General features: G+C 41.9%; 1 protein-coding gene across 1 annotated transcript; it reads left to right on the top strand.

The window, feature by feature from the left end:
- Positions 1 to 22,870: 22,870 nt before the first annotated feature.
- On the top strand, positions 22,871 to 65,231 carry LOC139764522 (uncharacterized). The gene is made up of 2 exons (XM_071691189.1): positions 22,871 to 22,932; positions 64,527 to 65,231. Exons 1-2 carry the CDS (start codon positions 22,921 to 22,923, stop codon positions 64,902 to 64,904), a joined length of 390 nt encoding a protein of 129 aa, XP_071547290.1. The 5' UTR covers positions 22,871 to 22,920; the 3' UTR covers positions 64,905 to 65,231.
- Positions 65,232 to 71,060: the final 5,829 nt, after the last annotated feature.

Genomic DNA, 71,060 nt, shown 5'->3' with positions numbered 1-71,060 from the left:
TAATTGACAGGCGCGCGAAAGAGAGACTTTTGGATGCTAATGTGCTGAGAGGTGCAACTGGAGGGATGTCTGATCATTATCTTGTGGAGGCTAAGGTGAAGATTTGTATGGGTTTTCAGAAAAGAAGAGTGAATGTTGGGGTGAAGAGGGTGGTGAGAGTAAGTGAGCTTGGGAAGGAGACTTGTGTGAGGAAGTACCAGGAGAGACTGAGTACAGAATGGAAAAAGGTGAGAACAATGGAAGTAAGGGGAGTGGGGGAGGAATGGGATGTATTTAGGGAATCAGTGATGGATTGCGCAAAAGATGCTTGTGGCATGAGAAGAGTGGGAGGTGGGTTGATTAGAAAGGGTAGTGAGTGGTGGGATGAAGAGGTAAGATTATTAGTGAAAGAGAAGAGAGAGGCATTTAGACGATTTTTGCAGGGAAAAAATGCAATTGAGTGGGAGATGTATAAAAGAAAGAGACAGGAGGTCAAGAGAAAGGTGCAAGAGGTGAAAAAGAGGGCAAATGAGAGTTGGGGTGAGAGAGTATCATTAAATTTTAGGGAGAATAAAAAGATGTTCTGGAAGGAGGTAAATAAAGTGCGTAAGACAAGGGAGCAAATGAGAACTTCAGTGGAGGGCGCAAACGGGGAGGTGATAACAAGTAGTGGTGATGTGAGAAGGAGATGGAGTGAGTATTTTGAAGGTTTGTTGAATGTGTTTGATGATAGAGTGGCAGATATAGGGTGTTTTGGTCGAGGTGGTGTGCAAAGTGAGAGGGTTAGGGAAAATGATTTGGTAAACAGAGAAGAGGCAGTAAAAGCTTTGCGGAAGATGAAAGCCGGCAAGGCAGCAGGTTTGGAGGGTATTGCAGTGGAATTTATTAAAACAGGGGGTGGCTGTATTATTGACTGGTTGGTAAGGTTATTTAATGTATGTATGACTCATGGTGAGGTGCCTGAGGATTGGCGGAATACGTGCATAGTGCCATTGTACAAAGGCAAAGGTGATAAGAGTGAGTGCTCAAATTTCAGAGGTATAAGTTTGCTGAGTATTCCTGGTAAATTATATGGGAGGGTATTGATTGAGAGGGTGAAGGCATGCACAGAGCATCAGATTGGGGAAGAGCAGTGTGGTTTCAGAAGTGGTAGAGGATGTGTGGATCAGGTGTTTGCTTTGAAGAATGTATGTGAGAAATACTTAGAAAAGCAAATGGATTTGTATGTAGCATTTATGGATCTGGAGAAGGCATATGATAGAGTTGATAGAGATGTTCTGTGGAAGGTATTAAGAATATATGGTGTGGGAGGCAAGTTGTTAGAAGCAGTGAAAAGTTTTTATCGAGGATGTAAGGCATGTGTACGTGTAGGAAGAGAGGAAAGTGATTGGTTCTCAGTGAATGTAGGTTTGCGGCAGGGGTGTGTGATGTCTCCATGGTTGTTTAATTTGTTTATGGATGGGGTTGTTAGGGAGGTGAATGCAAGAGTTTTGGAAAGAGGGGCAAGTATGAAGTCTGTTGTGGATGAGACAGCTTGGGAAGCGAGTCAATTGTTGTTCGCTGATGATACAGCGCTGGTGGCTGATTCATGTGAGAAACTGCAGAAGCTGGTGACTGAGTTTGGTAAAGTGTGTGAAAGAAGAAAGTTAAGAGTAAATGTGAATAAGGGCAAGGTTATTAGGGACAGTAGGGTTGAGGGTCAAGTCAATTGGGAGGTAAGTTTTAATGGAGAAAAACTGGAGGAAGTAAAGTGTTTTAGATATCTGGCAGAGTGGATCTGGCAGCGGATGGAACCATGGAAGCGGAAGTGGATCATAGGGTGGGGGAGGGGGCGAAAATTCTGGGAGCCTTGAAGAATGTGTGGAAGTCGAGAACATTATCTCGGAAAGCAAAAATGGGTATGTTTGAAGGAATAGTGGTTCCAACGATTTTGTATGGTTGCGAGGCGTGGGCTATGGATAGAGTTGTGCGCAGGAGGGTGGACGTGCTGGAAATGAGATGTTTGAGGACAATGTGTGGTGTGAGGTGGTTTGATCGAGTAAGTAATGTAAGGGTAAGAGGAATGTGTGGAAATAAAAAGAGCGTGGTTGAGAGAGCAGAAGAGGGTGTTTTGAAATGGTTTGGGCACATGGAGAGAATGAGTGAGGAAAGATGGACCAAGAGGATATATGTGTCGGAGGTGGAGGGAACGAGGAGAAGTGAGAGACCAAATTGGAGGTGGAAAGATGGAGTGAAAAAATTTTGTGTGATCGGGGCCTGAACATGCAGGAGGGTGAAAGGAGGGCAAGGAATAGAGTGAATTGGATCGATGTGGTATACCGGAGTTGACGTGCTGTCAGTGGATTGAATCAGGGCATGTGAAGCGTCTGGGGTAAACCATGGAAAGCTGTGTAGGTATGTATATTTGCGTGTGTATGGGGGTGGGTTGGGCCATTTCTTTCGTCTGTTTCCTTGCGCTACCTCGCAAACGCGGGAGACAGCGACAAAGCAAGAAAAAAAAAAATATATATATATATGTAATAGGAGAGATACACAAAGGAGAGGTAGGTAGTATGTTCGAGGAAAGGAACCTGGATGTTTTGGCTCCGAGTGAATCGAAGCTCAAGGGTAAAGGGGAAGAGTGGTTTGGGAATGTCTTGGGAGTAAAGTCAGGGGTTGGTTAGAGAACAAGAGCAAAGGAAGGAGGAAGGAGTAGCACTACTCCTGAAGCAGGAGTTGTGGGATTATCTGATAGAGTGTAAGAACCTAAACTCTAGATTGACATGGGTAAAACTGAAAGTGGATGGAGAGAGATGGATGATTATTGGTGCCTATGCACCTGGGCATGAGAAGAAAGATCATTAAAGGCAAGTGTTTTGAGAGCAGCTGAGTAAGTGTGTTAGCAGTTTTGATGCAGGAGACCGGGTTATAGTGATGGGTGATTTGAATGCAAAGATGAGTAATGTGGCAGCTTAGGTTATAATTGGTGTACATGGGGTGTTCAGTGATGTAAATGGAAATGGTGAAGAGCTTGTAGATTTGTGTGCTGAAAAAGGACTGGTGATTGGGAATACCTGGTTTAAAAAGAACGATATACATAAGTATACGTATGTAAGTAGGAGAGATGGCCAGAGAGAGAATTATTAGATTACGTGTTAAATGATAGATGCGTGAGAGAGACTGTTGGATGTTAATGTGCTGAGAGGGGCAACTGGAGGGATGTCTGATCATTATCTTGTGGAAGCGAAGGTGAAGATTTGTAGAGGTTTTCAGAAAAGAAGAGAGAATGTTGGGGTGAAGAGGGTGGTGAGAGTAAGTGAGCTTGGGAAGTAGACTTGTGTGAAGAAGTACCTGGAGAGATTGAGTGCGGAATGGAAAAAGGTGAGAGCAAATGACGTAAGGGGAGTGGGGGAGGAATGGGATGTATTTAGGAAGCAGTGATGGCTTGTGCAAAAGATGCCTGTGGCATGAGAAAGGTGGGAGGTGGGCAGATTAGAAAGGGTAGTGAGTGGTGGGATGAAGAAGTAAGATTGTTAGTGAAAGAGAGGAGAGAGGCATTTGGACGAATTTTGCAAGGAGGTAATGCAAATGACCGGAGGATGTATAAATGAAAGATCCAAGAGGTCAAGAGAAAGGTGCAAGTGGTGAAAAATAGGGCAAATGAGAGTGGCGGTGAGAGAGTATCATTGAATTTTAGGGAGAATAAAAAGATGTTCAGGAAGGAGGTAAATAAAGAGCGTAAGACAAAAGAACAAATGAGAACATCGGTAAAAGGAGTAAATGGGGAGGTAATAACAAGTAGTGGTGAAGTGAGAGGGAGATGGAGTGAGTATTTTGAAGGTTTGTTAAATGTGTTTGATGATAAGAGTGGCAGATATAGGGTGTTTTGGTCGAGGTGGTGTGCGAAGTGAGAGGGTCAGGGAGAATGATTTGGTAAACAGAGAAGAGGTAGTGAAAGCTTTACGGAAGATTAAAGCCGGCAAGGTGACGGGTTCGGATGGTATTGCTGTGGAATTTATTAAAAAAGGGGGTGACTGTGTTGTTGACTGGTTGGTGAGGGTATTCAATGTATCTATGGTTCATGGTGAAGTGCCTGAGGATTGGCGGAATGCATGCATAGTGCCATTGTACAAAGGTGAAGGGGATAAAGGTGGGTGTTCAAATTAGAGAGGTATAAGTTTGTTGAGTTTTCCTGGGAAATTATGTGGGAGGGTATTAAATGAGAAGGTTAAGTCATGTACAGAGCATCAGATTGGAGAAGAGCAGTGTGGTTCAGAAGTGGTAGAGGATGTGTGGATCGGGTGTTTGCTTTGAGAATGTATGTGATAAATACTTAGAAAATCAAATGGATTTGTATGTAGCATTTATGGATCTGGAGAAGGCATATGATAGAGTTGATAGAGATGTTCTGTGGAAGGTATTAAGAATATATGGTGTGGGAGGCAAGTTGTTAGAAGCAGTGAAAAGTTTTTATCGAATATGTAAGGCATGTGTACGTGTAGGAAGAGAGGAAAGTGATTGGTTCTCAGTGAATGTAGGTTTGCGGCAGGGGTGTGTGATGTCTCCATGGTTGTTTAATTTGTTTATGGATGGGGTTGTTAGGGAGGTGAATGCAAGAGTTTTGGAAAGAGGGGCAAGTATGAAGTCTGTTGTGGATGAGACAGCTTGGGAAGTGAGTCAATTGTTGTTCGCTGATGATACAGCGCTGGTGGCTGATTCATGTCAGAAACTGCAGAAGCTGGTGACTGAGTTTGGTAAAGTGTGTGAAAGAAGAAAGTTAAAAGTAAATGTGAATAAGAGCAAGGTTATTAGGTACAGTAGGGTTGAGGGTCAAGTCAATTGGGAGGTAAGTTTGAATGGAGAAAAACTGGAGGAAGTAAAGTGTTTTAGATATCTGGCAGAGTGGATCTGGCAGCGGATGGAACCATGGAAGCGGAAGTGGATCATAGGGTGGGGGAGGGGGCGAAAATTCTGGGAGCCTTGAAGAATGTGTGGAAGTCGAGAACATTATCTCGGAAAGCAAAAATGGGTATGTTTGAAGGAATAGTGGTTCCAACGATTTTGTATGGTTGCGAGGCGTGGGCTATGGATAGAGTTGTGCGCAGGAGGGTGGATGTGCTGGAAATGAGATGTTTGAGGACAATGTGTGGTGTGAGGTGGTTTGATCGAGTAAGTAATGTAAGGGTAAGAGGGATGTGTGGAAATAAAAAGAGCGTGGTTGAGAGAGCAGAAGAGGGTGTTTTGAAATGGTTTGGGCACATGGAGAGAATGAGTGAGGAAAGATTGACCAAGAGGATATATGTGTCAGAGGTGGAGGGAACGAGGAGAAGTGAGAGACCAAATTGGAGGTGGAAAGATGGAGTGAAAAAGATTTTGTGTGATCGGGGCCTGAACATGCAGGAGGGTGAAAGGAGGGCAAGGAATAGAGTGAATTGGATCGATGTGGTATACCGGGGTTGACGTGCTGTCAGTGGATTGAATCAGGGCATGTGAAGCGTCTGGGGTAAACCATGGAAAGCTGTGTAGGTATGTATATTTGCGTGTGTATGGGGGTGGGTTGGGCCATTTCTTTCGTCTGTTTCCTTGCGCTACCTCGCAAACGCGGGAGACAGCGACAAAGCAAAAAAGAGAAAAAAAAAAAAAAAAAAAAAAAAAAAAAAAAAATGTATATATATATATATATATATATATATATATATATATATATATATATATATATATATATGTAATAGGAGAGATACACAAAGGAGAGGTAGGTAGTATGTTCGAGGAAAGGAACCTGGATGTTTTGGCTCCGAGTCAATCGAAGCTCAAGGGTAAAGGGGAAGAGTGGTTTGGGAATGTCTTGGGAGTAAAGTCAGGGGTTGGTTAGAGAACAAGAGCAAAGGAAGGAGTAGCACTACTCCTGAATCAGGAGTTGTGGGATTATCTGATAGAGTGTAAGAACCTAAACTCTAGATTGACATGGGTAAAACTGAAAGTGGATGGAGAGAGATGGATGATTATTGGTGCCTATGCACCTGGGCATGAGAAGAAAGATCATTAAAGGCAAGTGTTTTGAGAGCAGCTGAGTAAGTGTGTTAGCAGTTTTGATGCAGGAGACCGGGTTATAGTGATGGGTGATTTGAATGCAAAGATGAGTAATGTGGCAGCTTAGGTTATAATTGGTGTACATGGGGTGTTCAGTGATGTAAATGGAAATGGTGAAGAGCTTGTAGATTTGTGTGCTGAAAAAGGACTGGTGATTGGGAATACCTGGTTTAAAAAGAACTATATACATAAGTATACGTATGTAAGTAGGAGAGATGGCCAGAGAGAGTTATTAGATTACGTGTTAAATGATAGATGCGTGAGAGAGACTGTTGGATGTTCATGTGCTGAGAGGGGCAACTGGAGGGATGTCTGATCATTATCTTGTGGAGGCGAAGGTGAAGATTTGTAGAGGTTTTCAGAAAAGAAGAGAGAATGTTGGGGTGAAGAGGGTGGTGAGAGTTAAGTGAGCTTGGGAAGGAGACTTGTGTGAAGAAGTACCTGGAGAGATTGAGTGCGGAATGGAAAAAGGTGAGAGCAAATGACGTAAGGGGAGTGGGGGAGGAATGGGATGTATTTAGGAAGCAGTGATGGCTTGTGCAAAAGATGCCTGTGGCATGAGAAAGGTGGGAGGTGGGCAGATTAGAAAGGGTAGTGAGTGGTGGGATGAAGAAGTAAGATTGTTAGTGAAAGAGAGGAGAGAGGCATTTGGACGAATTTTGCAGGGAGGTAATGCAAATGACCGGAGGATGTATAAATGAAAGAGGCAAGAGGTCAAGAGAAAGGTGCAAGTGGTGAAAAATAGGGCAAATGAGAGTGGCGGTGAGAGAGTATCATTGAATTTTAGGGAGAATAAAAAGATGTTCAGGAAGGAGGTAAATAAAGAGCGTAAGACAAAAGAACAAATGAGAACATCGGTAAAAGGAGTAAATGGGGAGGTAATAACAAGTAGTGGTGAAGTGAGAGGGAGATGGAGTGAGTATTTTGAAGGTTTGTTAAATGTGTTTGATGATAAGAGTGGCAGATATAGGGTGTTTTGGTCGAGGTGGTGTGCGAAGTGAGAGGGTCAGGGAGAATGATTTGGTAAACAGAGAAGAAGTAGTGAAAGCTTTACGGAAGATTAAAGCCGGCAAGGTGACGGGTTCGGATGGTATTGCTGTGGAATTTATTAAAAAAGGGGGTGACTGTGTTGTTGACTGGTTGGTGAGGATATTCAATGTATCTATGGTTCATGGTGAAGTGCCTGAGGATTGGCGGAATGCATGCATAGTGCCATTGTACAAAGGCGAAGGGGATAAAGGTGGGTGTTCAAATTAGAGAGGTATAAGTTTGTTGAGTTTTCCTGGGAGATTGTGTGGGAGGGTATTAAATGAGAAGGTTAAGTCATGTACAGAGCATCGGATTGGAGAAGAGCAGTGTGGTTCCAGAAGTGGTAGAGGATGTGTGGATAGGGTGTTTCCTTTGAGGAATGTATGTGAGAAATACTTAGAAAAACAGATGGATCTGTATGTAGCATTCATGGATCTGGAGAAGGCATATGATAAGAGTTGATAGAGATACTCTGTGGAAGGTATTAAGAGTATATGGTGTGGGAGGTAAGTTGCTAGAAGCAGTGAAAAGTTTTTATCGAGGATGTAAGGCATGTGTACGAGTAGGAAGAGAGGAAAGTGATTGGTTCCCAGTGAATGTCGGTTTGCTCCAGAGGTGCGTGATGTCTCCACAGTTAATTTATTCATGGATGGGGTTGTTAGGGAGATGAATGCAAGAGTTTTGGAGAAAGGGGCAAGTATGCAGTCTGTAGTGCGAGTAAGGAGAGAACTATGAGCGGTTCTACTTGAGGATGTGCGAGATTATCAATGCTTTCTAATCTGTTTCTAGATTAGGTAGCGAGGGAGGTAAATGAATGGGTCTTGGAAAGAATGACGGGTCTGGAATCTGTTGGAGGTTGGGAAGAGAGGAGGGTGAACGAGAGGTGAGTCAGCTGCTGCATGCGGTCACATGCCTCTGGTGACAGAATCGAATGAGGAACTACAAAAGTTGCTTTCTGAGCCTGGTAGAATGTGTGAGAGGAGAGAGTTGAGAATAATGTAATGAAGAGAAAAGTTACTGCGTTTATCAGTGGAATGGGACAAGTTGGCTGGAGCGTGAGTTTTAATGGAGAAAAGTGGAGTGATATTATATACCCATGAGTGGACATGGTACCACATGGCACCACGGGAGCTGAATTAATCCACAGGGTGGGTGTGGGGGCGAAGGTCCTGGGCGCATTAAGAGTGCCTCGAAAGAGAGGTCATGAAGGGTGGTAATGGGTATGCTTGATGGGATAATCGTCACGCTAGCGTTGTATAGCTCGGAGGCGTGGGATCAAAATATAAAAGTATGGAAGGGGTTGGATGGGATGGAAATTCAAATGATTTTGGACAATGTAGGGTGAAGGGAGCCTTTTCTTTAATTGTAAATAGTATTTTTGGCTAGTATCAACGTGGGCTGAAATCGTTAGGTGGCTTACTGTTCACATGAGGGGACATGAAGGGAATTGTTGCATGATAAAATTACCACACGATTTCCTCTGAGGGAGCAAAACCCTTGACTAAGTCTATAAGTTAACGTGGCTTGTGAAGTCCACCAATACACCATTTTGATGGTCTTCCGTACATTTTGACCACCTTCGTTTAAAGTAACATGTTTACCATAGAAGCACTATCGAAGTGAAACCCAAACGTTTACCGTAATGTAAATATCTCATGAAAAATCATTGTAAATGCTAAACAATCCTATTTTTTACACCAATCATCAGATGCTTTCGCATGGTTAGGTTCTTTCACTGGTAATATCATTCCTAATCTAACGTTTAATTCTCCTTACTGAACAGATTTTTTTTTCTCGACTAAGATGCCTTTTAAAGCCCATAGCATCCGCTCTGCACCGAGGTAACCATTCTGGTCTCTCTGCACACACACTGTTGGAGGGCATTACGTATTTGCAGTCCAGAGTATACTGATAATGAGTTTGAGAAGATATATTCTATTGGATCAAAGTTAAAGTACCCTAGATCTTTCATTCATAAATCCCTTAAGTTAGCAAAGAAATACTTTTATATAGTTGAGCCCAAACCTCCCACTGACACCAAGAATCTTCTAGTTCTCCCTTATCATAACAATTTCACTTTACTTCCCATGTTGCTTAAATCCTTTAATGTAAATGTTGCCTTCAGCAACAATAATACTACAAAGAACATCTTAATCAGGATATCACCAGAAATTCTCCTGGGGGCATCTATAAAGTGCCATATAGAAATTGTGATATGGTTTATGTTGTGCATACTGCTAAGGATCTTTCAGTTATCTTAAGCAACATAAATATATTATAAGAACGGGACAAGAATCAAATGCCTTGTTTGGTCACATTAAAAACGATGATCATTGTATTGACTAGAGTAGTGACATCTCAATTATAAACTCTAGCTCTATTAACATGAGAAATATTATTTGAATCTTCTATTACTGAATACACAGAGAATTATTATGTTAATATCAACGACGGTTTATACAAATTGGTAACTTTATTGTTGATAAAATTTGTAAAATGATTAGTTTATGATACGCTCGTTGTCTGTCCTGGACAATCGCATGTTTACCAAATGGCGTCCTAGCTACATCTCTTCGTTGTATAACAACTGACTGTTACATTTCTCTCTTGTGTCTTCCCTGATGGTGTGATTATTACACGAAAGTGCACTTGGGAACTTACGTGTTTCATTTTCCCCGTGGACTCATAGGAATATACTAGAGCATGCGCAATTCTATGATCCTTTCCAATATACATATATATATATATATATAGTAAAGTGAGAGGGAGATGGAATGAGTATTTTGAAGGTTTGTTGAATGTGTTTGATGATAAGAGTGGCAGATATAGGGTGTTTTGGTCGAGGTGGTGTGTGAAGTGAGAGGGTCAGGGAGAATGATTTGGTAAACAGAGAAGAGGCAGTGAAAGTTTTAGGAAGATGAAAGCCGGCAAGGCGACGGATTTGGATGGTATTGCTGTGGAATTTATTAAAACAGGGGGTGACTGTGTTGTTGACTGGTTGGTGAGGATATTCATTGTATGTATGGTTCATGGTGAAGTGCCTGAGGACTGGCGGAATGCATGTATAGTGCCACTGTACAAAGGCAAAGGGGATAATGGTGAGTGTTCAAATTACAGAGGTATAAGTTTGCTGAGTATTCCTGGGAAATTATATTGGAGGGTATTGATCGATTGATCGAGAGGGTAAAGGCATGTACAGAGCACTAGACTGAGGAGGAGCAGTGTGCTTTCAGAAGTGGTAGAGGACGTGTAGATCAGGTGTTTGCTTTGAAGAATGTGTGTGAAAAATACTTAGAAAAGCAGGTGGATTTGTATGTAGAATTTATGAATCTACAGAAGGAATATGATAGAGTTGATAGAGATGCTCTGTGGAAGGTATTAAGGGTATATGGCGTGGGAGGTAAATTGCTAGAAACAGGAATGATTTTCATCGAGCCGAGATTAAATGTGAATAAGAGCAAGGTTATTAAGTTTAGTGGGGTTGAGGGACAAGTAAATTGGGAAGTAAGTCTGAATGGAGAAAAACTGAAGGAAGTGAAGTGTTTCAGATATCTGGGAGTAGATTTGGCATCGGATGGAACCATGGAAGCGGAAGTGAGTCACAGGGTAGGGAGGGGGCAAAGGCTCTGGGAGCGTTGAAGAATGTGTGGAAGGCGAGAACGTTATCTCCGAAAGCAAAAATGGATATGGTTGAAGGAATAAGGTTCCAATAATGTTATATGGTTGTGAGGCATGGGCGACGGATAGGGTTGTGCGGAAGAGGGTGCATGTGTTGGAAATGAGATGTTTAAGGACAATATGTGATGTGAGGCGGTTTGATCGAGTAAGTAATGAAAGGGTGATAAAAAGAGTGCGGTTGAGAAAGCAGAAGGTGTATTGAAATGGTTTGGTCACATGGAGAGAATGAGTGAGGAAAGATTGATAAAGAGGATATATGTGTCAGAGGTGGAGGGGTCGAGGAGAAGTGGGAGACCAAATTGGAGGTGGAAAGATGGGGTGAAAAAGATTTTGAGTGATCGGGGCCTGAATATACAGGAGGGTGAAAGACGTGCAAGGAATAGAGTGAATTGGAACGATGTGGTCTACCGGGGTCAACGTGCTGTCAATGGATTGAACCAGGGCATGTGAAGCGTCTGGGGTAAACTATGGAAAGTTTTGTGGGGCCTAGATGTGGAAAGGGAACTGTGGTTTCGGTGCATTACACACAATAGCTAGAGGCTGAGTGAAAATGAATGTGTCCTTTGTTGTCTTTTCCTAGCGCTACCTCGCGCGCATGCGGGGAAGGGGGGGGGGGGTGTAATTTCAATGTGTGGCGGGGTTGCGGCGGAAATAGATGAAGGCAGCATATATGAATATGTACATGTGTATATATGTATATGTCTGTGTATGTATATGTATGTATACGTTAAAATTTATAGGTATGTATATGTGCGTACGTGGGCGTTTACGTATATACATGTGTATGTGTGCGGGTTGGGCCATTCTTTCGTCAGTTTTCCTTGCGCTACGGCGCTAACGCGGGAGACAGCGTCAAAGTATAATAAGTGAATGAAATATATATATATATATATATATATATATATATATATATATATATATATATATATATATATATATATTTTTTTTGCATTTACCTCCCTAACAACCCCATCCATAAACAAATTAAACAACCATGGAGACATCACACACCCCTGCCGCAAACCTACATTCACTGAGAACCAATCACTTTCCTCTCTTCCTACACGTACACATGCCTTACATCCTCGATAAAAACTTTTCACTGCTTCTAACAACTTTCCTCCCACACCATATATTCTAAATACCTTCCACAGAGCATCTCTATCAACTCTGTTGGGGATGAGAGAGCTTGGGAAGTGAGTCAGTTGTTGTTCGCTGATGATACAGCGCTGGTGGCGGATTCATGTGAGAAACTGCAGAAGCTGGTGACTGAGTTTGGAAAAGTGTGTGGAAGTAGAAAGTTAAGAGTAAATGTGAATAAGAGCAAGGTTATTAGGTACAGTAGGGTCGAGGGTCAAGTCAATTGGGAGGTGAGTTTGAATGGAGAAAAACTGGAGGAAGTGAAGTGTTTTAGATATCTGGGAGTGGATCTGGCAGCGGATGGAACCATGGAAGCGGAAGTGGATCATAGGGTGGGGGAAGGGGCGAAAATCCTGGGGGCCTTGAAGAATGTGTGGAAGTCGAGAACATTATCTCGGAAAGCAAAAATGGGTATGTTTGAAGGAATAGTGGTTCCAACAATGTTGTATGGTTGCGAGGCGTGGGCTATGGATAGAGTTGTGCGCAGGAGGATGGATGTGCTGGAATGAGATGTTTGAGGACAATGTGTGGTGTGAGGTGGTTTGATCGAGTAAGTAACGTAAGGGTAAGAGAGATGTGTGGAAATAAAAAGAGCGTGGTTGAGAGAGCAGAAGAGGGTGTTTTGAAATGGTTTGGGCACATGGAGAGGATGAGTGAGGAAAGATTGACCAAGAGGATATATGTGTCGGAGGTGGAGGGAACAAGGAGAAGAGGGAGACCAAATTGGAGGTGGAAAGATGGAGTGAAAAAGATTTTGTGTGATCGGGGCCTGAACATGCAGGAGGGTGAAAGGAGGGCAAGGAATAGAGTGAATTGGAGCGATGTGGTATACCGGGGTTGACGTGCTGTCAGTGGATTGAAGCAGGGCATGTGAAGCGTCTGGGGTAAACCATGGAAAGCTGTGTAGGTATGTATATTTGCGTGTGTGGACGTATGTATATACATGTGTATGGGGGGGGGTTGGGCCATTTCTTTCGTCTGTTTCCTTGCGCTACCTCGCAAACGCGGGAGACAGCGACAAAGTATAATAAAAAAAAAATATATATATTTATATATATATATTTATATATATATATTTATATATCTATATATTTATATATATATATTTATATATCTATATATTTATATATCTATATACTTATATATCTATATATTTATATATCTATATATTTATATATCTATATATTTATATATCTATATATTTATATATCTATATATTTATATATCTATATATTTATATACCTATATATTTATATATCTATATATTTATATCTATATATCTATATATCTATATATCTATATATTTATATATCTTTATATATATATATATATATATATATATATATATATATATATATTTTTTTTTTTTTTCTTTTTGCTTTGTCGTTGTCTCCCGCGTTCGCGAGGTAGCGCAAGGAAACAGACGAAAAAAATGGCCCAACCTACCCCCATACACATGTATATACATACGTCCACACACGCAAATATACATACCTACACAGCTTTCCATGGTTTACCCCTGACGCTTCACATGCCCTGATTCAATCCACTGACAGCACGTCAACCCCGGTATACCACATCCATCCAATTCAATCTATTCCTTGCCTTCCTTTCACCCTCCTGCATGTTCAGGCCCCGATCACACAAAATCTTTTTCACTCCATCTTTCCACCTCCAATTTAGTCTCCCACTTCTCCTCGTTCCCTCCACCTCCGACACATATATCCTCTTGGTCAATCTTTCCTCACTCATTCTCTCCATGTGCCCAAACCATTTCAAAACACCCTCTTCTGCTCTCTCAACCACGCTCTTTTTATTTCCACACATCTCTCTTACCCTTACGTTACTTACTCGATCAAACCACCTCACACCACACATTGTCCTCAAACATCTCATTCCAGCACATCCATCCTCCTGCGCACAACTCTATCCATAGCCCACACCTCGCAACCATACAACATTGTTGGAACCACTATTCCTTCAAACATACCCATTTTTGCTTTCCGAGATAATATATATATATATATATATATATATATATATATATATATATATATATATATATATTCTTTTTCTTTCTTTTAAGCTATTCGCCATTTCCCGCGTTAGCGAGGTAACGTTAGGAACAGAGGACTGGGCCTTTTTTGGAATATCCTCACCTGGCCCCCTCTGTTCCTTCTTTTGGGAAAAAAAAAAAAAAAAATATATATATATATTATCCCTGGGGATAGGGGATTAAGAATACTTCCCACGTATTCCCTGCGTGTCGTAGAAGGCGACTAAAAGGGGAGGGAGCGGGGGGCTGGAAATCCTCCCCTCTCGTTTTTTTTTTTTTTTTTAATTTTCCAAAAGAAGGAACAGAGGGGGCCAGGTGAGGATATTCCAAAAAAGGCCCAGTCCTCTGTTCTTAACGCTACCTCGCTAACGCGGGAAATGGCGAATAGTTTAAAAGAAAGAAAAAAGATCTATATATATATTGGAAAGGATCACAATTTTGCGCGTGATCAAGATTTTCCTATGAGTCCACGGGGAAAATGAAATACGATAAGATCCCAAGTGCACTCTCGTGTAATAATCACATCATCAGGGTAGACACAAGAGAGAAATATAAGTCAGTTGATATACATCAAAGAGACGAAGCTAGGACGCCATTTGGTAAACATGCGATTGTCCATGACATACAACGAGCGTTCATAAACTTATCATTTTACAAATTTTATCAACAATAAAGTTATCTAATTTGTATAGATCATCACTAATACTAAGATTATAATCCTTTGTGTATTTGATAACAGAAGATTCAATGATATTTCTCTTGGTAATAGAGTTAATAACTGAGATGGCATTACTCCAGTAAATACAATGATCATAGTTTTTAAGGTGGTTAAACAAGGCATTTGATTCTTGTCCCGTTCTTATACTATATTTATGTTCCTTAAGTCTAACAGAAAGATCCTTACCAGTCTGCCCAACTTAAAATTTATCTCAATTTCCACATGGCATTTTATAGATGCATCCAAGAGAATTTTCTGGTGAATTCCTGATTAATATATTCTTTATAGTATCACTGTTGCTGAAGGCAACATTTACATTAAATTTAGGATTTGAGCAACATGGGAAGTAAAATTATTATCAAAACGGAGAACTAAAAGATTCTTGGTATCAATGAGAGGTTTGGGCTCAACTCTATAAAAGGATTTCTTTGCTAACTTAAGGGATTTATCAATGAAAGATCTAGAGTACTTTAACTTAGATCCAATAGAATACATCTTCTCAAACTAATGCAATTTGGTTTAGGTATGTAGATGATGTTCTTTGTGTTTGGCAAACAAATGAAAATTTAAAAATATTTCTCCCCTTACTTAACAATTTAGTACCTTCCATCAAATTTACTGTAGAAAATGAAAATAATGGTATGCTACCATTTTTAGATTGCATGATCCATAGACAACACATGAAACAAGTTTAAGTTTAGCATATACAGAAAACCTACCAATGTATGCTCATATACCCATTATTACTCATCTCAACATGACAGAATCAAATCATCATCATTTCAATCTATGTTCCTTAGGGCATTACGTATTGGCAGTCCAGAATTTATTGATGATGAGTTTGAGAAGATATATTCCAATGGATCTAAGTTAAAGCACCCTAGATCTTTCACTGATAAATTTCTTAAGTTAGCAAAGAAATCATTTTATAAAGTTGAGCCCAAACATCCCAATGACACCAAGAGTCTTTTCGTTCTCCCTTTTAATAATAATTTTACTTTACTTCCCATGTTGCTTAAATCTGTTAATGTAAATGTTGCTTTCAGCAACAATAATACTATAAAGAATATCTTAATCAGAAATTCACCAGAAAATTCTCTTGGATGCATCTACAAAGTGCCATGTGGAAATTGTGATAAATTTTATGTTGGGCAGACTGGTAAGGATCTTTCTGTTAGACTTAAGCAACATATATATATAGTATAAGAACGGGACAAGAATCAAATGCATTGTTTAATCACGTTAAAACCTATGATCATTGTACTGACTGGAGTAATGCCATCTCAGTTATCAACTCTAACTCTATTATCACGAGAAATATCATTGAATCTTCTATTATTGAATACACAAAGAATTATAATCTTAATATTTGTGATGGTCTATACAAATAAGATGACTTTATTGTTGATAAAATTTGTAAAATGACAAGTTTATGAACGCGTTGTGTCTCCCCTGATGATGTGATTATTACACGAAAGTGCACTTGGGATCTTATCATGTTTCATTTTCCCCGTGGACTCATAGGAAAATATATGTGTGTGTGTGTGTGTGTGTGTGTGTGTGTGTGTGTGTGTGTGTGTGTGTGTATATATATATATATATATATATATATATATATATATATATATATATATATATATATATATATATATATATATATATATATATATATATATATATATATATATATATATATGAGTGAGGAAAGATTGACCAAGAGGATATATGTGTCGGAGGTGGAGGGATCGAGGAGAAGTGGGAGACCAAATTGGAGGTGGAAAGATGGAGTGAAAAAGATTTTGAGTGATCGGGGCCTGAACATGCAGGAGGGTGAAAGGCGGGCAAGGAATAGAGTGAATTGGAGCGATGTGGTATACCGGGGTTGACGTGCTGTCAGTGGATTGAATCAGGGCATCTGAAGCGTCTGGGGTAAACTATGGAAAGTTGTGTGGGGCCTGGATGTGGAAAGGGAGCTGTGGTTTCGGGCATTATTGCATGACAGCTGGAGACTGAGTGTGAACGAATGGGGCCTTTGTTATATTTTCCTAGAGCTACCTCGCACACATGAGGGGGGAGGGGGATGGTATTCCATGTGTGGCGAGGTGGCGATGGGAATGAATAAAGGCAGACAGTGTGAATTGTGTGCATGGGTATATATGTATGTGTCTGTGTGTGTATATACATGTGTACATTGAGATGTATAGGTATGTATATTTGCGTGTGTGGACGTGTGTGTATATACATGTGTATGTTGGTGGGTTGGGCCATGTCTTTCTTCTGTTTCCTTGCGCTACCTCGCAAACGCGGGAAACAGCGACAAAGCAAAATAAAATAAAAAAAAAAAGATGAAAGCCGGCAAGGCAGCAGGTTTGGATGGTATTGCAGTGGAATTCATTAAAAAAGGGGGTGACTGTACTATTGACTGGTTGGTATGGTTAATTAATGTATGTATGACTCATGGTGAGGTGCCTGAGGATTGGCGGAATGCGTGCATAGTGCCATTGTACAAAGGCAAAGGGGATAAGAGTGAGTGCTCAAATTACAGAGGTATAAGTTTGTTGAGTATTCCTGGTAAATTATATGGGAGGGTATTGATTGAGAGGGTGAAGGCATGTACAGAGCATCAGATTGGGTAAGAGCAGTGTGGTTTCAGAAGTGGTAGAGGATGTGTGGATCAGGTGTTTGCTTTGAAGAATGTATGTGAGAAATACTTAGAAAAGCAAATGGATTTGTATGTAGCATTTATGGATCTGGAGAAGGCATATGATAGAGTTGATAGAGATGCTCTGTGGAAGGTATTAAGAATATATGGTGTGGGAGGCAAGTTGTTAGAAGCAGTGAAAAGTTTTTATCGAGGATGTAAGGCATGTGTACGTGTAGGAAGAGAGGAAAGTGATTGGTTCTCAGAGAATGTAGGTTTGCGGCAGGGGTGTGTGATGTCTCCATGGTTGTTTGATTTGTTTATGGATGGGGTTGTTAGGGAGGTAAATGCAAGAGTTTTGGAAAGAGGGGCAAGTATGAAGTCTGTTGTGGATGAGAGAGCTTGGGAAGTGAGTCAATTGTTGTTCGCTGATGATACAGCGCTGGTGGCTGATTCATGTGAGAAACTGCAGAAGCTGGTGACTGAGTTTGGTAAAGTGTGTGAAAGAAGAAAGTTAAGAGTAAATGTGAATAAGAGCAAGGTAATTAGGTACAGTAGGGTTGAGGGTCAAGTCAATTGGGAGGTTCAATTGGGAGGTAAGTTTGAATGGAGAAAAACTGGAGGAAGTAAAGTGTTTTAGATATCTGGGAGTGGATCTGGCAGCGGATGGAACCATGGAAGCGGAAGTAGATCATAGGGTGGGGGAGGGGGCGAAAATTCTGGGAGCCTTGAAGAATGTGTGGAAGTCAAGAACATTATCTCGGAAAGCAAAAATGGGTATGTTTGAAGGAATAGTGGTTCCAACAATGTTCTATGGTTGCGAGGCGTGGGCTATGGATAGAGTTGTGCGCAGGAGGATGGATGTGCTGGAATGTAGGTATGTATATTTGGAGTGTAGGTATGTATATTTGCGTGTGTGGACGTATGTATATACATGTGTATGGGGGTGGGTTGGGCCATTTCTTTCGTCTGTTTCCTTGCGCTACCTCGCAAGGGGTTGTTAGGGAGGTAAATGCAAGAGTTTTGGAAAGAGGGGCAAGTATGAAGTCTGTTGTGGATGAGAGAGCTTGGGAAGTGAGTCAATTGTTGTTCGCTGATGATACAGCGCTGGTGGCTGATTCATGTGAGAAACTGCAGAAGCTGGTGACTGAGTTTGGTAAAGTGTGTGAAAGAAGAAAGTTAAGAGTAAATGTGAATAAGAGCAAGGTAATTAGGTACAGTAGGGTTGAGGGTCAAGTCAATTGGGAGGTTCAATTGGGAGGTAAGTTTGAATGGAGAAAAACTGGAGGAAGTAAAGTGTTTTAGATATCTGGGAGTGGATCTGGCAGCGGATGGAACCATGGAAGCGGAAGTAGATCATAGGGTGGGGGAGGGGGCGAAAATTCTGGGAGCCTTGAAGAATGTGTGGAAGTCAAGAACATTATCTCGGAAAGCAAAAATGGGTATGTTTGAAGGAATAGTGGTTCCAACAATGTTCTATGGTTGCGAGGCGTGGGCTATGGATAGAGTTGTGCGCAGGAGGATGGATGTGCTGGAATGTAGGTATGTATATTTGGAGTGTAGGTATGTATATTTGCGTGTGTGGACGTATGTATATACATGTGTATGGGGGTGGGTTGGGCCATTTCTTTCGTCTGTTTCCTTGCGCTACCTCGCAAGGGGTTTGTTAGGGAGGTAAATGCAAGAGTTTTGGAAAGAGGGGCAAGTATGAAGTCTGTTGTGGATGAGAGAGCTTGGGAAGTGAGTCAATTGTTGTTCGCTGATGATACAGCGCTGGTGGCTGATTCATGTGAGAAACTGCAGAAAGCTGGTGACTGAGTTTGGTAAAGTGTGTGAAAGAAGAAAGTTAAGAGTAAATGTGAATAAGAGCAAGGTAATTAGGTACAGTAGGGTTGAGGGTCAAGTCAATTGGGAGGTTCAATTGGGAGGTAAGTTTGAATGGAGAAAAAACTGGAGAAGTAAAGTGTTTTAGATATCTGGGAGTGGATCTGGCAGCGGATGGAACCATGGAAGCGGAAGTAGATCATAGGGTGGGGGAGGGGCGAAAATTCTGGGAGCGGTATGTATATTTGGAGTGTAGGTATGTATATTTGCGTGTGTGGACGTATGTATATACATGTGTATGGGGGTGGGTTGGGCCATTTCTTTCGTCTGTTTCCTTGCGCTACCTCGCAAACGCGGGAGACAGCGGCAAAAAAAAAAAAAAAAAAAAAAAAAAAATATATATATATATATATATATATATATATATATATATATATATATATATATATGATATTAACTGCTTCACTTCTGTCATGCATGTCCAATATATCATAAATGAAATCAAGTAGATTTGTCAGGCATGAGCGATTCCGTCAAAAACCATGCTGAGAATCGTTTATCAGATGGCGGTCCTCTGAATAGTTAACGATTCTGTCTCGAATGATAGATTTCATAGGATTTTCAACATAAACGTTTAGGCTGGCTGGACGATAATTACTGGGCAGTGACTGATTACCTTTTCTGAATACCGGTATTATTTGGCAAAGTTGCATTTATCTGGAACTTTTCTCAAGTCATTTGTGAAAAAGTTCAGGCAGAGGCTTAACCATCTCATTATCAGCCTCTCACTGTCGGATATACCGTAACAGGACCTGCTGTTCTATTCATTTTTATTCTGTTTATTATTGACGGTATATCTTCAGCTTTCATGCCAATTTGCGAAAGAACATTTTCCTTTCCTATCAATGAAACTGGATTCGGGGCGTGGATTGTGTCTCCTGTCGTAAATACTGATGCAAAAAATGTCTTTTGATAATTTTGCCATGGTTTCGTTGTCCTGAAATAAATACATCAATGTTTTTGTAATCAGTAAAGTGGGTAATGATTTACTTTGCTCTTTCTAGCAATATACGCTCTTCCTGTTGACGTGTTTACCTTGCCGTAGAACTCTCTTACTTTCACTACCCAAGTTTACCTAACTATCATGTTGGTTATTAGCCTCTTTGCGTTTCTTCTGAGCTACTTTCTTAGACATGAGGTACTATGAGCAATGCGAAAATGATCAAAATTTGCATTTTCAAAATCGAGTATTTTTTTTTCGCGACGATCGTGGTGACCAACATTACACTGTAGCAAACCTTTCTCCACCTTCAACATTATCAACGGGAGTCTCATTTGTGTGTTGTAACCAAGTCTAATATCTATTCTCGTCGTGAATACGTACGTTTCTTGACTAATTGGAGTACGGTATTATCAAGCAAATTTAATTTAGGTAGAGTCCATGCCCGGGTCTGGTCGAAACAAAAATTTTAAAAGCCTATTTTTGAGTTGTACGTGAGGAAAAATAGAAAAAAAATGATATAATGATAAAGGTTTTGGGCAAACTTACTTAAAGTGTCCACATAAAAATAAAAAAAAATGTCAAATTGTTGGTGTTGTGCATAAGACGTACAGACATGCTTTGAAAAAAAAAAAAAAAAAGGAATCAAACAGCTTATATTAATAGGAAACTTCAAGCGATGTGTCTCCTTTTGATCTTGAAGCCCGTTTAGAGATCAAAGATGTGTCAGTGTTAACCAGAGCTGCTAGCACTGGACATAATCATGCCCTAACTCATAAGAACATATATTCTTGAACATAATGGCGATAACAACAGTTCTTTTTTTTAAGGATGTAGAAAGGTCAAAATCCTGAGGTAATAGACATCAACTTTCAAAATCCAGCCCAGTAGACTCTGCTCACTACTCTTTATGAATATTCCACTGGTGTAAGTCAGTGAACAATGCACTCGATACATTCAGAAACTAAGTTTCCTAAAGTTGCGAACGCTCATTTATTTTTCTGTCCTCATAAAAATGGACACCCGATTTTAGGATGTTGGCTATTAGCCAAATAGCATAGCATTACTCAACAAAAGCCTTTTTTTTCTTTTTCCCAAATATGTAACTCAACTTCAAGACGAGTATAAGTGCTACTACTTTGATCAGCAACAATGGTAACGCAAACCCTTCTTCCCATCACGATCCTACGTGGTAGGCTGCTGCTGCTGATGTACCAATCGCTTGGTGGGGAAAACTCTCCTGTGCTGTTAGGCGTGGTCCTGCCAGAAATCCCTTCGTCCCTGAGTTGTTACCACAACCGCACGCGACCCACGTTAGCTCATACAGGCCACTACGAGAACAGCAGGCCCCTAAACATTGCCGTAGACTCAAGTTGCCCCCACCGTCCTTCGTTTCTATATCAGCCATACTGAATACATTTTATGTAGTTCGTACGTATATTGTCGGCATTAGGCTCCATCTAATTCAATAAACGGGTTGTTATTATTATCATTATTATTATTACTATCATTATATTATAGCTATTATTATTACCATTATTATTATCATTATTATTATCATTATTATTATCATTATCATTATTATTTGTATAATTATCATTATGCACACAAAACGGGAAAATTAAAAAGATACAACAAAACAACGGAACAAAACACCCCACCAATGGCGAGCTGTAAAGTCGACCAATGAGAAACTAGTAGTGAAAGTGGAGTACGCATATGAAGACGTCAAAGCAGTTTACGTTAAGAAACTTGAGGTTAGACACTACACAGTGGAAGTCAAGCTACATACTACAGGAAATATTGAGAAAATGATCAGAAAGAGGTAGCATTGTTACTTTAGGAGTGACTATATATATATATACATATATTCAGTTCTCACAGCTCAAGAGGCAGCGAGGCAAGCCTCACTCGGTCAGCGAAAAGGTCGAATGACTGTGGGGTCTGTATCTACAGGGAATAAACTGGGGCAGTTTAGATCCGCGAGAAGAAAGTGTGACACAGAGGACAACATCTGTACCATAACGTTACTGAACACGTCAGGGAGGTGGGGGATGTTATGTCATAAGTATTGCATCTCATTCTCACGTACTACAAACAGACTGGAGATTAAAAAACATCTGAACGCTCCTGGGTGTAGGCTACCATGCAGTGCTCGGGGATGGTTATATGGACGAGGGAAAAGTGGCGAAGCAATCAAGGAAACACAAACCTTCGGCGGAATTGCAAGGGAGGAAACGTTTGGCTGCTGAGCACGTCCATAAGGAGCGAACACCTGATCTGGTGATGTAAGAAATGACTTGTTTGTTTAACAGTAACCCGTCTATGGCAAGACTTAATTAGCGTTAGCTGTCATACGATCATTTTAGAAAAGCTGAGATGTTAAGAAAAAAACAAACAAACTTACTTTGAAGTTAATCACTGCACTGAACATCTCTGTACTGACTCATAACATCACAAGGGTAGTTGTAGTCATGCCACACGGACGTGTAAACCACCCAGATCTAGATATGTTCTCTAGCCACCATGATCCTATATATCAACTGCCGTAGTTATCCTTGTGTGCTCTCTCTCTCTCTCTCTCTCTCTCTCTCTCTCTCTCTCTCTCTCTCTCTCTCTCTCTCTCTCTCTCCTTATATGGCTCAGTGCTTGATCAATGCGTGTCAGACCACCGGCGCTTGCTGTTACCCTTGACACTCTAAGTTTGGATATATCTCCTACGCTCGTGTATAAAAGGATGCGCCACACCAGCCAGCCACAATTGCCTGCTGACATCTACACTCGTCATGTATTTAAAAGTAAGTAGTGCACTCTGTGATGGTGGTGGTGGCGCTCATTCTGATGCATTTCTCGTGCGACAAAATGATACATTTTATGTGTAGCTTTTACTGGTTCTCCTTACACACACACACACACACACACACACACACACACACACACACACACACTAGTCTGTGATGAAAGTTATGGTGAAACTCGACTTCAGTGGGAGTTCATATGATTCTATTTAACATGTAATTTTTCTATACATGTGGCACAACATCTTTCGAGGAGACAATCCACCTCATCAGGTGCCAGTACTTAACAAAGTTGTTTATATCTTAACATCACGATAGAAGTACCGTCTGGCGTCTACCAAACTCGACGCCTGACGGTACTTCTATTCATGCGAAATTATTTTATTACCTCTTTTATTTTCATTTAATAATTTACGTATTTAATTTATATGTGTTTAAATCTATCAATTTTCTATAATATGCATTTGATACCTAATGGTGGCGGGAGTGGGGGGGGGGGGGGGGGGGGGGGGGGGGGGGGGGGGGGGGGGGGGGGGGGGGGGGGGGGGGGGGGGGGGGGGGGGGGGGGGGGGGGGGGGGGGGGGGGGGGGGGGGGGGGGGGAAAATGAGGGGAAAAAAATAAAAAAAAATGTCAAATTGTTGGTGTTGTGCATAAGGACGTACAGACATGCTTTGAAAAAAAAAAAAAAGGAATCAAACAGCTTATATTAATAGGAAACTTCAAGCGATGTGTCTCCTTTTGATCTTGAAGCCCGTTTAGAGATCAAAGATGTGTCAGTGTTAACCAGAGCTGCTAACACTGGACATAATCATGCCCTAACTCATAAGAACATATATTTTTGAACATAATGGCGATAACAACAGTTCTTTTTTTTAAGGATGTAGAAAGGTCAAAATCCTGAGGTAATAGACATCAACTTTCAAAATCCAGCCCAGTAGACTCTGCTCACTACTCTTTATGAATATTCCACTGGTGTAAATCAGTGAACAATGCACTCGATACATTCAGAAACTAAGTTTCCTAAAGTTGCGAACGCTCGTATATTTTTCTGTCCTCATAAAAATGGACACCCAATTTTAGGATGTTGGCTATTAGCCTAATAGCATAGCATTACTCAACAAAAGCCTTTTTTTTCTTTTTCCCAAAAATGTAAGTCAACTTCAAGACGAGTAAAAGTGCCACTACTTTGATCAGCAACAATGGTAACGCAAACCCTTCTTCCCATCACGATCCTACGTGGTAGGCTACTGCTGCTGATGTACCAATCGCTCGGTGGGGAAAACTCTCCTGTGCTGTTAGGCGTGGTCCTGCCAGAAATCCCTTCGTCCCTGAGTTGTTACCACAACCGCACGCGACCCACGTTAGCTCATACAGGCCACTACGAGAACAGCAGGCTCCTAAACATTTCCGTAGACTCAAGTTGCCCCCATCGTCCTTCGTTTCTATATCAGCCATACTGAATACATTGTATGTGTAGCTTTTACTGGTTCTCCTTACACACACACACACAACACACACACACACAACACACACACACACACAACACACACACACACAACACACACACACACAACACACACACACACACACAACACACACACACACACAACACACACACACACACAACACACACACACACAACACACACACACACACACACAACACACACACACACACACACACACACACACAACACACACACACACACACACACACACACAACACACACACACAACACACACACACACACACACACAACACACACACACACACACACACACAACACACACACATAACACACACACACACACAACACACACACACACACACACACAACACACACACACACACACAACACACACACACACACACACACACACACACAACACACACACACACACAACACACACACACACACAACACACACACACACAACACACACACACACACAACACACACACACACACACAACACACACACACACAACACACACACACACACACACACAACACACACACACACAACACACACACACACAACACACACACACACACACAACACACACACACACAACACACACACACACAACACACACACACACACACACACACACAACACACACACACACACACACACACACACAACACACACACACACACACACACACACACACACAACACACACACACACACACACACACAACACACACACACACACAACACACACACACACAACACACACACACACACACAACACACACACACACAACACACACACACACACAACACACACACACACACAACACACACACACACACAACACACACACACACACACACAACACACACACACACACACACACAACACACACACACACACACACAACACACACACACACACACACACAACACACACACACACACACAACACACACACACACACACAACACACACACACACAACACACACACACACACACACACACAACACACACACACACACACACAACACACACACACACAACACACACACACACACACACACACAACACACACACACACACACACACACAACACACACACACACACACACACACAACACACACACACACACACACACAACACACACACACACACACACAACACACACACACACACACACACAACACACACACACACACACACACTAGTCTGTGATAAAAGTTATGGTGAAACTCGACTTCAGTGGGAGTTCATATGATTCTATTTAACATGTAATTTTTCTATACATGTGGCACAACATCTTTCGAGGAGACAATCCACCTCATCAGGTGCCAGTACTTAACAAAGTTGTTTATATCTTAACATCACGATAGAAGTACCGTCTGGCGTCTACCAAACTCGACGCCTGACGGTACTTCTATTCATTAACACACATCTCTCTTGACCTCCTGCTTCCTTCCTTCATACATCTCCCAGTTATTAGCACTACTTCCCAGCAAAAATCGTCCAAACGCCTCTCCCTTCTCTTTCACTAACAATCCAACTTCATCCCACCACTCGCTACCATTTCTAATCTACCCACCTCCCACCTTTCTCATGCCGCAAGCATATTTTGAGCAAGCCATCACTAATTCCCTAAATACATCCCATTCCTTCCCCACTCCCCTTACGTCATTTGCTCTCACCTCTTTCCATTCTGCACTCAATCTCTCCTGGTACTTCCCCACACAAATCTCCTTTTTAAGCTCACTTACTCTCACCGCTCTCTTCACCCCAACATTCTCTCTTCTTTTCTGAAAACCTCTACAAATCTTTACCTTCGTCTCCACAAGATAATGATCAGACATCCATCCAGTGGCCCCTCTCAACACATTAACATCTAAAAGTCTCTCTTTCACGCGCCTAATAATTAACACGTAATCCCATAACGCTCTCTCGCCATCTCTCCTACTTACATACGTATACTTATGCATATCTCTCTTTTTAAACCAGGTATTCCCAATCACCAGTCATTTTTCAGCGCACAAATCTACAACCTTTGCATTGAAATCACCCATTACTATAACCCGGTCTCGTGCATCAAAGCTGCTAACACACTCACTCAGCTGCTCCTAAAACACTTGCCTCTCATGATCTTTCTTTTCATGATCAGGTGCATAAGCACCAATAATCACCCATCTCTCTCCATCCACTTTCAGTTTTACCCATATCAATCTAGAGTTTACTTTCTTACACTCTATCACATACTCCCACAACTCCTGCTTCAGGAGTAGTCCTCTCACCAACCCCTGACTTTGCTCCCAGGACCTTCCCAAACCACGTTTGAGCTTCATTTCACTCAGAGCCAAAACATCCAGGTTCCTTTCTTTAAACATACTACCTATCTCTCCTTTTTTTCTCATCTTGGTTACTCTACTGAACCTTCAAAACCATCCTTCCACCTCTTCCTTGGTTTCCCCATTTTCCTTGTTTCCTTCCATTTCTGATATTCTATACCCTCTTACTCATCCTCTCCTCAATCATTCTCTCCTTAAGTTCAAACATTTTCAGCACACCTTCTTCAGCTCTCTCATACATCATCTCCTAACTAAAACGTCTCTCTCTTAATCATTTCTTATTAGATCAATATTCATCCCATCACATAATGTCCTCAGACATTTCATTTCCAACACATGCACAATCTTCCTATCTTTGTTATTTAGGGACCATGCCTTGAATCTCCTTCCAAAACATCTTTTCATTCTTCCAAAAGTTTAACGATACTCTCTCACCCCAACTCTCATTTGCCCCCTTTTTCAACATCTGCATCTTCCTCTTGACCTCCTGCCGCTTTCTCTTTTACATCTCCCAATCATTTGCACTCCATCCTCGTAAGTACCGACTATATGCCCTCTCTTTTCTGTTTCATTAGGAACTTTAGTTCTCCATCCCACCGCTCACTATCATTCTTAATCTGCCCACTCCCAGTCTTTCGCATGCTACATTAATCTCTGTCATATGCGATCACTGCTTCCCTAAATGCCTCCCATTCCTCACCCACTCCCCTCACTTCATTTGCTCTCACGTTTTGCCATTCTACACTCGATCTCTCATGATATTTCTTCGCACGTCTCTTTTCCAAACTCACTTACTCACCACTTCCTTCTCCCTGACACTGCCTCCTCTTTTTCGGAAACCCCCACAAATTTTCACCCTAACCTCCACAAGATAGTGATCCAACATCCCACCAGCTGCCCCTCTAAGCATATTTATATCCAAGAGTCTCTCTTTTACACGCCTATCAATCATTACGTAATCTGATAATGTCCGATGACCATCTCCTACTCACATATGTATACTTGTGTAAATCTCTTCTAAACCAGGTATTCCCAATCACCAGTCTTTTTTCAGTACATAACTACACAAGCTCTTCACCATTTCCATTCATACAACTGAATATCCCTTGTGCACCAATTATACCCTCAACTGCCACACTACTTACGTTTGCATTTAAATCACCCATCACTATAACCAGTCTCGTGCACCAAACTTGCTGACACACTTACTCAAAACACTTGCCTCTCATGATCTTTCTTCTCATGACCTGGTGCATAAGCACAAATAATCACCCATCTCTCTCCATCCACTTTCAGTTTTACCTACATCATTCTAGAATTTACTTTCTTGCACTCTATCACACATTCCCACAATTCTTGCTTCAGGAGTAGCGCTTCTCCTTCCTTAGCTCTTGTCCTCTCAACCAAACCCTGACATTGCTCTCAAGATATTCCCAAACCACTCTTCCCCTCTACCCTTGAGCTTCTTTTCACTCAGAGATAGATCATCCAGGTTTCTTTCCTGAAACATGCTATCTATATCTCGTCTCCTCTCATCTTGGTTAAATCCGCCCACCTTCAAAGACCCCAATTTGAACCTTCGAGGAAGATGAGCACTCCCCGTTTGACTCTTATTTCCTCTTTTAGAAGTGAAATACAAAAGGAGGGTCTCCCGTCCCCTTTAGTCGCCTTCTACGACACGCAGGGAAGTACGTGGACATTATTCTTTCTCCCCTGTTCCCAGGGATATGAGACAGAGAGAGAGAGAGAGAGAGAGAGAGAGAGAGAGAGAGAGAGAGAGAGAGAGAGAGAGAGAGATCCAACTACTCAGGAACTAGTTTCCCAACATGTCATTGCGAGACCGCGAGGCACGAAATCACTTCTCCAAGTGTGGGGCTGCCACCTGACAAGTTTTAGTGGAATATTTCATAGAGAAGCTACATAGGTGTGTAACCCTAGAGAAGGAGATGGAATCCGATGCTTAGCGTATAAACGGGTAATGTCTCATCCCACTGCATCTACGGCACGTCCTTATGATATCGAGTTCCTCGAAACTAGTTTTCTGTGGTGACACAGATTACTGTAATAGGGCTGGTCAGGTCGTCTGGCGCCTTGCCACACTCTCCTCTGTGCTTTAGGCTTATCTTGAATGTCTTTCAGTTACCGACAGGACCAAAATTGAGCACATATACACTGAAACTGAAATCAAAACTGAAATATTCTATTGACATAATTTGCGTCATGAGAACAGGGTTGTAAGCTACTCTCTCTCTCTCTCTCTCTCTCTCTCTCTCTCTCTCTCTCTCTCTCTCTCTCTCTCTCTCTCTCTCTCCTTTTTGTGACTGTTGTATGAGATTTACAAAAACCATATAAATATCAGAGCACTGTTACAAGATGTTTACAGTGCTAGAATTATATATAATATATATATATATATATATATATATATATATATATATATATATATATATATATATATATATTATCCCAGGGAATAGAGTAGAAAGAATATTTCCCACGTATTCCCTGCGTGTTGTAGAAGGCGACTCAAAGGGGAGGGAGCGGGGGCTGGAAATCCTCCTGTCTCATTATTGATTTTCCAAAAGAAGACTCGGTCCTCTGTTCCTAACGCTGCCTCAGTAACGCGGGAAATGGCGCATATGTATAGTATAGTATAGTATATATATATATATATATATATATATATATATATATATATATATATATATATATATATATATATATATATATACATATATTGAATGTAGGTTTGCGGTAGGGGTGTGTGATGTCTCCATGGTTGTTTAATTTGTTTATGGATGGGGTTGTTAGGGAGGTGAATGCAAGAGTTTTGGAAAGAGGGGCAAGTATGAAGTCTGTTGGGGATGAGAGGGCTTGGGAAGTGAGTCAGTTGTTGTTCGCTGATGATACAGCGCTGGTGGCTGATTCATGTGAGAAACTGCAGAAGCTGGTGACTGAGTTTGGTAAAGTGTGTGAAAGAAGAAAGTTAAGAGTAAATGTGAATAAGAGCAAGGTTATTAGGGACAGTAGGGTTGAGGGTCAAGTCAACTGGGAGGTAAGTCTGAATGGAGAAAAACTGGAGGAAGTAAAGTGTTTTAGATATCTGGGAGTGGATCTGGCAGCGGATGGAACCATGGAAGCGGAAGTAGATCATAGGGTGGGGGAGGGGGCGAAAATTCTGGGAGCCTTGAAGAATGTGTGGAAGTCGAGAACATTATCTCGGAAAGCAAAAATGGGTATGTTTGAAGGAATAGTGGTTCCAACAATGTTGTATGGTTGCGAGCCGTGGGCTATGGATAGAGTTGTGCGCAGGAGGATGGATGTGCTGGAAATGAGATGTTTGAGGACAATGTGTGGTGTGAGGTGGTTTGATCGAGTAAGTAACGTAAGGGTAAGAGAGATGTGTGGAAATAAAAAGAGCGTGGTTGAGAGAGCAGAAGAGGGTGTTTTGAAATGGTTTGGGCACATGGAGAGAGTGAGTGAGGAAAGATTGACCAAGAGGATATATGTGTCGGAGGTGGAGGGAACGAGGAGAAGTGGGAGACCAAATTGGAGGTGGAAAGATGGAGTGAAAAAGATTTTGTGTGATCGGGGCCTGAACAAGCAGGAGGGTGAAAGGAAGGCAAGGAATAGAGTGAATTGGATCGATGTGATATACCGGGGTTGACGTGCTGTCAGTGGATTGAATCAGGGCATGTGAAGCGTCTGGGGTAAACCATGGAAAGCTGTGTAGGTATGTATATTTGCGTGTGTGGACGTATGTATATACATGTGTATGGGGGTGGGTTGATCCATTTCTTTCGTCAGTTTCCTTGCGCTACCTCGCAAACGCGGGAGACAGCGACAAAGCAAAAAAAAAAAAAAATATATATATATATATATATATATATATATATATATATATATATATATATATATATATATATATATTGAATAGATTTGCATAGAGATTCAATGACAAGTCTGACTATTTGGTAACGGCCAATTTCCCTTGAACCCTCGACCAACTTTCACTTGAGGCTTCGAGTCGTCAGCACCTCCTGAACCTTCGTCCCATTATCTGGCAAAACCTCGAACCGCTGCCAAGCTTTGAAGCCGTGTGTGATATCGTCGAAGCCGTGGTCACAAGACTGTAGAAATATCCAGACTCAGGAGCTCTATGGGTTGTTGTGTTCGAGTGGCACAGGCATAGCAAGTATATATGTGTTCTTAGAATTGTCTTGAAAGATTCTTCTTTATTTTTGGATGGTGGATGTAGCTTGACGCTGACGGTCTTATTGACCCTGGCAGTTGATAGGTCGAAAGCCCAAACCACCAAGTGTATTTGGGGGAGGAGGATCGTAAACTCTAGAGGGGGAGTTCTGTAACCCAGAATAGCAACACTGAACACTAAGGTAACAGCTCCAGTGAAATATGAAAATGTCCACACCCGAGGATGAGCTGTTTTAGTTGTTCAGATCGTAAGGAAAGCTTAAGCTGGGTGCACGTAGAGACGAGATGAAATCAATGACGCAAAAAAAGAAATAGTTAAGTCATTATAAACTTGCTGTTTTTCATCCCAGAATCTGGCGGGATAATTGATTTTATGCTTTAGTTATACCTTAATACACACGTTTTCGGGGATACACCTTGATGGTCTTCCGATTGCCTGTGGTTTTCAGTTTCTTCAAATTATGGTTGATGTATGATGTCACATTCTAAGAAGTTTATCAGGGAGGAGCCACCTGTGTTCAGAGGAGAAAGTCTTGCACCAGGAGTTATACGTAAGGCTATGGTTTACGTGGAGTGTTGACTGTGGAGTGCTTTAGGCTGGCATGTCTGGCATATGTCCAGAGTCATGTATCGTGTTGGCCGAGACCAACACAACCGATGAGAAGATCAAAAGTGACAGGAGCTGATTCAGTGATTACTGGTATCTTGTAGAAAGCTGGCACCGTGATTGTTCCTCAGCTGACGTGATAATGTGTTGGTGGTGGACGTGCCGCAAGATCACGGTGCAATCATCAGTCATAATGAACCATGAAACTTAAGGTGTGTTCCCTCGACAAAACCAACGAACGATCTTGTCAGTCAGCATAACCCGATTGTGTGAGCGATCAACACAGTAGCAGGATAGGTAAACCCCACAACAGTCTGTCAATGTGTAAGGATCCTTTACAAACACACACACACACACACACACACACACACACACACACACAAACCTCTACCAGCCCTCGATAGGGACGGACGTGTGTCAGTGGCGCTCTTAGGCTGCTGGAGGTCAACTGTCGACTTGAACCCTCTTCCCCGGCGCCTCCTCCCCCTTCTTGCTAGATACTTGTGGATCACGCCTGATGGGACCTACCACGTTTACACAAGACTACTTGCAATGAATTCGATTGTGAAAGAGATATATACCAGATAGCTTTACCAGTGAACAAGCGAACCAATGACTCAAGAGAGATTTCTTGAGGGGTCTGTGCCGGAGCTGCGGTCGCCTCGTCCAAACAGCACAACACTGACGTATATATATACTCTGACCAGGTGAACAACTACCATCGAGTGTCTTACATGGCACGAGATGCTGTCACCTGTGTACACAACACCACGACGACGCTGACAGATAGCAACACTAGCACGGTCCTTACCACGACACCCCTGGCACCGACACCTCCTTACCACAGTCGTCTTGTACTAACCAGTGCTCGTACAGACGGATACAAGAACAGTCCTGCATCCGTCACTGTGAATGTCATCAACAATCCGTGAAGAAGTGCACTGCTAATTCAGGAAACAGCTTACATGTATCTAAGTTATGTGTCTGTCTACTGTATCACTGTAACTCAACCAACGTGAAACTATTCATCACTTAATGATCACCACCCGATACAAAAAGTATACCAACTACAATATTACTGCAATTCAACCTATGCTTACCTTTTCATCACTTAATCATCAATTAATCACCACTAAATGCTTAATGCTACACACCACAGCATATTGTCTGTGAATCTTCCTGTGCTATGTAGACATACCTTAATCATGTGCTTGTCCAAAGCCCTCCCTGTTCCTAATCACTTTGTGATTAATCAACGAGTTATTATTATGACCCAGCAGTCCCTTAATATATCAGTATATTTTCAGCCGAATGATTGCCGTAACCCAATAAACTGTTCTCTATCATAACATTTATCTCACACACACACATACACACACATACACACACACACACACAAACACATAAACACACACACACACACACACACACACACACACACACACACACATTATACATATTCGCCATTTCCCGCGTTAGCGAGGTAGCGTTAAGAACCGAGAGCTGAGCCTTTGAGGGAAAATCCTCACAGCAGGGTAACAAAGATGATACCAAAATTAGAACTGAGTTAAGGGAAAAGCTAATGGCTTTTGAAATCTGGCCAGCGATGGAGAGAGAGAAGATGGGGGTGATCTGGTCATGACCTGCAAGCCTTGAAACTAGACTGATGACGTAGATAGTGAACAGTTTGTCGATAGATGCTGGGACAGAACAACCAAAAGCCATAACATGAAATTCAAGATGAGAATTTCGTCAGAAAGGATGTATAGAAACACCAGTGGAGCACGAGAGTGGTGGATGAACGGAATAAACTGACTAGGGACATTATGCAGAAGTTTGAAGAGTTGTAAATAAATTTCAATAGACGGGACCTCACGAGTGTAAAACTCTCTCCCAGTGCTGTATTGATAGGTAATTACAAACAGGTCATTACACACACACACACACGTACATGCTAGCTCCACAAGAGGCAGAGGGTAAGTAGCCTCTCACAGTTCTCAGTATACAGTAGTCTACACGAGCGTTACATTAAGTACAGCAAACACATATACACGTACAGTCTAATGGTTGCAGACGACGCGTAAAACCACGTGTGAAACTGCCCCCCCCCCCCCCCCCCCCCCCCCCCGGTTCCTTGAGGGGGTACGTAGAGGCAGATGGTGTGAATCAAGGCCATGGCGACGTGCCATGTGATGATGGTCAGGTGTTTGGCTCACAAGGTCCGTGACTCTGCACATTCAACATCTCTCACTGTCTTCTATAATCGTTTTCCCCTTCCATCTGTGAGTGAACAGATCTTATTACTGATTCCCTAACATGGGTTGCGAGGGACGAGTCGTGTTTTTGTGTTGACCGTAAGTGTGTCGAGTTTACTACGGTAAAGATCAGCGCGTTCTTAATGTGGGTCTCGGGTCACGCACCGTCTCGACTATGTGTTTGTAGAGTTGACTATCTATCATCTAGCAGTGAATTTTGCTCCTCTTCTTTCTTCACACCGAGCTCATCATTTTCTTTTCTTTTTTTAAATATCTTCCACTAAACAGTATCGAAAGAACGCAGTGGGCTGTTGCCATATACGGTCGTGTGTGAGTGTGTGTGTGTGTGTGTGTGTGTGTGTGTGTGTGTGTGTGTGTGTGTGTGTGTGTGTGTGTGTGTGATCGCAACAGCTACATGACGACAAAAATTAGAAACTTGAAACTTTGTATGTATACCAAAGGTGAGCACCTGGATATGATTTTCTTAACCTTGGTGGAAAAAACAAAGACTATTCTGTGGATACAGAAATGTAAAAGATAGACGCAGAGAAAATTGGAATACCAACTGCAACCCGGACAAAACTGTGTACTTTATCTTGTAAGCAATAACAAGAGAAGGCCAACGCCCGCACTGACCTCGAGACAAAATATTCATGAAGTCTGACTGACTACTGTGCACAGGTAGGTGTTGATCTTAGTTAATCGTGACTGTAAGTAGTATTGATAGTCATAAGTGATCCTGCTGAAGGAAATGTATTTTGCCGCGTGCGACATAAACCGTTTAACTGATTATTTTGTTTGATTTTGTTTTGTGTTTGCGTGTAGTCATTACTATGGGTGAAACAGGGCTGACGTATTCTGAGATATAGAACAATGAAACTTCTACAAGGTCTGAATATATATATATATATATATATATATATATATATATATATATATATATATATATATATATATATATATATATATATATATATATATATTAGATTATCTATTCGCTTTATCTTTTCCTGATCAGATGCGTTCCATTGGATCTGTTTCTCAGTCTGATGATTATTCCGGTAGGTTAATGCTATGTTTTCTCTCTTCTAGCTGTTCTTAGAACAAAAATGATAACACAACAGTTGAGGCGGAGTAAGCACTGACGAACTGGAAAGACAGGGAGGCATTTCAATACGCATGAATATAACTGTAAAGTCTAGTATCGTTTTCATTGTTGTTTTTTTGTCAATAAGGATTATAATACTATATATATATATATATATATATATATATATATATATATATATATATATATATATATATATATTTATATTTATATATATATATATATATATATATATATATATATATATATATATATATATATATATATATATATATCCCTGTGGAAAGGGGTGAAAGAATACTTCCCACGTATTCCCTGCGTGTCGTAGAAGGCGACTAAAAGGGGAGGGAGTGAGGGGCTGGAAATCCTCCCCTCTCGTTTTTTTTCAATTTTCCAAAAAAAAAAAAGGAACAGAAAAGGGGACCAGGTGAGGATATTCCCTCAAAGGCCCAGTCCTCTGTTTTTAACGCTACCTCGCTAACGCGGGAAATGGCGAATGGTTTGGAAAAAAAAAATATATATATATATATATATATATATATATATATATATATATATATATATATATATCAAGGAATTTGATACTTAATTTGTCCTTTTCTTTTTCCTGCCGGTGTATACAACTTTGTACTTAAGATTCGTTTGTCATTTTTGAGCCCAATGCACCAGTTTCCCCTACGTCATCTGTGGACATTGATGTGCTCTCGTAAGTGTATTCAAAGATTCAGTGTCGTCAGAGTTCCAACGGCAGACATGACTCAAGCCTTGCTGCTACAGTTCCGAGATACGTAGCACAAATACTGTGAACGAGTTTTATATCATACAGAAAAAAAAATTATAAATAGAACAGAGAATTGACTTCAGTTTCTCAGAACTCTCGGAGTAGAACTGACGAATGGTAATCCAGTTTGTGCTACGACTTTAAAAGATCCTATTAACAGCAGCTGTTGATCAAGAATCCCAGTTACCTTAAAAGGTAATTGCTCTCAGATACTGGCAGGTGTAGGAATGTTTAAGGCTGGCTTGCCTCTGACAAGGACTGGTCTTTCTGGCACGATCCAAAGTTCCTTGACTTTGCTCACGTGGATACTAATTCTCACGATAATGGGATTATCTTAAATTTATAACCAAGTTTACAATAAATCATTTATTATTAACGTTACATTGATACCATCAGTAGCAAGGGTTCTGCATCACTCAACAAGTAGACGTATTAAATGATTTCACAGCAACAGCATAAAAAATCTAGTCTTTAACATTTAATATATATATATATATATATATATATATATATATATATATATATATATATATATATATATATATATATATATATATATATTTTTCGCTGTCTCCCGCGTTTGCGAGGTAGCGCAAGGAAACAGACGAAAGAAATGGCCCAAACCACCCCCATACACATGTATATACATACGTCCACACGCAAATATACATACCTACACAGCTTTCCATGGTTTACCCCAGACGCTTCACATGCCCTGATTCAATCCACTGACAGCATATATATATATATATATATATATATATATATATATATATATATATTTTTTTTTTTTTTTTTTTTTTTTTTTTTTTTTATACCTCGTCGCTGTCTCCCGCGTTTGCGAGGTAGCGCAAGGAAACAGACGAAAGAAATGGCCCAACCCCCCCCATACACATGTACATACATACGTCCACACACGCAAATATACATACCTACACAGCTTTCCATGGTTTACCCCGGACGCTTCACATGCCTTGATTCAATCCACTGACAGCACGTCAACCCCTGTATACCACATGACTCCAATTCACTCTATTCCTTGCCCTCCTTTCACCCTCCTGCATGTTCAGGCCCCGATCACACAAAATCCTTTTCACTCCATCTTTCCACCTCCAATTTGGTCTCCCTCTTCTCCTCGTTCCCTCCACCTCCGACACATATATCCTCTTGGTCAATCTTTCCTCACTCATTCTCTCCATGTGCCCAAACCACTTCAAAACACCCTCTTCTGCTCTCTCAACCACGCTCTTTTTATTTCCACACATCTCTCTTACCCTTACGTTACTTACTCGATCAAACCACCTCACACCACACATTGTCCTCAAACATCTCATTTCCAGCACATCCATCCTCCTGCGCACAACTCTATCCATAGCCCACGCCTCGCAACCATACAATATTGTTGGAACCACTATTCCTTCAAACATACCCATTTTTGCTTTCCGGGATAATGTTCTCGACTTCCACACATTTTTCAAGGCTCCCAAAATTTTTGCCCCCTCCCCCACCCTATGATCCACTTCCGCTTCCATGGTTCCATCCGCTGACAGATCCACTCCCAGATATCTAAAACACTTCACTTCCTCCAGTTTTTCTCCATTCAAACTCACCTCCCAATTGACTTGACCCTCAACCCTACTGTACCTAATAACCTTGCTCTTATTCACATTTACTCTTAACTTTCTTCTTCCACACACTTTACCAAACTCCGTCACCAGCTTCTGCAGTTTCTCACATGAATCCGCCACCAGCGCTGTATCATCAGCGAACAACAACTGACTCACTTCCCAAGCTCTCTCATCCCCAACAGACTTCATACTTGCCCCTCTTTCCAAGACTCTTGCATTTACCTCCCTAACAACCCCATCCATAAACAAATTAAACAACCATGGAGACATCACACACCCCTGCCGCAAACCTACATTCACTGAGAACCAATCACTTTCCTCTCTTCCTACACGTACACATGCCTTACATCCTCGATAAAAACTTTTCACTGCTTCTAACAACTTGCCTCCCACACCATATATTCTTAATACCTTCCACAGAGCATCTCTATCAACTCTATCATATGCCTTCTCCAGATCCATAAATGCTACATACAAATCCATTTGCTTTTCTAAGTATTTCTCACATACATTCTTCAAAGCAAACACCTGATCCACACATCCTCTACCACTTCTGAAACCACACTGCTCTTCCCCAATCTGATGCTCTGTACATGCCTTCACCCTCTCAATCAATACCCTCCCATATAATTTACCAGGAATACTCAACAAACTTATACCTCTGTAATTTGAGCACTCACTCTTATCCCCTTTGCCTTTGTACAATGGCACTATGCACGCATTCCGCCAATCCTCAGGCACCTCACCATGAGTCATACATACATTAAATAACCTTACCAACCAGTCAAGAATACAGTCACCCCCTTTTTTTATAAATTCCACTGCAATACCATCCAAACCTGCTGCCTTGCCGGCTTTCATCTTCCGCAAAGCTTTTACTACCTCTTCTCTGTTTACCAAATCATTTTCCCTAACCCTCTCACTTTGCACACCACCTCGACCCAAACACCCTATATCTGCCACTCTGTCATCAGACACATTCAACAAACCTTCAAAATACTCATTCCATCTCCTTCTCACATCACCACTACTTGTTATCACCTCCCCATTTACGCCCTTCACTGAAGTTCCCATTTGCTCCCTTGTCTTACGCACCCTATTTACCTCCTTCCAGAACATCTTTTTATTCTCCCTAAAATTTACTGATAGTCTCTCACCCCAACTCTCATTTGCCCTTTTTTTCACCTCTTGCACCTTTCTCTTGACCTCTTGTCTCTTTCTTTTATACTTCTCCCACTCAATTGCATTTTTTCCCTGCAAAAATCGTCCAAATGCCTCCCTCTTCTCTTTCACTAATACTCTTACTTCTTCATCCCACCACTCACTACCCTTTCTAAACAGCCCACCTCCCACTCTTCTCATGCCACAAGCATCTTTTGCGCAATCCATCACTGATTCCCTAAATACATCCCATTCCTCCCCCACTCCCCTTACTTCCATTGTTCTCACCTTTTTCCATTCTGCACACAGTCTCTCCTGATACTTCCTCACACAGGTCTCCTTCCCAAGCTCACTTACTCTCACCACCTTCTTCACCCCAACATTCACTCTTCTTTTCTGAAAACCCATACTAATCTTCACCTTAGCCTCCACAAGATAATGATCAGACATCCCTCCAGTTGCACCTCTCAGCACATTGACATCCAAAAGTCTCTCTTTCGCACGCCTGTCAATTAACACGTAATCCAATAACGCTCTCTGGCCATCTCTCCTACTTACATAAGTATACTTATGTATATCTCGCTTTTTAAACCAGGTATTCCCAATCATCAGTCCTTTTTCAGCACATAAATCTACAAGCTCTTCACCATTTCCATTTACAACACTGAACACCCCATGCATACCAATTATTCCCTCAACTGCCACATTACTCACCTTTGCATTCAAATCACCCATCACTATAACCCGGTCTCGTGCATATATATATATATATATATATATATATATATATATATATATATATATATATATATATATATATATATATATACATATATGCAGAGAAATACAGGAAAATAAAACAGGATAAGTTCCCAAGTGCACTTTCGTGTAATGATCACATCGTCAAAAGAGATACAACACCTTTTCACTTGCATACCATCCCGAGCCAAACACCTTTCATATACCTCGCTGTCATCAAACACTTTCAACAGTCCTTCAAAATACTGCATCTCGTACTCACTTCATTACCTGTTATTACTTCCTTTTTTTGCCCCTTTCACCATGTTCCCATTTGCTCTCTTATCTCTCGCACATTATATTAACCTCCTTCCAGAACAGCTTATTCTCCCTAAGGTTTACTGAAGTCGCGAACTCTAACTCTCATTTGCCCTCTTTTTCAACACCTGCACCTTCCTCTTGACCTCTTGCCACTTTCTCTTAAGACATCCTCCAATCATTTGCACTCCTTCCCTATAAGTACAGTCCAAACGCTTCCATTTTGTCTTTCACTAGCAATTTTACTTCTCACCACTTACTACCCTTTCTAACCTGCTCACCTCCCACCTTTCCCATAACACATGCATCTCTTGCTCATGACATCACTGCTTCCCTAAATAAGTCCAATTCCTCACCCACTCCCCTCACTTCGTTTGCTCTCATCTTTTGTCATTCTTTAGTCAATCTCTCATGGTATTTCTTCACACAAAACTCTTTTCTAAGCTCACTTACTCTCACCATTCTCTTCTCTCCAACGATGCTTTCTCTTTCTCTAAAACCTCTACAAATCTTCATCCTCGCCTCCACAAATGAGTGATCAGACATCCCACCAGCTGCCCCTCTCAGCACATTTACATCAGAGTCTCTCTTTTACATGCCTATCAATTGATACGTTATCGAACAATGACCGATGATCATGTCTCCAACTTACATACGTTAACTTACGCGCGTCCCTCTTTTTAAGCCAGGTAGGTATTCCTAGTCACAATTCCTTTCTCAGTACACATCTCCACAAGCTGTTCACCATTTCCATTTATGACAATGAACATCCCATGGCCCCCAATCATACCCTCCACTGCCACATCACTTACAATCGGACTCAAACACCCCTCACTAATTAATACCCGGTCTCTTGCATCAACACTGCTGACATACTCACTTGCTCTCAAATCACTTGCCTCTCCTGATATTTCTTCTCATGGCCATCCACTTTCATTTCTATCTATATCAGTCTAGAATTCACTTCCTTTCATCTTCACACACACTTCAAACACTGATTCAAGAGCAGTGCTACTCTTTCCTTGGCTCTTGTCCTCTCACCAAAGCCCGAATTTACTCCTAAGACATTTCCAAGCCATCCTTATCCTTAACCCTTGAGCCTTGTTTCATTCAGAGCCAGAACATTCCCCAGCCTGAGCCCTCGAGGAGGATGAGAACTCTCCGCTTGACTCCATCTGCTCTATCTTTTAAAAACTGAAATACAAGAAAGAAGGAATCCCCCCCCCCCCCCGTCGCTTTCAACGACACACAGGAATACGAAGGTAGAATTCTTTCTCCCCTACCCAGGGATTATATATATATATATATATATATATATATATATATATATATATATATATATATATATATATATATATATATATATATATAGGTAGGTAGGTATAGGTATATATATGTAGGTTTGCGGCAGGGGTGTGTGATGTCTCCATGGTTGTTTAATTTGTTTATGGATGGGGTTGTTAGGGAGGTGAATGCAAGAGTTTTGGAAAGAGGGGCAAGTATGAAGTCTGTTGTGGATGAGAGAGCTTGGGAAGTGAGTCAGTTGTTATTCGCTGATGATACAGCGCTGGTGGCTGATTCATGTGAGAAACTGCAGAAGCTGGTGACTGAGTTTGGTAAAGTGTGTGAAAGAAGAAAGTTAAGAGTAAATGTGAATATGAGCAAGGTTATTAGGTACAGTAGGGTTGAGGGTCAAGTCAATTGGGAGGTAAGTTTGAATGGAGAAAAACTGGAGGAAGTAAAGTGTTTTAGATATCTGGGAGTGGATCTGACAGCGGATGGAACCATGGAAGCGGAAGTGAATCATAGGGTGGGGGAGGGGGCGAAAATCCTGGGGGCCTTGAAGAATGTGTGGAAGTCGAGAACATTATCTCGGAAAGCAAAAATGGGTATGTTTGAAGGAATAGTGGTTCCAACAATGTTGTATGGTTGCGAGACGTGGGCTATGGATAGAGTTGTGCGCAGGAGGATGGATGTGCTGGAAATGAGATGTTTAAGGACAATGTGTGGTGTGAGGTGGTTTGATCGAGTAAGTAATGTAAGGGTAAGAGAGATATATGGAAATAAAAAGACCGTGGTTGAGAGAGCAGAAGAGGGTGTTTTGAAATGGTTTGGGCACATGGAGAGAATGAGTGAGGAAAGATTGACCAAGAGGATATATGTGTCGGAGGTGGAGGGAACAGGGAGAAGTGGGAGACCAAATTGGAGGTGGAAAGATGGAGTGAAAAAGATTTTGAGTGATCGGGGCCTGAACATGCAGGAGGGTGAAATGCGGGCAAGGAATAGAGTGAATTGGATCGATGTGGTATACCGGGGTTGACGTGCTGTCATTGGATTGAATCAGGGCATCTGAAGCATCTGGGGTAAACCATGGAAAGTTGTGTGGGGCCTGGATGTGGAAAGGGAGCTGTGGTTTCGGGCATTATTGCATGACAGCTAGAGACTGAGTGTGAACGAATGGGGCCTTTGTTGTCTTTTCCTAGTGCTACCTCGCATACATGAGGGGGGAGGGGGATGGTATTCCATGTGTGGCGAGGTGGCGATGGGAATGAATAAAGGAAGACAGTGTGAATTGTGTACATGGGTATATATGTATGTGTCTGTGTGTGTATATATATGTGTACATTGAGATGCATAGGTATGTATATTTGCGTGTGTGGACGTGTATGTATATACATGTGTATGGGGGTGGGTTGGGCCATTTCTTTCGTCTGTTTCCTTGCGCTACCTCGCAAACGCGGGAGACAGCGACAAAGCAAAATAAAAAAAAATAATAAACAAATGTATATATGGTGACAGCCACGTTCGGCGAGGTTGTATCACCAGATACTTTATTGCCTCACAAATCGTCTCATTTCATTTTATATTTCAACAAAGAAAGTTATTCTGCTCCAAATATCCTTCCTCTGGGGTCAAGCCCTGCCTTCATGTCAGCTTGTAAACTGCTGAATCTGTTCTCCTTCATGCAACCGGTTGAACGACTCTCGCTTCCCGGAATCCCTTCACGATCAAGAAGGTTATAGAGGGCCCAGGCTGGGGTTGTTGACAGGAAATTTGAAAGTGGTGGCCTTCTTATTAAAGTCCAGTCGGTTAAACAGATAACAAGACCTCTTGTTACGATGGCTGTTCTGTACGTCATTTCGGTGACTATGAATTTGTGTGTGGGGAGGGGAGGGTGTAGTCTTTGCAAAGAGATCATGGACATGACTGAAAGCGACATTGTGGGTGAACTTTTAGATGAAGATGTGCGATCGCTGTTAGGTTCATGGCCAAATCTGTCAACGGTAATCGACGCAAGAACCTTCCTCACAACTATGACCTTTGGGAAGCCGAAGTTGCCGGACGTAATCGCTCTTGGGCACACATAATGCTCTGTCATGCCATACTCGGCGAGCTCCTTGCGATGCTTCATATGCAAGACGTATTCACTGAACGTTCCCATCTCGTTAAGGGAAGTGCTCCAGCGACGGCCAAGCTACCAACAACTGCTCACAGGAGGAGGCACTCTGCGTTAACTGGAAGGTTTAACCTTGAGCTCGGGCTGGAGTTAGCCATGGTTCAAGTCTGAGATGGAAGTCTGCGCATTTATGGTGAAGGAAAACATTTCATTTAGTGAAGCAAGGAAGAGGGTTGAGAAGACACACCACCTCCGGAACATGACAAATACAAAGGAATTTAAACAGCAGCATATCACCGAGTCCTTTTGAGGCTGGCTGTGGTAGTAGATGGTATGAAAAACTCTCAGATTAGTGTGGTAAAAGTAGGTGTCCAGGTAATTCAGAGACTGACCTGCTTATTGTCAACGTGATTTAAGGAGACTTTAAAAAAATGTAAGTCGTGGATGTGAATCGAAATTTTGATCAAGTCTGTTCTGAAAAGTATCCATAGTTCTGTTTTCAACCACTCTGATCGGTAAACTGTTCCATATGTTAGCAATCCTCTTGAAGAAGTACTTCGCCTCATTCGAGGTAAAACGTTTGCCCACGAATTTGCTTCCAGTACTACGATTGAAATCAGAAGAATCAAGTCTTTAAGTAACTTGATAGATCAAGATCATCGAGGCATTTGATGATTTTGGATACTTGCATTTGATCATCTCTTAGCCGACTCTTTTCTATGCTACATGTTGTCGTTAAGATTTGTTTCTCAGCCCGGGAATCGTCTTGGTAGCTCGACGCTACACCCTCTGCATCCCGTCAATCCATCCTGTCCATATCTATTCTTTAAGGTAGAGTGACTAGAACTGAACACAGTATTCAAGATAGGAACGAACCAATGAACTGTAAAGAGTAAGGATGACTTTCCTCGACTTAAATTCGAAGGCCTGCCTATCGATCCAAGATTTGTTTTTTTTTTTCGCTATTTTCACTGCTTTTGTGCACTGCTTACTTGGTTTTAGGTCACCAGATATTATTAAACCCAAGTCTTTTTCCTCATTTACCTTTTAGCAGGTCGACAGAATTCATGCCGTAGCTTGCATTTTTGGATTTGTTACCGATATGTAAAACTTTGCACTTATCGATATCAAAAATCATTAGCCATTTAGCCCAGTCCATCAGTTTGTCTGTGTCAGTTAAAAGCTACAGACGTTCAAGTTCATATGCTCATTTATTTTACAGCTTTGTATCATCAGCACATCTTAAAATCTTGAAATGAAGCCCATTATCAATATCATTACTATATATGAGAAAGAGAACCGGTCTAAAGACTGATCCTTGAGGCACTCCACTTGTTACGCCTTACCATTCTGAGGTTTGACCATTACTCACAACTCTTTATTCAAGGCCAGTCAACCAATTTCCTATCCACCGAAGTAAAACCCAGTCGGTGCCATGTGACTTAATTCTTGCGAGAAAGCTTTGATATGGAACGTTATCAAATGCGATATCACCTGCCTCATTTTCGTCGGGCATGTTCGTTATACCAAAAGAGAAATCGAACAGATTTGTCAGTCGAGAGCAATTCTGTCGAAAGCCACACAGAGAATCTTTACAAGTGGTGGTCCTCTAAATGTTTACAACCCCATCTCAAATGTTAGGTTCCATAAGGTTTCCAACTACAGACGTTAAGCTAACTGGACGACGATTCCTGGGAGGTGTCTTATTACCTTATTTGAATATCGCTGTTACATTGGTAAACTTATATTCATCTGGAACTTTTCCCTTTGCAAGTGACTTAAGGGTTCAACTTATCTCATTTTTCGCCTCTTTATAATCCTCGGATAAAACTTATCAAGGCCTTCTTTTTTATTCCGTTTATTGCCGATATTATGTCCTCAACTTTTATGTCAATTTGTTGAAGAACGCTCCCCTCTCCTATCAACGAAACTGGATTCGGGACAAGGGTTGTGTGTTCGACCATGAATGCAGTTACAAAAAAAAGGCATTTGAGATTTTCGCCCTGCACCCAGTCTTGAACCATATCACCGTTTTCTGGAATTAATGGACCAATTAACTGGGCAATGACTCTCTTGCTTATAGATAACTAACACGCTTTAGGGTTTCTTTTGCTATTTCCAGCACTATAAGCTTCACACTGATGTTTACTTTGTCGTATAATTCTCTTACTTTCTTTGCGCAAATTTGCATAAATAAATCTATCGTTTTTTATTGGTTTCTTTAAGTTACTTATAAGTTACTTTCTTAGGCAACAGGCACTTGTTTCTTTCACTGTTCCACCACCTTGGCTTCGTTTTAGAAGTAGACCGCCTGCTACGCAATAACACACATGTTCCTCCCACTGCTTTGAAGACTCTACTGAAGCTACTTCCATGTCGTTTTCACTGACCATATCATCCTAGGCTTGCCTTTCTAGAGCAATGCGAAGATCATTCAAATCTGCATGTTTGAAATAGGGTATTTTGGGGAAGACTGTCATATTGACCCACATTACATGCAATGTTGAAAGTGACCTTAAAAGTAATTTGCCGGTAATCACTTGTACTAAACTTTTCTCCAACATTATAAACGAGATCCCCATTTGCATTCAAAACTAAATCTGCAACCTTTTACAAAAAAAAAAGGATAAGGGCACTAACAAACCAATTTCGTCTGTGAAATCCAAGCACCCCAAGTCACCAGTAAAGCCCACTTTCCACTCTGTTGAATCGGACAATGACGGAACCTACCCAACAAAGACTTGTTCAGGAGAGACCTCCTGTGTTCCTACAACATCAAGATGGCAGAGTATATGAGGACACGAACAAAACTTATCCTGTGTTCCATGTCGTCGTCTATGGGGCTCCGTTGAGGAAGAACAACTCTTACTGATCATAAAATGGCTAATATTCTCATGATTCATTGTAATCAGATTCATCTCCTCTTGCACTCTCTCACATAAAACTGGTTCAGGCCCTTGTTTTGCAACAGTAAACTCCACAGGGTACTCAATTTCAGTCTTACAATGGACAAGAATTATTCTCCCTGTGGACTTGTAGCACTACACATGTACAACGTATCACAGGACTCTGTTCGTGAGGCACCGTACGTTGATGATGACACTCAGGTCTACGCCACAGTCAAAGGAATTAAGAGGGGAATCAAAAATCAACAGACCACTAGGTCCCTTCGAGGCTTTCTGTGGTAGTGTAAGAGTGTGGTGAGAGTAGAAATACGTACATATTAGAAATAGATATGCATCAAAAACTTTTCATGTAGTTAAAAAGGCGTAAGTAATGCCAGTCATAGATTTGATGCAAAACATTTATCAAATCTTTTCTCACTCGTATCTATGGTACTACTGTCAACCACAGTGACTGGTAATTATACTCCATATAGTAACAATCTTGATGAAGAAAAAGTATTTCGCCTCATTCGACTTTGTATCCATAACTACGAGTGATATCAGACGAATCTATCCCTATGTAAGTCTTAAGATAGAGGTTATCGAAGCCTTCGATAATTCTGAATGCCTGTATCAGATCACTCTTTCACCTTCTCTTTTCTCAACCAAATAGATTGTAGTCGCTTAGTCGACTCTCATGGGATTGGTTTCTAAGTCCGGGAATCATCTTGGTAGCTCGTCTCCACACTCTCTCCAGTCTTTCTATGTCTTTAGGGTGACCAAAACTGAAAGCAATATTCAAGTTGGAGACGTACGAGTGTCTTACAAAGAGTGAGGATGACTTGCCTGGACTTAAATTAGATAGGCTTACATGTAAACTTAAGATTTTTGCTCGCCTTTTTAACTGGTTCTATGCAGTGCTTACTTAGCTTTCGATCACCAGAGATTGTTTCACCCAAGTCTTTTTTCCTCAATTACCATTTGCAGTTCAAAAGAATTCAAGCTGTTAGCTTGCCTTTTCATTTTTACTACCGACGCGTAAAACTCTGCATTGATCAATATAAAAATTCACTGACCCAGCCCATTAGTCTATGTCCGTTTGAAGCTGCAGACGTTCGGCTCATTTGAACATTTATTCTCCAACTTATTATCGTCTGCGAATTTCGACATCCTACAATGCAGCCCATTATCATTATCATTAATATGTATGAGAAAGATAAACTGGTCACAAGACTTACTGATTCTTATGATACACCGCTTTTTTTTACGGCCAGTTAACTAATTTCCTAACCACCTAATACAACCCAACCTATACCATGTGACTTCACTTTAGTTAGTAGCCTTTGATGTGGAACTTTATCGAATGCCATCTAAAAATCTAGATAAACGACATCAACTGCTTTACTTTCGTCACACATGTTGATGATCTCACAAAAGAAATCAAGAGGATTTGTCAGACAGGAACGAGTTCGTCGAAAATCATGTTGAGGGTCATGTATTAAAAGGTGGTCCTCTGAATGACTCACAGTTTTCACCCTGCATGATGGTTCCCATACGTTGACGAGCTATAAACGTGAAGCTGAGTGGACGGTAATTTCCGGGTGACAACTCTTTTTACTTTTTTGAAAACGGGTGTTACATTAGCTAGCTGCTTCCGTTCCTCTGGAACTTCCCCCGTAGCAAGTACCTCACGTTTTTCAACTCTTTCATTGTCCTCCGATGATTCTTATCCGGATCTTCTGTTCTGATTATCATCATTTCATTTAGTGGTGATATCAGATCTTTCGGGACATGAGCCGTATCTTCAGTTGTAAATATATATGTGGTTAAAGAATCATTCAGAAACTTTGCCATATCTTCACTGTCATGAACCAAATCACAGTATTTAGTTATTGGTGGACCAATAGGCTGGGTAACGACTTTCTTGCTTCGAACCTAGCCATAAAACTCCTTCGGGTTTATTCTGCAATTTTCAGCAAACAGCGTTTCATACCGACGTTTACTTTGACGTATAAGTCTCTTAGCTTCTCTACACAGACTTTCATAATTTGCTCTATCAAGCTGGTTATGGTCTCTTAGAGCTTATGTGCTACTTTCTTAGACAACACACACTTCTTTATATTATTGTTTCACCATTTTGGCTCCGCACTGGAAGAAGACTGTCCACTACGCGTTGACGCAAATGTTCCCTCCACTGCTTTGAACGTTTTACTGAAACTCCCCAAACTACGTCCACATCCTTTCCATTTATAGTATCACCTCTAGTTTGCCTTTCAAGAGCAATGCAAAGATCTTTAAAAATTGCGGATATTATTATTATTATTATCATTTTCGCGACTCTCATGTTGACCAGCATTGCACACAATGTTGAAAGTTAACTTGAAAGTAATTCGCCGGTGATCACTTGCCACAAACTTTTCTACGACTTCAACATCGTTAACGAGATCCTCCTTTTTTTTTGTTGAAATGAAATCTAATATATTCTCGTCGCGCGCAGGTTCATCCACTCATTGTATTTAGGTAAAGCCCACGCCCCGAGCTACAGGAAGGGGATTCTCCCAACTTGAACTATGGTATAGGAGGGGGATTCTCACCACTTGAATAATGGTATGTTTCATTTTTATTCTCAATTTCTGCTAGCTGATCACAGAGTCTTTCGTCTTTCTCTGGTGTCTGTGCTGGAGGCCTATAAACTAATCTTAGTGCACCGGATTTGGATAAGATTTAACAAAGAACAAGACACCACCTCCTCCTATATTTCCCCTACCAATGGTTAATCAAGTGTTGCCAGAAATGTCATATTCGGCGAGAAAATGTCCATTTCTGATATCTAGCCAAGATTCCGAAACACCTATTATGTCACAATTTTCTTCCATTGCAGTTGTCTCTAACTCCGAAAAATTGTTACGTATGTTCCGTGCGTCAACACACAATATTCTAATACGTGGCTGAGACCTATTTTTTCGTTGTTGTGTATATGTGCAGCGGAGGCAGTAGGAAACCCGCCTACGTGAACAAAGTCGCGCTAACCCACATCCACGTCAGGTGCACCCAGAGCGCTCACCTCCACACGTACCTCAGAAGAGATGCTACACCGAGATGCCAGCCATGTTCAAATAACCTTACCACAGGAGCATCTACCGAACTGCTGCATCATATATCGCCAGCCAAAGAAAAGATCATCATACTATCTAAATATGAGGGAAAACCAATTTCACTGATGATGACACCACTGTAAATGATTGATTCATCGTGTTCCATTCTATGTTACAATCTTTGGAGTGTGGCTGCTTTTTCTGTGGAGGTGGTGGTAGCGCGGTGGGTGAACGCATTCACCTCACTCCTTCCGTTCCTTACGTATTGCTTTGTTACGATGCCGAGTTGACGATGCGCTTAACTCGGCCATAACATATACGTGCGTTGTATGCAGACGTGAAGGCCTTTCTCGAATCTGCCTTATCTTTTCACAGTCCCATCCTAGAGCTGCAACCTGTCGATGCTGTTCCAAGTGGGTGGTGACTGCCACTGCGTCGACACAATACCCACCGAGTAATTTTCTAGTCCAGGTTGTACATATATTTATCTTTTTATTTTCCTTTTTTTTTTTACATTTTTGTTTAACGTTAGTGAAAAATCTTGTATTTTCTACTTTTCCTTTAAAGGCTCAGGTATGTTTCTAAACGATAAGCGTAAAGGAAGTCACCAGCTGCCGGGCGTTATAATACTCAGGAAACAACCAAACCAATTACCAGGGCATACTCGAGAAGGGTTCCTTCGTCTCGCCGTTTTCTTTTCACCCAGCGTTCGCATGATAAGTTTTCATGTCACTGTTTTATGAGGCTGTGAGGATTTTACTGGTGTGTCGCTGATGCAGACGCATTAAAAACTGGTTGTGCTGCATTGTATTCCCATTGAGAGGTAACCGAGGCAGATCTTAACCCAACCTTGCACTATCCGACCCTACTTTGGGATATTTTACTACCTGGCCAGTTGCTCATCTTTTGTTTTTAAGAGAAAAGGTTTACTCTTTTTAAAGTAGCCTTTGTATGAGATGGCACACCACCCTAGAATGTGTGTGTGTGTGTGTGTGTGTGTGTGTGTGTGTGTGTTGTGTGTGTGTGTATGTGTGTGTGTGTTTGTGTGTGTGTGTGTGTGTGTGTGTGTGTGTGTGTGTGTGTGTGTGTGTGTGCGTGTGTGGAATGAGTGGGGGGGGGGGGGGGGGGGGGGGGCGCCTCGTCCCACCGGTAAAAACCGGACCGAACCATTAAGTACTCCGGTCGTGGGTCGTGGTGATGGTCGACATACGTCCATTATTCCATTAGAAAACGATGACTCTTTGTTGAATATCCCCCTAACGGACGACCAGACCAGACTTGCCCAACGAGGTGAGTGGTGCGGCCGGGAGATCACGTGAAGCACCTCTTAGTACGAAAACTCCACTGTCACGACGCTGTGGTTAGCACCTCCTCGAACCATGAACTCCTGCAGGGGAGTGATCATCTGTATGGCGATCACTGGCACGGGTGAGGAAGGCGTTGTCGAGAACGTGCAGAGGTGAACGCTGACAACTTTATCACGACGTTCCTCAACGGCGAGCGACGTACATCCTCTGTCTGGCGACGTATGACCCCTTGTTTTGCTACGTAAGATCCTCTTGTTTAGACTCAATCGCCTCATTTAGCGACGTAACATTCCTTCGTTTAGCGAAGTAAGTCTTCTTGTCTAGCGACGTAAGTCTCCTTGTTTAACGACGTAAGATCCCCTTATTCAGTGACGTAAGATCCTTTCTTCACCTAAGTAAAATCCCCTTGTTTAATGACGTTAGCCCCCCTCCCCCCTTTTGCTAAACAACCTAAGATCCTTTATTTAACCACGTAAGACGTAAGATCCCAATTGTTCAGTGACGTAAAGTGTCCTTCTTTACCGACTTAAGACACCCTTGTTTACAGACAGCAGATTACCACGGTTAGGTATGTAGAACACACCCCGACCCCTCGTTACTGTACAACACATGTCAACTCAAAGCTTCTTCAGGATAATATCGTCGGTTACATAGCATGATCCGTGAGATCATACAGACCCCAAGCTTCACGACATGGTCTTGGATGTCACGAGTTTGGCCACGGTTCACTGTCGCTCACTCTGCAAGCTCCTCGTGGGATATGCGCCAGCGGGGACCATGTGGCACACAACTCCAGGACAAATGATGCACTTTGTGTTGTCGATTGTGGGGGCCGCAGATACTAGAGCTCGCTTCGATGTTGCCCTCTGGTGCAAAGTCAGAAGAATCATATAAAAAGAAAAAATGTCTGCCCGACAAAAGGCAAAGGTACAAACTCTATCGTGTGACAAATGTTTACGGTTAAGGATCATTACAAGAACCTAAAGGCCAATGAATACTACACTCCGCTTTTGATAATCTAAACCTGTTAGGTGTCCGGTTGCCACCCACACCGAAGAAACCGCTGAACCACGTCCAGCAACACCAGTTTGTAGTCACCCACACACACACACACATGCCACTAACCTCAACCATACTCCTTGATACCGACGAAGACACCGCTGGAAAACTGCATCTTCAGTTCATTCTGATGTAACTGAAGGTAGACAGGTTGGACAGGACTTGAGTTCCTAAATAAATAAAGAAAATGAAAGAAAAAATAACCAAACCAGTCAGACGTAGTGGTTCCAGTGGTTACGGCGAGGATGAGCTTCATAACAAGATCTGCGTTCACAGAATTACTGCAAAGAAAGAGGACGAGCAGTGCCACTACTCCCACGACCAATAGCACTACTCCCGCGAGCAGTGGCACTACTCCCATGAGCAGCGACAATACTCCCACAAGCAGTGGATCGTCTCCTACACATCACTCGGCCAAGTCCAAAAAAGAGGACTGATAAAGCTGGCTGGTTACAAGCTTCTCAAACCAACGAATTCAGAACAATTCAGGGGAAATTAAGAGGTCTTAGAATTAAGAGATTAACAGTCATCGCTGTTGACTGCCATATCTTAGGCCATCTGTAACCGGTCTACATGTAAACAAGCTGAACAAATATACCTAATTAAAGACTATTGTTCTTGACAGATATTGTTCGTTTAGAGGAGTTGAAGATCACGGGTGTATGTGTATATATATATATATATATATATATATATATATATATATATATATATATATATATATATATATATATATATATATATATATTTATTTATTTATTATTATACTTTGTCGCTGTCTCCCGCGTTTGCGAGGTTGCGCAAGGAAACAGACGAAAGAAATGGCCCACCCACCCCCATACACATGTATATACATACGTCCACACACGCAAATATACATACCTACACAGCTTTCCATGGTTTACCCCAGACGCTTCACATGCCTTGATTCAATCCACTGACAGCACGTCAACCCCGGTATACCACATCGCTCCAATTCACTCTATTCCTTGCCCTCCTTTCACCCTCCTGCATGTTCAGGCCCCGATCACACAAAATCTTTTTCACTCCATCTTTCCACCTCCAATTTGGTCTCCCTCTTCTCCTCGTTCCCTCCACCTCCGACATATATATCCTCTTGGTCAATCTTTCCTCACTCATTCTCTCCATGTGCCCAAGCCACTTCGAAACACCCTCTTCTGCTCTCTCAACCACGCTCTTTTTATTTCCACACATCTCTCTTACCCTTACGTTACTCACTCGATCAAACCACCTCACACCACACATTGTCCTCAAACATCTCATTTCCAGCACATCCATCCTCCTGCGCACAAATCTATCCATAGCCCACGCCTCGCAACCATACAACATTGTTGGAACCTCTATTCCTTCAAACATACCCATTTTTGCTTTCCGAGATAATGTTCTCGACTTCCACACATTCTTCAAGGCTCCCAGAATTTTCGCCCCCTCCCCCACCCTATGATCCACTTCCGCTTCCATGGTTCCATCCGCTGTCAGATCCACTCCCAGATATCTAAAACACTTCACTTCCTCCAGTTTTTCTCCATTCAAACTCACCTCCCAATTGACTTGACCCTCAACCCTACTGTACCTAATAACCTTGCTCTTATTCACATTTACTCTTAACTTTCTTCTTCACACACTTTACCAAACTCAGTCACCAGCTTCTGCAGTTTCTCACATGAATCAGCCACCAGCGCTGTATCATCAGCGAACAACAACTGACTCACTTCCCAAGCTCTCTCATCTCCAACAGACTTCATACTTGCCCCTCTTTCCAAAACTCTTGCATTCACCTCCCTAACAACCCCATCCATAAACAAATTAAACAACCATGGAGACATCACACACCCCTGCCGCAAACCTACATTCACTGAGAACCAATCACTTTCCTCTCTTCCTACACGTACACATGCCTTACATCCTCGATAAAAACTTTTCACTGCTTCTAACAACTTTCCTCCCACACCATATATTCTTAATACCTTCCACAGAGCATCTCTATCAACTCTATCATATGCCTTCTCCAGGTCCATAAATGCTACATACAAATCCATTTGCTTTTCTAAGTATATATATATATATATATTTTCTTTTTTTCATACTATTCGCCATTTCCCGCGATAGCGAGGTAGCGTTAAGAACAGAGGACTGGGCCTTTGAGGGAACATCCTCACCTGACCATCTTCTCTGTTCCGTCTTTTGGAAAATTAAAAAAAAAAAAAAACGAGAGGGGAGGATTTCCAGCCCCCCGCTCCCTTCCCTTTTAGTCGCCTTCTACGACACGCAGGGAATACGTGGGAAGTATTCTTTCTCCCCTATCCCAAGGGAATATATATATATATATATATATATATATATATATATATATATATATATATATATATATATATATATATATACATATATATATATATATATATATATATATATATATATATATATATATATATATATATATATTATCTATCTATTTTGCTTTGTCGCTGTCTCCAGCGTTAGCGAGGTAGCGCAAGGAGACAGACGAAAGAATGGCCCAACCCACCCACATACACATGTACATACATACACGTCCACACACGTACATATACATACCTATACATCTCAACGTATACATATACATACATACAAGACATATACATACATAAACATGTACATAATTCATATTCTGCCTTTACTCATTCCCATCGCCACCCCGCCAAACATGAAATAACAACCCCCCCCCCCCCTCATGTGCACGAGGTAGCACTAGGAAAAGAAAACAAAGGCCACATTCGTTCACACTCAGTCTCTAGCTGTCATGTAATAATGCACCGAAACCACAGCTCCCTTTCCACATCCAGGCCCCACACAACTTTCCATGGTTTACCCCAGACGTTTCACATGCCTTGGTTCAATCCACTGTCAGCACCTCGACCCCGGTATCCCATATCGTTCCAATTCACTCTATTCCTTGCACGCCTTTCACCCTCCTGCATGTTCAGGCCCCGATCACACAAAATCTTTTTCACTCCATCTTTCCACCTCCAATTTGGTCTCCCACTTCTCGTTCCCTCCACCTCTGACACATATATCCTCTTGGTCAATCTTTCCTCACTCATTCTCTCCATGTGACCAAGCCATTTAAAAACACCCTCTTCTGCTCTCTCAACCACACTCTTTTTATTACCACACATCTCTCTTACCCTTACATTACTTACTCGATCAAACCACCTCACACCACATACTGTCCTCAAACATCTCATTTCCAGCACACCCACACTCCTCCGCACAACTCTGAGTATCCATAGCCCACGCCTCGCAACCATATAACATTGTTGGAACAACTATTCCTTCAAACATACCCATTTTTGCTCTCCGAGATAATGTTCTCGACTTCCACACATTCTTCAACGCTCCCAGAACTTTCGCCCCCTCCTCACCCTATGATACACTTCCGCTTCCATGGTTCCATCCGTTGCCAAATCCACTCCCAAATATCTAAAACACTTCACTTTCTCCAGTTTTTCTCCATTCAAACTTTCCTCTCAGTTGACTTGCCCTTCAGCCCTTACTGTACCTAATAACCTTGCTCTTATTCACATTTACTCTCAGCTTTCTTGTTTCACACACTTTAACAAACTCAGTCACCAGCTTCTGCAGTTTCTCACATGAATCAGCCACCAGTGCTGTATCATCAGCGAAGAACAACTGACTCACTTCCCAAGCTCTTTCATCCACAACAGACTGCATACTTGACCCTCTTTCCAAAACTCTTGCATTCACCTCCTTAACAACCCCATCCATAAACAAATTAAACAACGATGGAGACACCACACACCCCTGCCGCAAACCGACATTCACTGGGAACCAATCACTTTCCTCTCTTCCTACTCGTACACATGCCTTACACCCTTGGTAAAAACTTTTCACTGCTTCTAGCAACTTACCTCACACCATATACTCTTAATACCTTCCACAAAGCATCTCTATCAACCCTATCATATGTCTTCTGCAGATCCATAAATGCTACATACAAATCTATCTGTTTTTCTAAATATTTTTCCCATAAATTCTTCAAAGCAAACACCTGATCCCCACATCCTCTACCACCTCTGAAACCACACTGCTCTTCCCCAATCTGATGCTCTGTACATGCCTTTACCCTCTCAATCAAATAAGTAATGAAAGGGTAAGAGAGAGATGTATGGTAATAAAAAGAGTGTGGCTGAGACAGCAGAAGAGGGTGAATTGAAATGGTTTGGTCACATGGAGAGAATGAGTGAGGAGAGATTGACAAAGAAGATATATGTGTCAGAAGTAGAGGGAAGAAGGAGAGGTAGGAGACCAAACTGGAGGTGGAAAGATGGAGTGAAAAACATTTTGAGCGATCGGGACCTTGAACATACAGGTGGGTGAAAGGCGTGCAAGGAATAGAGTGAATTGGAACGATGTGGTATACAGAGGTGGACGTGCTGTCAATGGATTGAAGCAGGGCATGTGAAGTGTCTGGGGTAAATCATGGAAAGTTTTGTGGGACCTGGATGTGGAAAGGGAGCTGTGGTTTCGGTGCCCTACACATGACAGCTAGAGACAATGTGAACGAATGTGGCTTTTGTTGTCTTTTCCTAACGCTACCTCGCGCGGGGGGGGGGGTGCTATTTCATGTGTGGCGGGGTGGTGACGCGATGGATGAAGGTAGCAAGTATGAATATATACATGTGTATATATGAATATGTCTGTGTATGTATATGTATGTATACGTTAAAATGTATAGGTATGCATATGTGCGTGTGTGGGCGTTTATGTATATACATGTGTATGTGGGTGGGTTGAGCCATTCTTTCGTCTGTTTCCTTGCGCTACCTCGCTAACGCGGGAGACAGCGACTAAGTATAATGAATAAAAATATATGGCCTTTTTTGACATCAGGATTCAAACTGCTATCATTTCTGCTCAAGCTGAGGACGCTAACAACCAACTATGGAGCCCTTGATAGAGAAATGAATCCCGCTGTCAAGGAAGGGCATCATGTGTTCTATGAAAGTGCGCGCTCATCGCACGATATTCGTGATGACATCCCTCACATGTGACAGTTGGTTCGGTAAGACTGCTAACTACTAGTTAATGTGAGCCTGACGGAAACTGACCCACGGAGACCCCGTAGCTCACGGACGTGAGACGAAGGGTATTCAGTAACTAGTAACTGGTGTTATTTCTCTATCGTGGATTACATAGCCTAGTTCTTAGCGTCCGCAGCTCCCTCACAAATGGTACCGGTTCCAAAGCTGTTGTCAAGGAGGACATTATGTGTTCTGTGAAAGGGCGCCCTCATTTGCACTATATGTCTCCAGGTGTGAAAGTAGCGGTAAGCGTCCCTGATCGTGGAGCATTTACTGGCCGCACAGGGTCGAGCTCATAGGGTCGAATCCTGGTTACAGTAGTCGGTCCATAGTTAACCCAGCCGTTCATCCACCCCTAGGTGTTGGTCGATAAAAATGGTACTTAGCTCAAGCTAGGGTATATATATATATATATATATATATATATATATATATATATATATATATATATATATTCCTGTGAGTCCACGGAGAAAATGAAACACGATAAGTACCCAAGTGCACTTTCGTGCAATAACCACATCATCAGGGGAAACATAAAAGAGAATCATAATAGTCAGTTGATATACAACGAAGAGACGTAGCTAAGACGCCATTTGGTAAACATGCGATTGTCCAAGACAGACAACGAGCGTATCATAAACTATTATGTGGACAAGAAGGTGAATTGTTTACAAATTTTATAGATTGCATTCATCTCCCTAACAACCCCATCCATAAAAAAATCAAACAACCATGGAGACGTCATGCACTCCTACCGCAAACCGACATTCACTGGGAACCTATCACTTTTCCCTCTTCCTACTCGCACACATGCCTTACATCCTTGATAAGAACTTTTCACTGCATCTAGCAACTTACCTCCAACACCATATACACCATATACTCTTAACACCTTCCACAGAGCATCTCAATCAACTCTTATCATATGCCTTCTCCAGATCCATTAATGCTACATACAAATCTATCTAATTTGTAAGTATTTATCACATATATACTTCCTCACATCCTCTACCACCTCTGAAACCACACTGTTCTTCCCCAATTTGATGCTCTTCCAGTTTTTCTCCATTCAAACTTACCTCCCAATTGACTTGTCCCTCAACCCAACTGTACCTAATAACCTTGCTCTTATTCACATTTACTCTCACCTTTCTTCTTTCACACACTTTACCAAACTCAGTCACCAGCTTCTGCAGTTTCTCACCCGAATCAGCCACCAGCGATGTATCATCAGCGAACAACAACTGACTCACTTCCCAAGCCCTCTCATCCACAACAGACTGCATATTTGCCCCTCTCCAAAACTCCATAAACAAATTAAACAACCGTAGAGACATCACACACACCCTGCCGCAGACCGACATTCACAGGGAACCAATCACTTTCCTCTCTTCTTACTCGTACACATGCCTTACATCCTCGATAAAAACTTTTTACTTCAGTAGGAGTTCATATGATTTTATTTAACATGTAATTTTTCTATACATATGGCACGACAGTTTGGTGGAGACAATCCACCTCATTAGGTGCAAATATTCAGTTCAGTAATTCAAACCTCAACATCACATCAGAAGTACCGTACGTTAAGCGTCTACCAAGATAGACAGACAACACACTGGCCTGACCGCCAGTAACTGATTTGCCGTTAAAGGAGTGGTAAAGGAGGGTTACGTGGCGGGAGTTGACCTGGGTAGCTAGGTGTGTCAGAGACCACTTTTCTCATATTTACGTTTTTTGTCAATTCTCTCATAATTATTTGGTCAATGATAGAGATGGGAAATTAAGACACCCAATGACGTTGCGGGTGGCAAAATCAGCAGAAGGGTATAGAATAATTAGCTTCTTAACGTCCACAGGCGATCTTTTTCATAACGATGTTTAGCTATTGCATTTTTGTGGTCATCCCTGCGTACTGCGTGACGGTACCAATAACATCTCTCCGTTACAGTTTTCCCTGTTTGGCCAATGTATATATCTTTACATGGCTTACATTTGACAGCGTAAACACTCCCAACTGTTGAATGATTTGGCCTGCTTTTTACTCAGGTCTTACTGATGGTGTTATTGTACTGGAAAGCAACTTCACAAGCACTGTTTTTCAGTACATGTCTTAGATTAGCTAAGTTAGGAGAATAGGGCACCACTTAACATTTAGACCTATCCTCATTTGTCACATTTTTGTTACTAGATCCATAAAATGTCTCCCTAGCTCTCCAGTAAGCTTTGTTCACAAGCTACTTGGGATAAAATAACTGCCTTAAGGTACGTCTTATATGACTACATTCGTCTACCAGGTCTATGGATCACATCTTTACAGAGAATCATGCACTGAAAAATAATGAATATAGCTCTCACACTTCCTGTAGATCTTAAAGGACAAACGATCAGATTCTCTAGTTATCAACACATCAAGAAAGGGCAGTTTGCCTTCTTTTTTCCATTCAATCTTGAATTTGATGGTGAGGAGAATGTTGTTTAATTCATTAAAGAAAGCATGACAATTTTGGGAATATAGCCACAAGGACCACACATCATCAACGTATCTAAAACCAAACTTTTGGATGATTGTTGACTGAAGCTAGAGTTTCAGTCTCATAGTATTCAATGCATAAGTTACTGAGAATGGGACCAAGTAGATTGCCCATGGCAAGACCAAATTTATGTCTATAAAGATTACCTTCATCATCTTGGAAAACATTACTGGAAACACACTGCTCTACTAAGTCAATAAAAGTTTTAATTCACAGGAGTAAGACAAGACTGAGATCAAGCAATTTCCTCCTTAGATATGTGATGGTTTCATCAATGGAGACTTTAGTGGAAAGTCAATTCACATTAAAGCTAATGAATTTATATTCTGGCTGATAAATGTTCCGAACTTTGTGTATATAAAATCTAAGCTACCAATAAAATGCGATGGAGAGATTTTTTCCTTGAACATTGCTGAGGTGTTTTGCTAACCATTTAGATAACCTATAACTAGCGGAATTAACATATGATATAATTGGTCTGAGGGGACATCCACCTTTGTGAGTTTTCTGAGACCATATGTACAGGCAAGAGAGGGATTAACCCTCCTTACTTACTTCAGAATATTCTGTTCCTTATTTAAGAGCTGGTCGAGTCATGGAGTTGAAGGGTTTTACTTTATCATTAAGGAGATATGTTGTTACTCTTTCATAAGTTCCAGTTTCATTTAAAAGATCCTGAAACTTACATCTACAGTCCACTGTATTCAAAATCACGAACTGGCTGTTCTTATCTGATTTTGAGATATGAATATCAACATTTTCCTTGAGATTTGCAAAGCCTCCTGGAATTTATGTGCCATGTCACTATACTTAGCAAATACTCTCACTGGTCGGGGCGCTTAAAACTAAACCGAATACGAAATCAAATTCCAGAACGGCGCTATTAGAGGATTTCACGAGAGACACGAGATGTTTCACACTAAGAGAATCAGTGGATTTGAAAGAATAGAGAGAGACCAGAATTCAGAGCAAGTTTTTCATCCTGGGTTAAGGAATAGGACGAAAGATTGATGATGTTCTTATCTGGGTTTGATGATTTGGCCACATCAAATCATGAAAAGAATAATCACATGTTAAATACAATTATATGAACTACTGAAGTGCGATTTCACCTTCAAAACTTTCATCAGGGACTGGTGTTATGATATATATATATATATATATATATATATATATATATATATATATATATATATATATATATGGTTCCAACAATGTTGTATGGTTGCGAGGCGTGGACTATGGATAGAGTTGTGCGCAGGAGGATGGATGTGCTGGAAATGAGATGTTTGAGGACAATGTGTGGTGTGAGGTGGTTTGATCGAGTAAGTAACGTAAGGGTAAGAGAGATGTGTGGAAATAAAAAGAGCGTGGTTGAGAGAGCAGAAGAGGGTGTTTTGAAATGGTTTAGTCACATGGAGAGAATGAGTGAGGAAAGATTGACCAAGAGGATATTTGTGTCGGAGGTGGAGGGAACGAGGAGAAGAGGGAGACCAAATTGGAGGTGGAAAGATGGAGTGAAAAAGATTTTGTGTGATCGGGGCCTGAACATACAGGAGGGTGAAAGGAGGGCAAGGAATAGAGTGAATTGGAGCGATGTGGTATACCGGGGTTAACGTGCTGTCAGTGGATTGAATCAAGGCATGTGAAGCGTCTGGGGTAAACCATGGAAAGCTGTGTAGGTATGTATATTTGCGTGTGTGGACGTATGCATATACATGTGTATGGGGGTGGGTTGGGCCATTTCTTTCGTCTGTTTCCTTGCGCTACCTCGCAAACGCGGGAGACAGCGACAAAGCAAAAAAAAAAAAAAAAAAAAAATATATATATATATATATATATATATATATATATATATATATATATATTATTTTTTTTATTTTATTTTGCTTTGTCGCTGTCTCCCGCTTTTGCGAGGTAGCACAAGGAGACAGACGAAAGAAATGGCCCAACCCACCCCCATACACATGTATATACATACACGTACACACACGCAAACATACATACCCATACATCTCAATGTACACATATATATACACACACAGACACATACATATATACCCATGCACACAATTCACACTGTCTGCCTTTATTCATTCCCATCGCCACCTCGCCACACATGGAATACCATCCCCCTCCCCCCTCATGTGTGCGAGGTAGCGCTAGGAAAAGACAACAAAGGCCCTATTCGTTCACACTCAGTCTCTAGTTGTCATGCAATAATGCCTGAAACCACAGCTCCCTTTCCACATCCAGGCCCCACACAACTTTCCATGGTTTATATATATATATATATATATATATATATATATATATATATATATATATATATATATATATATATATATATATATACATATATATATATATATTTTCTTTTTTTGCTTTGTCGCTGTCTCCCGCGTTTGCGAGGTAGCGCAAGGAAACAGACGAAAGAAATGGCCCAACCCACCCCCATACACATGTATATACGTAAGTCCACACACGCAAATATACATACCTACACAGCTTTCCATGGTTTACCCCAGACGCTTTCCATGCCCTGATTCAATCCACTGACAGCACGTCAACCCCGGTATACCACATCGATCCAATTCACTCTATTCCTTGCCCTCCTTCCACCCTCCTGCATGTTCAGGCCCCGATCACACAAAATCTTTTTCACTCCATCTTTCCACCTCCAATTTGGTCTCCCACTTCTCCTCGTTCCCTCCACCTCCAACACATATATCCTCTTGGTCAATCTTTCCTCACTCATTCTCTCCATGTGCCCAAACCATTTCAAAACACCCTCTTCTCCTCTCTCAACTACGCTCTTTTTATTTCCACACATCTCTCTTACCCTTACGTTACTTACTCGATCAAACCACCTCACACCACACATTGTCCTCAAACATCTCATTTCCAGCACATCCATCCTCCTGCGCACAACTCTATCCATAGCCCACGCCTCGCAACCATACAACATTGTTGGAACCACTATTCCTTCAAACATACCCATTTTTGCTTTCCGAGATAATGTTCTCGACTTCCACACATTCTTCAAGGCTCCCAGGATTTTCGCCCCCTCCCCCACCCTATGATCCACTTCCGCTTCCATGGTTCCATCCGCTGTCAGATCCACTCCCAGGTATCTAAAACACTTTACTTCTCCAGTTTTTCTCCATTCAAACTTACCTCCCAATTGACTTGACCCTCAACCCTACTGTACCTAATTACCTTGCTCTTATTCACATTTACTCTTAACTTTCTTCTTTCACACACTTTACCAAACCCAGTCACCAGCTTCTGCAGTTTCTCACATGAATCAATCACCAGCGCTGTATCATCAGCGAACAACTGACTCACTTCCCAAGCTCTCTCATCCCCAACAGACTTCATACTTGCCCCTCTTTCCAAAACTCTTGCATTCACCTCCCTAACAACCCCATCCATAAACAAATTAAACAACCATGGAGACCTCACACACCCCTGCCGCAAACCTACATTCACTGAGGTTATATATATATATATATATATATATATATATATATATATATATATATATATATATATATATATATATATATATATACACATATACATACACATCCACAGACATACATATATATACATTTGTACATATATAAAACTGCTTGCCCCTATCCATTCCTGGCGACACCCCGCCTCACAGGAAACAGCATCGTTACGCTTCAGCGAGGCAGCGCCAGGAAAGCAGACAAAAAAGGCTGTCATGTGTGATGCATCAAAACCACAGCTCCCTATCCACATCCAGGCCCCACAGATCTTTCTATGGTTTACTCCAGACGTTTCGCATGCCCTAGTTCAGTCCATTGACAGCACGTACACTCCGGATACTACATCGTTCCAATTCACTCTATTCATTGCATGCCTTTCACCCTCCTGTATGTTCAGGCCCCGATCGCTCAAAATCTTTTTCACTCTTTCTTTCCATCTCCAATTTGGTCTCCCGCTTCTCCTTCTTCCTTGAACCTGTGTCACATACATCCTCTTTGTGAACCTTTCATCACTCATTCTCTCCATATGTCCAAACCATTTCATCACACCTTCTGCTCTCTCAACCACACTTTTTATATTTCCACACATATCTCTTACCTTTTCATTACTTACTCGATCAAACCACCTCACACCACATACTGTCCTCCAACATTTCATTTCCAACAAATCCACCCTCTTCCGTACAACCCTGGCTACCGTATAAGATTGTTGGAACTACTATTCCTTCAAACATACCCATTTTTGCTCTCCGAGATAACGTTCTCCCTTTCCACACAGTCTTCATCGCTCCCAAGACCTTCTCCCCTTCCCCACCCTGTGACTCACTTCCGCTTCCATGGTTCCATTCGCTGCTAAGTCCACTCCCAGATATCTAAAACACTTCACTTCCTCCAATCCTTCTCCATTCAAACTTACATCCCAACTAACTTGTCCCTCAACCCTGCTGAACCTAACCTTGCTCTTATTCACATTTACTCTCAACTTTCTCCATTCACACACTTTTCCAAACGCAGCCACCAACTTCTGCAGTTTCTCACTCGAATTAACTACCAGTGCTGTATCATCGGTAAACAACAAGTGACTCCCTTCCCAGGCCCTCCCATCCACAACAGACTGCATACTCGCCCCTCTCTCCAAAACTTTTGCATTTACCTCCCTAACCACCCCATCCTTAAACAAATTACACAACCATGGGGACATCACACACCCCTGCCGCAGACCGACCTTCACTGCGAACTAATCACTCTCCTTTCTACACTCATCGAGTCGAATAATTGATCCCGGTTAGAATCCTGGGGTGTTTAGAGGTGAATGATATTCATCGACTTTATGTGATGGTATATTATAGATATTTAAATAATCTCCATGGTGTCCACGGAATTGATATAGTGTTTTTCGTGAAACACATAGGTTTATCTTAGCTCATTAAATTACAAGAGGTGGCGAGGTTCTCTCTCTCTCTCTCTCTCTCTCTCTCTCTCTCTCTCTCTCTCTCTCTCTCTCTCTCTCTCTCTCTCTCTCTCGTTTTTTTAATTTCCCAAAAGAAGGAACAGAGAAGGGGCCAATTGAGGATACTCTCTGTAAGGCTCAGTCCTCTGTTTTACACGCTACCTTGCTAATGCTGGGAGATGCGAATATATATGAAAATGAAAATAAGAATATATAAACATATATATATATATATATATATATAGGGCATATGAACGCGCATTTTCACAAGAACACATGATGCCCTCCAGCAGCAAGGACTCGAACCCGGGACTTTTGCGAGGTAGTTGAGAACGCTAACAGCTTGGCTATGATCGCCCGAACGGTTACCGTTCCCATCTACCACGCAAAGGTCCCGGGAGGTCGAGTCCTTACTGTTGGAGGGCATTACTGAATGTTCATTTAACGACGAGCCATGAAGCGTAGGGTATACAGGTGAGTTAGGCTTGTCCAGGAAGGCTTAAGGTGTGTATGTAAGTGTGTGAGTGCTTGTTTCATTGCATTTCCTTTTGTTTATGTTCTGCATGTAGTCGTATGTGCGTTTCCTTTCCATTTACACAGATTGTGATTCTGTTCCACAGTTGGTAGCGTGTGTAGTCCTTTGCGCCTCCCTGGCAGCAGCAATGCCCCAGGCAACCGAGGCGCTGAGGCAAGAAACCGGAGAACCTGGAGCGCAGGAGAAATTGGTCGCCGACACAAGTGACATCTTCCCGGAGATAGCCGACGCCCTCGGGCGAATCCGGAGATATATGCTCACTAAGCCTCAAAAGGCGCCAGAGGTGATAAGGGAATTATTGCCCCTCACACGCAAGGTCTTCCTCAACATGGTAGATGTCGAGAGTAGAGGCCTCCCAAAGGACGTCCCGCACAGGATCAACGCCGCGGAGGTTGCGACGCCCCACCTGAGCACGTTCAGGAACTGGGTCAGACACGTGAACTTCTCCATTGATGATGAGTGATGATGTCGAGTAACTCAGTTCCGTTCAGTAATGTGACACCTGGTGACATTGAATGCTAGGGTAACCCACGCTAGGGTAACGCACGCTAGGGTAACCCTTAATAACTGCTTGCACTCTCATCATTATTAAGGTAAGCATTGGACTTCCCAAAACAAGGTGTATATCATACGTAAGATATCTTTTTCCCTTTCTTCTCCATGTAAAGTTTCTCTAATTTGACGCCCCCACACGATAACTAATATACCAACAATCATTCAAGCTGTTGTATATACTGTATACAACTCTATAATAAAAGATCTTTGAGAATTTTCTTTCATTTGTCAGAATCAACTTTATGAAAAAAAAGAATAGTTGGTTGGTTGGTTAGCTAGGCTTTAGGATTGGCATTTGCTAGGGTCATAAAAGCCACCAGCATTAGTGGTGTACATTCATCAACCGAAAAATCTCTATTTTTCAAGTGTTGAGGATAATTCTAAGACTACTTACCCTCTCACAAAGCACAGTATGTACAGTGAAGAAGAAAAAAATATGAAATGCAAATGTTTAAAACATGTACAAAAGTTGCCAGCTTTTCAGGAAGATGTGGCCATCTAAATCACGTGCGAGGGAACTCGTTCATCCAGGCCACAAGACAGGATCCAATACCGTTTGAGAAAGATAAGAGAAAACAAGGACATAATAGCGTTCACTTCCTCAGCAATCACATGGGTTGGACCAGGTAAGAAGAGCCTTTCAGTTCATTCATACACATTCTGAAATCAAGCCGTGTGCTGAAGCGAACACGTGCTCCCCTGGCTTCCACGATAAAATTAGTTCATATTGATTTTTTCAGCCTGTACACGTACTTAATCACTATAAGTCTGACGCTGTTTCTCACCTTCGTATTCACTCAAAACTACTTTCACACCATCCTTCCATCTCCAGTTTGGTCTCCCTATCTCCAGGCCCCATACACCTTTCCACAGTTTTCTACAGACGTTTCATATGCCCTGGTTCAGTCAACTGACAGCATGCTGATCCCAGTTCACTCTATTCCGTGCAGGTCTTTCACCCTCCAGCATGTTCAGACCCCGATCGCTCTAAATCTTTTTCAGTCCGTCCTTCCATCCCCAACTTGGTCTCCCGCTTCTCTGTTCCCTCCACTTCTGACACATATATCCTCTTTGATAACCTTTCCTCATTCTCTCCATATGCTCAAACCACTTCACCACACTCTAGGCTGCTCTCTCTACTACACTCATTATATTTCCACGCTTCTCTCTTACTTTTTCATAACTTACTCGATCAAACCTCCTCACACCACATACTGTCCTCAAATATTTCATTTCCAACACATCCACCCTCCTCCGCACAACCCTATTTCTTGCCCATTAATATTACTGAAACTACTATTCCTTCAAAAATACCCATTTTTACTCTCCGTTGATACACAACGAAGAGACGTAGCTAGGACGACATTTGGTAAACAAGTGACTACCCGAATGGAGGTCGGGTGCGTTCAAGTCTGACAACATTCATATCATAAATTTATTATTTGGACAAGGGGAACTTAACAAATCTTATCAACAATAAAGCTATTCAATTTGTCTAGATCTCCACTAATATCAACGTTACAATTCTTTGAGTATTCAATGATAGAAGATTCAATGATATTTCTCGAGGTATACCCCATCCTAAGCACGGTGCCCATTTCATCGACGAACCGTTTGGGCAGGATGAACCAGCTGGGTTGACTGTGGAGCGACTGCCGCAAAAAGGATGTGAACCTATTCGCTCGACCTCTTTTGACGTGGTGTTCCCACTGTTATCCAAACTTCTCGGAGGCAGGTGTGATAGTAACGCTGTCACCTTGAAGCACTTCGTTCAAGTGATCGCCCAGTAAAAGCTAAAAGATGTACTAAACACTCTAAGACCTGCGTTGTTCTCATTTTTCCTTACTTGTGGTCAGTGATCTGCTAGAAGTGCAAGAAATGACTGAATGCTTTTGATAGATATTGTGTGTGTGTGTGTGTGTGTGTGTGTGTGTGTGAGAGAGAGAGAGAGAGAGAGAGAGAGAGAGAGAGAGAGAGAGAGAGAGAGAGAGAGAGAGAGAGAGAGATGAATATTGGATGTTGCTTTCTGACGTTGGGTCATCATCCAGTCGTCCGAGATGTGAGTTGGTCTTGAGGTTATCCAGCCACAAAACCAGACTGACGTGTGGCATGAGTCCACTTCTCCGTGACGACAATGTGAACGAACCGGGTTTTGTTTTTTTTTTGTTTTGTTTTGTTTTTGTTCACTGAATCTAGGTTATATGGACAGTCTTTCGTCCACCCTCGATAGGTCGGAGGAGGTTCTCGTTTGAATACCTCAAACCTTAACCAGGAGGCCACGGCTGTTTTATAACCTCAAAACCTGGAGACCACAGCTCACCCCAAGCCGTAAACGCAGGTGGCCACAGCTGGCTTAAAGCCGCAGACCCTGGAGGCCAGACCTTCCCCAAAGCCGTAAACGCAAGTGGCCACAGCTGGCTTAAAGCCGCAGACCCTGGAAGCCAGACCTTCCCCAAGGCCGTAAACGCAGGTGGCCACAGTTGGCTTAAAGCCGCAGACCCTGGAGGCCAGACCTTCCCCAAAGCCGTAAACGCAAGTGGCCACAGCTGGCTTAAAGCCGCAGACCCTGGAAGCCAGACCTTCCCCAAAGCCGTAAACGCAGGTGGCCACAGCTGGCTTAAAGCCGCAGACCCTGGAAGCCAGACCTTCCCCAAAGCCGTAAACGCAGGTGGCCACAGCTGGCTTAAAGCCGCAGACCCTGGAAGCCAGACCTGCCCCAAAGCCGTAGACGCAGGTGGCCACAGCTGTCTTAAAGCCGCAGACCCTGGAAGCCAGACCTGCCCCAAAGCCGTAGACGCAGGTGGCCACAGCTGGCTTAAAGCCGCAGACTCTGGAGGCCAGACCTACCTCAAAGTCGTAAACCTTCACCGTCAGTCTTTCACCGGACTGTATATTGTGATCGGCCTTCCAACCCGTCCTGACTACCTAGACCATTACCATTACCTCGGTTACTTCATCCTAGTAACACGATGGAGGCAAAAGTTGGCCCAAGTCCGCAAACCTAGGAAGCCGCAGCTGACTCAAAGCCTTAAAACCTACAAACCGCAGGCGGCCCAAAGTTTGCGAACCCTGGCGTTGGCAAGCGTCCCACAGACGTCGTCCAAAGTATTCAAGCGCCATCGAGGAAGATTCATATCCTAAACACTGAGTCTTCATGATGCCATTTTGGAATGGCTTGATTTAGGTTCTGATGGCGCATGTCATCCCGCCTGCATCACAGAGTAAAAAATCTGTAAGCAGTCTTTACATCTTATGCTGCTCCTGTCTGCACCTCTGTAAGAGGGAGCTTTAGATCAAGAACACCCGCCTCCACCTCAGCGACCGGCCGGTCTGGGTGGAGGCTGGAATGTCCCTTCATATGACCGGTGTTATCGGTTGAGTTCAGATATATTTTGAGAGAGAAATTATATATATATATATATATATATATATATATATATATATATATATATATATATATATATATATATATATATATATATCATTAAATTTTAGGGAGAATAAAAAGATGTTCTGGAAGGAGGTAAATAAAGTGCGTAAGACAAGGGAGCAAATGGGTACTTCAGTGAAGGGCGCAAATGGGGAGGTGATAACAAGTAGTGGTGATGTGAGAAGGAGATGGAGTGAGTATTTTGAAGGTTTGTTGAATGTGTTTGATGATAGAGTGGCAGATATAGGGTGTTTTGGTCGAGGTGGTGTGCAAAGTGAGAGGGTTAGGGAAAATGATTTGGTAAACAGAGAAGAGGTAGTGAAAGCTTTGCGGAAGATGAAAGCCGGCAAGGCAGCAGGTTTGGATGGTATTGCAGTGGAATTTATTAAAAAAGGGGGTGACTGTATTGTTGACTGGTTGGTAAGGTTATTTAATGTATGTATGACTCATGGTGAGGTGCCTGAGGATTGGCGGAATGCGTGCATAGTGCCATTGTACAAAGGCAAAGGGGATAAGAGTGAGTGCTCAAATTACAGAGGTATAAGTTTGTTGAGTATTCCTGGTAAATTATATGGGATGGTATTGATTGAGAGGGTGAAGGCATGTACAGAGCATCAGATTGGGGAAGAGCAGTGTGGTTTCAGAAGTGGTAGAGGATGTGTGGATCAGGTGTTTGCTTTGAAGAATGTATGTGAGAAATACTTAGAAAAGAAAATGGATTTGTATGTAGCATTTATGGATCTGGAGAAGGCATATGATAGAGTTGTTGATAGAGATGCTCTGTGGAAGGTATTAAGAATATATGGTGTGGGAGGCAAGTTGTTAGAAGCAGTGAAAAGTTTTTATCGAGGATGTAAGGCATGTGTACGTGTAGGAAGAGAGGAAAGTGATTGGTTCTCAGTGAATGTAGGTTTGCGGCAGGGGTGTGTGATGTCTCCATGGTTGTTTAATTTGTTTATGGATGGGGTTGTTAGGGAGGTAAATGCAAGAGTTTTGGAAAGAGGGGCAAGTATGAAGTCTGTTGGGGATGAGAGAGCTTGGGAAGTGAGTCAGTTGTTGTTCGCTGATGATACAGCGCTGGTGGCTGATTCGTGAGAAACTGCAGAAGCTGGTGACTGAGTTTGGTAAAGTGTGTGGAAGAAGAAAGTTAAGAGTAAATGTGAATAAGAGCAAGGTTATTAGGTACAGTAGGGTTGAGGGTCAAGTCAATTGGGAGGTGAGTTTGAATGGAGAAAAACTGGAGGAAGTGAAGTGTTTTAGATATCTGGGAGTGGATCTGGCAGCGGATGGAACCATGGAAGCGGAAGTGGATCATAGGGTGGGGGAGGGGGCGAAAATTCTGGGGGCCTTGAAGAATGTGTGGAAGTCGAGAACATTATCTCGGAAAGCAAAAATGGGTATGTTTGAAGGAATAGTGGTTCCAACAATGTTGTATGGTTGCGAGGCGTGGGCTATGGATAGAGTTGTGCGCAGGAGGATGGATGTGCTGGAAATGAGATGTTTGAGGACAATGTGTGGTGTGAGGTGGTTTGATCGAGTGAGTAACGTAAGGGTAAGAGAGATGTGTGGAAATAAAAAGAGCGTGGTTGAGAGAGCAGAAGAGGGTGTTTTGAAGTGGTTTGGGCACATGGAGAGGATGAGTGAGGAAAGATTGACCAAGAGGATATATGTGTCGGAGGTGGAGGGAACAAGGAGAAGAGGGAGACCAAATTGGAGGTGGAAAGATGGAGTGAAAAAGATTTTGTGTGATCGGGGCCTGAACATGCAGGAGGGTGAAAGGAGGTCAAGGAATAGAGTGAATTGGAGCGATGTGGTGTACCGGGGTTGACGTGCTGTCAGTGGATTGAATCAAGGCATGTGAAGCGTCTGGGGTAAACCATGGAAAGCTGTGTAGGTATGTATATTTGCGTGTGTGGACGTATGTATATACATGTGTATGGGGGGGGGGGCCATTTCTTTCGTCTGTTTCCTTGCGCTACCTCGCAAACGCGGGAGACAGCGACAAAGTATAATAAAAAAAAAATAATATATATATATATATATATATATATATATATATATATATATATATATATATATATATGAACTCACAATTGATAAGATTTACAAAAACACACAGATAACAAGGCTACAAAAAGCCTTTCAAATAAACAATTAGAGAGCCCTAAAAATCATGTTTTACAACCACACCATCGACCAATCAGTACATCTACATCTATACCTCCTATACCTGACTTCATCAACGACGTTGTCAGACAACCTTGGGTCGTCTGCTACAACAAATGGGTGACTCCAACCCATAAGGTTGCTGAACATGTTTTACTTGACCCACCCCTCCAGCTCACCGGCTGTAATCAAGACGAGACAGACTTAGTTCATTTACCTCTCCTTTTAAATGTTTCACTGGCGACAACTTCCTTAAAAAAGTACTTCTCTAAAGCTGTCCGTCCAGTTCTGCAGAACGATCCAGTTTCCAAACACGTCCAGCATCAGTTAGCGCGTTGATTAAGATCGATATATTTAGCCTCCTACTTAGGAGCCAAAAACAAATCATCAGAGCACAGATACATGACCGCTAGGCAGGCAAGAGCAAGAGGTATGAAAAGGAATAAATACACATTGACGTCGTAACGA

This window comes from Panulirus ornatus, chromosome 4, assembly GCF_036320965.1.
Source record: "Panulirus ornatus isolate Po-2019 chromosome 4, ASM3632096v1, whole genome shotgun sequence".
Lineage (NCBI taxonomy): Eukaryota > Metazoa > Arthropoda > Malacostraca > Decapoda > Palinuridae > Panulirus > Panulirus ornatus.
Note: the sequence above shows the minus strand (reverse complement) of the source record. Positions and strands in the feature narration are given on the sequence as shown.